General features: G+C 36.6%; 3 protein-coding genes and 1 pseudogene across 3 annotated transcripts; all 4 read right to left on the bottom strand.

The window, feature by feature from the left end:
- Window positions 1-9,535: 9,535 nt before the first annotated feature.
- LOC144254350 (olfactory receptor 1J21-like) lies at window positions 9,536-10,450 on the bottom strand (annotated as a pseudogene).
- Window positions 10,451-13,995: 3,545 nt separating this feature from the next.
- LOC113181062 (olfactory receptor 1J21-like) lies at window positions 13,996-14,934 on the bottom strand. The gene has a single exon (XM_026386436.2). It carries the CDS (start codon window positions 14,932-14,934, stop codon window positions 13,996-13,998), a length of 939 nt encoding a protein of 312 aa, XP_026242221.2.
- Window positions 14,935-24,796: 9,862 nt separating this feature from the next.
- On the bottom strand, window positions 24,797-25,735 carry LOC144254616 (olfactory receptor 1J21-like). The gene has a single exon (XM_077797989.1). It carries the CDS (start codon window positions 25,733-25,735, stop codon window positions 24,797-24,799), a length of 939 nt encoding a protein of 312 aa, XP_077654115.1.
- A 25,967-nt stretch (window positions 25,736-51,702) lies between these two features.
- Window positions 51,703-52,641, bottom strand: LOC144254615 (olfactory receptor 1J21-like). Its single transcript, XM_077797988.1, has one exon. The coding sequence runs from the start codon at window positions 52,639-52,641 to the stop codon at window positions 51,703-51,705; it is 939 nt and encodes a 312-aa protein (XP_077654114.1).
- Between the last annotated feature and the right edge of the window lie 5,730 nt (window positions 52,642-58,371).

Below are 58,371 nucleotides of genomic sequence, written 5' to 3'. Positions count from 1 at the left end.
GATTGTTGATTACTAGAGGCGACGAGGTGGTGGCAAAGGTTACTATACATTGTCTTTCAAGAAGCCCAGAATATTACAGCCTGTCATATGAAGATTATAAAAATTAGCACTCCAATGAAGTGTTTGGAGAGAATATGGCTGGGACATTTGAGGAGCTGAGACCATTTAAGGTCATGGCCACCCTGGGTAAGAGAGGTACCTGGAGGATTGTTGAGAGGCCAGAGTATGTAAAGCATTATAGAAAGTTTCCTGAAATAATAGAAAGTTTCCATTTTACTCTCATAGAAATAGTATACACCACAAAATATTTAAGAAAGGAAGTGACTCAAAATTCCATTTGCTCTATGCACGGAAGATGGAAGGTGAACCTCATTGTTACACAGAATACATATATGATGTTGTGATGAGAAAAAGAAAAAAAAAGTGTGTCACATTAGATTGGATAGAGAGAAAGGATGGGAGAGGAGGGGAGGAGTAGGGGAGATAGAAAGGGCAGCAGAATAGACAATATGATTGATGTATGTACATTCCATGTATGTATTATATGTCAAAATACATTCTGCTGTCATGTATGACTAAAAAAAATAAAAATAAATCATATGGTAAAAAAAAGATTACTAATACTATTAAAAATAATTCTGTTTGCTCTATAATGAGTAGAGATCAGAATGTAGGAAGGAAAGACAGCAGGTATGAAAATGGGAGATTCCTACAGGAGTTTAGGAATGAAATAATACCTGTTCACATCTGGATTATGGCAGTAGTAATGCAGACATTTATAGAAGTTGGGTGTAAAATTTGGGAGAAAGTCTAATAAGACTTAATGTGGATTAAAGATTTGCAAAAGAAGGTACCTTTTTCCAGTAGATGAAGGATCAGTTTGAGATAATTTACTCTACATAAAGATGTGGTTTCACCTCATATCTCAAAATTTGGGTGGTGACTCAGTTGAAGATAAATTACACAGAGGTGTCTGTTATACTCTAGTGTGAGCAGGGATGGAGCCTAGGGATCAGAAGCACACTCCCAACACACACACACACACACACACACACACACACACACAAATGTGACCATATCATTGAAAGTAAATTTTATACTTCTATAACACAGACCCTTAGACAATGATCACAGATACCTTCTGCGACAGGACATGGAAAGGTTCTTCCATTTCTCCGGAAGACGTAGAGCATGGTGAAATATGTAGAGTTTCAATGGGGCTCACTGTTACATTGCAAAAAGAAAAAGAGTTATCAGTTCAAAACCAGAGAATGATAATATATCTATACACATTTGTTCATAGGCTGAGAAATAATGTGAGCCCTTGTTTTTATAAACTATGGAGATGATCCGAGGTGAAATCCTTTCACCCCTGCACCAAATACAAAAAAAAAAAAAAAGATAATAATGACTTCATTGCAATTAGCTCTCTTGGGACATGAACTACTTGTTGGAGTAGTCATAAGAGACTTTACTCTTGGAGAACTAACAATGATGGAATAATGAGGAATAATTATGTTAGATATTAGAATAATTATATCAACTATTAGAATAATGATATTAGAATGGATTTTAGAATAATTATAATTATTTTAGATATTAGATAATGATATTAGACTGCTACTAGAAACTTGCAGTTCAAAAACCTTTTTGCCTTCTCTATTTACATTAGGGAAAATATTAGTCAAGTCCAGAACAAACCAAGGTGGTAGATAGTGTTTACCCAAGTATCTTGTTTCTGAACCCCATGCTATTTCAAGAATACCAGTAATACTCTAAAAAAAATACTCTTTTGTTCAGTCTTTGAACAAAAGAGTCAGGAAACAAATGTTTCATTCTCACCACAGGACTTGGGGAATAAAATAACTTCATGTAAATCTTATTCTCCTGACCAAAAGCTATGGTTTTAATATTCTATTGGTGTAAGTTTCTCATGAAACCACAAAATACCTTTAAATATATACTTCCCTCTCCATTCCTTTTAAAATTGGTCCTAATTTTTTTCCATACATCTCCAGTTACATCTTGTCAAGGCCTGATAAAAAATAAATATCACATATTGATTTTCAATGGGAATATATGTGAACATTTATAAACCTTAATTAGTTCTGATTATATTAAAATAAATATGGATTGGAAACTGGTGTTTGAATGAAGAAGTCTTGTAAGACTTTTAGACTTCAGGAATGTTTTTTGCATCTTACAGATCATAGTTGAGCATCTGTTTACCTGATGATAACATTACAAAAGATCTACCTGTTTTCCTAGAAGTTGAAAGTTGACAATACTTCCTTCTGAAATCCACTTCCCTCTTTCCTTCCTTGCATGGCTATTACAAACATCCACAACTGTACAACATTCCTCATTTAAGTAGACAGTATGAGAAAAGGATCTCTTGAATTAACAAATAATGGTACTCTTCTCCAGGTACCAGATACCATTTCTAGAAGACCTTCACTTTTATGATCCTACACACCTAGGTATCCCATCTTTCCAAATCCTATGCAAATCTTACCTTCTGAAAATACTTTTAAAGAGTAAAGCATGCAAACAGAAAAGGTGTAAAATATGCAAATAAGATTCACTGGGATTTCAGAAAAGATCTTCAGAAAATAACCACATGAAAAAGTGGCCAACATTATAATATGAAAAGACAAATTAAAACCTCAACAAGGTTCAGTTTATATTAAGAGGTTAGAAAAGTTAAATTTAAGGATGGTTTTTGGTGACTGTGGATGTATAACCTAACATTTTAGCTACTTATAATAGGGAAACTGTGTCATGTGGTTTACAGTGGAAAATGTGCATTGCTATGGGCTGTTCAATTCCATCGATGGTTATATAACCCAAAGATATCTTGTACCTGTTAAACTAGAGAGCTAAATATGTAAAATATATACAATATTATCTATAATCTCCAAAAAAGATGGAAAATAACCAGTCATGGCATTTTTACATAAGGAATATTATAGAGCAATTATATACCACATCATATATACATGAAAGAAATGTATTCATAGAAGAAAAAACAAGGCTCTGACAATATAAAAAAATACATAAACAAAGGAAAGATTTATATATATATCCATTTTTATAGACTGAATGCTTGTGCCTAGCCCCAAATATATATGTTGAAGGCCTAACACCCATTGTGGATATGTCTTAGACAAAGGATCTCTAATGTACTAGTTAAATGAAATCATAAGGATGGAGCATTAAATCCAATATGACTAGTGTCCTTTTGAGAATGGACAGCATCTCTCTCTCTCTCTCTTTCTCTCTCTCTCTCTCTCTCTCCTCTCTCTCTCTCTCTCTCTCTCTCTCTCTCTCTCTCATCCTCTCATCTATGCCTTCTAATGACATAGCTAGAAGGGGCATCTCTCTGAAAGCCAGGAAGAAGACAGTCCTCAACAAGATACTAAATGAACTGGAAACTTGATCTTGGATTTCTAATCTATACAACTCTGAGTAAATGAATTTCTATCAAGTCACTCACTGTGTGGTATTTTATTATGGCAGCCAAAGATAGCCAAGAGATGTATATGTGTATGTGTAAATGTATATACATATATTTTAGAGATATATACAAATAGGAATAAAACTATGAAAAATCAATGGAATCAAGAGCATTAATTTTATACTAGTGATTTTTGCCTGAGGGGAGATAGGAGGGTAAAATATATGTTGTGAGGGTAGATTGAAATGATACTTTCTTAAAACAAAAATTCGTAAATGGAAATAAAATATTCATAGTAATGAGCATCCATGAAGTATATAACTTGATGAATTATCATGAAAGAAACCTACCTATATATTAAAAGCTGAATGAGTAGTCCTCCATAATGCCTTTCCTAGCCATTTCTCCATAATGGAAATATTATTATATTGCCACAATCTCTCTTGCCTGACTTTCCCCCTGAAAATGAGGTGGAATTAAAATCTGTTCTGTTAGTTTTTTAAAATTATATCATAAAATTTCATATGACAAATATGGTGAAATTCTCATGCACAAGTGAATCAGCATTGGCAAATGCATATTAATACACAAAGCATTGAGATCAATCTAGAGAGCTCCCTTGAGCCCCTTCCCAGTCAATATCATCCAAGAGCAACAAGTAATCCCATTTCTTTAACAGTATATTAATTCATTTCTGTAATTGGTTTTAGCTCTTTCCTGGAGGTGATACTTACACTGGACTGACTCCAGCTCCGTAGCTAGTTTTAGTCTTGATGATGGAGCTGGCTCTAGGTTGAAACTGGTGCTAGCTCCAAGTTGAGCTGCTGCATACCTTGCAATATTGTATCTGAATCCAGCTAGGCAGCTGGTGGTAGAGCTAAAACTGGATCTCCAGAATTGACTCTAGTTCTGGTACTGTTGCTGGAATTAACACCGGAGGTGTCTCTATCTCTCTGTCCCATTGTGGATCTTCAAATGGTCATTGCACTGCATTTTGAAGAACCAAGAGTCAAGAATTTTACCTCCAGGAAGTCTTCCCAGAGAACAGTCTACCCAGGTGAGTGCTCTGAAGCTTTTGGTTATTTTTGGCCTAACATTGCAATCTGGAACCTCGTCTAAGTGTGGCTTGGCCTGTCATCTCTTAACAGATTCAGATGTTTTGTAGCTACCCCAATCCTCCTTACCCTGCTGGTCTACTTCATTGAGCTTCAGGTTTTCCATCTAGGGCAGGAGATGATGGATATGAGTCTCCAGGTCCAAGACAGGTAAATGAACTATAATGCCTGGTTTTTAAAGTTCAGGAACTCACAGAAATTCTCTGTGTCTGGTGCATTGAGGGACTTAGAATGGATAATACTGGAGACAGCAGCCATTCAATTTCTGTTAGTCAGAGACCTAGAATCTCTTTCCATGATGTTTTCCTATTATACTCCTGGGTGATGGTCTGTTGTGTCTGCCTCTGTCCATGCAGAGCCTTGTCTCATCCATCTACCACACCTACTCTGGTTGCCTTGGCACTTGTTCGTTTGTTCATTGAGCTGGGGCTGTCAAAGTGGCTCATTTTAAGGTGCCCTAGGATATGCTTTAATCAATTTGCCCCGCATTCAGTGAGGTTGACATAATCTTCTACTTCTTCTTTGAAACATAAATATACCAAGAAGGTGAGGGGGTTGTATCTTCCATCTTCATTACACTGTATTGTATGCAGAAGGACACTCTATAAATATTGGAAGACTCAAGCAATGAAGGTAATCTATGCTGAGTCTACACAAATATCAGTTTGTTCAGAGTTATGGACAATGTTCTACCTTATTCTCTGGGTGCTAAGAATGGGTCTAGTCTTTCCATTGACACAATTTCACAAAACAAGCGAGGGCATGGGCTACTCCACTCCCATATGCAACTGAGTAAACAGGACTTAATTTCCATACAGAATCTGGAGGATGTTGCATATTATATCTTCTTTGGTCTGAGTGGAACAGAATACAGCATTGTTAGATTTAACAAAATGTGGCATTTGGAAAAGTTGCTTCACTTGAGTTTATTTCTGCATCTTCTATTATGCACCCTTAGTCAGAGTGTCTGTGTTCATGCTAATATCATGCTGTTGTGGTTACTGGAACTGTGTAGCAAGTTTTGAAATCAGATATCATGATGCCTCCACTTGGTTATTTTTCTTTAGGATTCCTTTGGCTATTTTACATACTTTGTGATTCCATAAAAGTGTTAGGAATGTTCTTTATATCTTTGTGAAAGAATATAATGGATATTTTGATAATAATTACATTGAATTTGAAATTGTTTTGGGAATTATGAACATTAATAAATTAAAACTTACAATCCATGAACATGGGATGTATTTCCAGTTTTTGTGTGTCCTCTTCAATATATTTCATCAGTGTTTTGCAATTTTCATTACAGAGAACATTTGTTTCCATGCTTAAATTTGTTTCTATTTATTTACTTTAATTTCATAATTATCATGAATGAAATTTTGTTATTGGTGTATAAAACCTATTAATTTTGTTATCCTGCAACATCAATAAATTTTAATAAATTTTTAAAACTTTTTTTTACAAGGTCTTTAGTCTATCCTATATGTATATATTGTCCACTACAAACACATAATGTAACCTTTTCTTATTTGGATAAAATTTCTTTCTTTCTCATTCCTTATGTTCATGCTAATACTTCAAATAACATTTGGAATAATTGCAGTAGAAATGTCTTATTCCTCGTCTTAGATAAAATTATTTCAGCCTTTCCCATTCAAAATGGTATAGGCTGTGGGTTTGTCATATACTCTCCTTATTACATTGAGATACATCCTTCTATATCTGATTTTTGAGGGTTTTCTTTTTATTTAATTATTTATTCATTCATTCATTTATAGATTTATTTATTGGTACTGGAGATAGAACTCAGGGGCATTTGACCACTGAACCACATACCCAGCCCTATTTTGTATTTTATTTAGAGATAAGGTCTCACTGAGTTGCTTAGCACCTTGCTTTTGTTGAGTCTGGCTTTGAACTCGAAATCTTCCTGCCTTAGCCTCCCAAGCTGCTGGGATTACAGACATATGTCACAGAGCACAGTTTGAGGGTTTTCTTTTTAAGTCATTAAGACTTATTGAATTTTCCTTACTATTTCTTCTGCATATACTTAGATGCTTATATGGTGTTTAGCCTCTTTCTATTAATGTATATTTTATTATTATTTGCATATGTTGGAGCATCCCTGCATATCTGTGATTAATCTGTCTTGACTCTGCTGTATATATTCTTTCTGGTAGTGCTGGGGATTGAAGAGCCTTGTGCATGCTAAGCAGGCCTTGTCTTCCTGAGCTATATCCCCAAATCCCTCTCTAGTTATTGTGAGGCAGCCAGTGCCTCATGGAGGATCCTTTTTCCTGCCCAAAAATTGTAAGCCACTGGAGAAAATAAGTCAGAAATAATTAGCGAAGAAATAAGATGCAGAGTCAAAAATTAATTTTAATGCAGAGTGCCTGACAGGTCCAGCCCACACAGAAGCTGGAGCTGAACAATTAGAAAATGGCTTCCGTGGATTATTTAAGAGGGTACATCAAAGGCAGGGATGGAGTCTTGCTTCATAGTGTCTTGCAGTCAGCAGGTTGATTGGCATCTTGGCAAGTCACACCCATCTCTGAGAGGCTCTGTGACTACAGCAGGTCACCCCATCTCTGGTGCTGTATGGAATCTTTTTGAGCACAGCCGAGGGGGAGTTCACGTGTTTCCTGTGGGGTTGCCACTGGAAATTCCCAATACCAGACTTTCCCACTCACTGGCTACAATGCTAAAAAGCTCCTCATATATGGTTCATGAATGGCTCTTGATATATAATCTTTTTTAGGAAATTGAATCTGATTTTCTAGTATTGTGTTGATTTTTTTTTCAACTTTGTTCATTAGGGGTATTTTTCTTTTAATTTTTTACATTGTTACATTTTATTATCTTGATAGTTTTGCATATTCTAGGATTTCTGCAGTTGTACTCATTGAATGTGTAGACTTCTTGTACAGGCTTATTACTATTACTATTTTGTAGAAGCGTTTAGCAGTGATGATTTAATTGAATAGATTCATAACCTACAGTCTTGTTACTCTCCTGGGTGTAAAAGTTACAGTATATTTTACATATACATACACATTGGATTTATGCTCAGAAATGTTTGTGGCAGCATTATTCATAGTAGTATAATGCTGATAGCAAAAATAGAGGAGATAAGTCTGTTATAGGCTCACAGTGGAAATGAAAATATATAGATAAATCTCATAGAGGCTACAAAAGTAATACCTAGCAGAATAAATTTAGTATTATTTTATTTATACACACTTCTAGAGGAGACAAAATTTAAGAATACACAAGTGAAAAATTCTAAATAGAACAAGAGACTTTGCAAATAATCAAGATACTGAGTTTCCGAAAAAAATACAATTGAGGAGGGACCAAAGAAGCATATGTAATATTGTTCATTTTCTATTATTTAAGCCTAGGGATTATTAAATGAATATTTATTTTAGTAATATTACTTAAAATGTGATAATATATCAATGCAACCTGAATATAAGCACATTTATTTAAAGAGCATGCAAACTATTTAAAATATAACTTAATTCCCCTAATTGATAACCACTGAGAGAAGGAGGAATGAAGAAAAGTTGATTAATGGGTTGTAAAGTAAGAGAATTAAGCTCTGGTGTTCTAATGCGCTATAGCTCAACTGTACATAATGACAATAAACTGCATCTGTGGATAAGTTAAAAGAGTTTGGATGTTTCCACCACTAATTAATGATAAATATTTGAGGAAGGATGCTCACTTTCATTAGAACATTACATTAAAAAATTTTAAAAAATATATCCATGTAAGAAAACATAACCTAATACTCTAGAAATAATTATAATTTATATATACATATATAAATTAAAAATAATATAGAATAAATAAAAATTACAAACAAGTAAGTTTAATTAAGGATACTCACAAAATAAATCCCAAGAGTATTAAAAATTAAATAAAAAATAAAATCATGAACCTGACAGAAGAAATATTTGTAAGACTGAGAAAGTGAAAAAGCTTTATTACAAAAAGCTATAAACTATACAATTTAAAAAGCTATAACTATATAAAATCTAAAATTGTAGGACAAGTATAGTATATGAAAAGTAAGAATTTTCATGCATATTTGTAAACACCATTTCTGAGGTTCTCAAGATCAATAAGACAGAGACAAAAGCTAAATTAAAAATTAAACATGGCCACTGCTGGTGGGACTGCAAATTGGTGCTGCCAATATATAAAGCAGTATGGAGATTTCTTGGAAAGTTGGGAATGGAACCACAATTGGACCCAGCTATCTCTCTCCTCAGTCTATACCCAAAGGACTTAAAAATAGCATACTACAGGGACACAGCCACATCAATGTTTATAGCAGCACAATTCACAGTAGCTAAACTGTAGAACAAACCTAGATGCCCTTAAATAGATGGATGGATTAAAAAAATGTGGCATGTATACACAATGTAATATTACTCAGCAATAAAAGAGAATAAAATCATGGCATTTGCAGGTAAATGGATAGAGTTAGAGAAGATAATGCTAAGTGAAGTTAGCCAATCCCAAAAAATCAAATGCCGAATGTTTTCTCTGATATAAGGAGGCTGATTCATAATGGGGTAGGGAGGGGGAGCATGGGAGGAATAGATGAACTCTAGATAGGGCAGAGGGGTGGGTGGGGAAAGGAGGGAGTATTGGGTTAGAAATGATGGTGAAATGTGATGGACACTATTATCCAAAGTACAGGTATGAAAAGACATGAATTGGTGTGAATATAATTTTTATACAACCAGAGATATGAAAAATTGTGCTGTATGTGTGTAAGAAGAATTGTAATGCATTCTGCTCTCATTATATAAATAAAAATTATTTTAAAAAATAAAACATGGCTGAATAAAGAGTGCCACATCAAAATTCACAAAGAAACAGCAATTCAGGGAGAAAAGCATGCATGTTCAGGATTGAGAAGGTCTACTACCTATAATAGCAAACATGCCCATTATGCTGAAAATGGTCCTTTACTGAGGACATTTCTGAGAGCTCCTTTCATATCCCAATTCCTCAGACTGTAGATGAAGGGATTCAGCATGGGGGTGACCAGAGTGTACAACACAGACACAATGACATCCTATCTTTAGTGTTATTAGATGAGGGGGGAAAATAGAGTGCAATAACTGCTCCATGGTACAGAGAAACCACAGAGAGATGGGAGCCACATGGGGACAAGGCTTTGCAGATGCCCTTGATGGAGGGTCTTCTCAGGATGGTGGCCCCAATGTGGCCATAGGAGACCAGAATGCATATGAATGTCAGGGTAATGTCTACTGATCCTGCAGTGAGACTAGCTAACTCATTTATAGTGATGTCTGAGCTGGACAGCTTGAGTAAGGCAGAGAGGTCACAGAAGAAATGGTGGAGAGTGTTGTCTCCAAGGAAAGAAAGAGGCTAGAAGGAGGGTGTGCAAAAGGGCATTGGCAGAGGATAAGACCCAGGATACAAGGACTAGCAGGAAACAGAGGCTCTGTCTCATCATTCTGGTGTATTGCAGGGGGTGGCAGATGGCCACATACCTGTCATAGGCCACTGAGGTGAGTAGGAAGCTGCTAAGACTCTCAAATAATAAAAAGAAATGTGCCTGGGAAATGCACCCAGCATAGGAGATGGATTGAGTCTGCGTCAGCATGTTCATGAGCATCTTTGGAGCCGTGACTGAGGAGAAAGAGATGTCCGTGAGGGCCAAGTGGCTGAGGAAGAAGTACATGGGGGTGTGCAGGCGAGAGTCCAGCCTGATGAGCAGGATGATGAGCAGGTTCCCCAGCACCGTGGTCAGGTACATGCCCAGGAACAGGGTGTAGTACATGCCTTGCTGCTCTGGCTGGATGGGGAGACCCTTTGGTGATATTAATTCTACCATTCTAAGAATATGGGATGTCTTTCCATCATTAGGGTATAGTACAGCTATTGATTTATGAATATTGATCTTATACTCTGATATTTTACTTACCAGCTCTAGAAGTCATCTAGTAGAGTTTTGGGGTCTTCTAGCTATGATTCTGTTAGCAAACAGAGTTAGTTTGATTTTTTTTCCAATTTATATCCCTTTGATTCCTTTCTCTTGTCTGATTGCTGTAGCTAGAGTTTCAAGAACTAGAATGAATAGGAATGGTGAGAGTAGACATATTTAAAAACTCAGTTTTGATGGTTTTATGCCCAGGAGTAGAAAGGTTGAGTTATAGTGAATACATTGTTTAGTTTTAAATCATCCTGCATATTATGACTTATCATAAATCCACAATTTCAAAAGCAAATAGGGTAGTAATGAATACTTAAAAATGGAGGTAAGTTTTCTGGATCATATAGATGTATATCTATAAGAAACAACTTATACTTCTACAAAAAATAAAAAGTGATACATTTAGTATTGCACAGAAGTAGACAAATGATAATCTAAATAATTTTAAATATTTCATCATTTTTGGAGAAAACATTGAAATGAAATTTCAACCTCAAATAGCATTAAATGATGAACATTAAATATTTCAATGACTAAAGGCAAAATTTTGAAATTTTACTTAAAACAAAGCATCTTGCCATTAGGTACATAAGACAAGGCAATTCTTTAATTTTTGAAATTCATGTATAGGTTAAATCATAGTATAAGGCATATGGTCTATTAGTCAATGCCAGTATAAAATTCTACCAAGGATGGAAATATACATTTCCTATAATAACTGGGTCTTGTTGAATTATTAACAAACATGTGCTAGTGACATTCTATTATTCTAACTCCTGATGACATGGCTCAGTTTCTCATCACTTGGCATGATTTAATCAGGTGCATGCCTTTCTCTAAAAGTATTTAATTGACTTCTACTTGTTAAAGTGACAAATTTCCCCTGACTACCAATAATCCTATTGCATATATAAACTGTTAGTCAAAGGTGTGCATGTATGTGTATATTTGTGTGTTTTGAATTAGTATTGATATGAAATTGTGCTGGAGAGGATTACCCTGGAGTGATCCTACTGTTTATAAAAATGCAAGGAGTTTTGTATAATTATTTTGTATAAGAGTTTAGTAGTGATAATTAAATTGGATACATACTTGCCCTTCAACCCAGTAATCCTTTGGGGTATACCATTTACAGAATACTTTGCATATACATGTTAGATGCATGTGCCATAATGTTTGTAGCACTATTGCTTGTGAGAAAAATTAAAAATAAAAGATAGCCACTGAAAATTGAGAGGATAAGTGGGTTATAGTCTTATATTGAAATAAAAATAAATATATGATTTTCACAAGGACAATAGTAATCACAAAAGCACAAAACTGAATAAATGCAGTATTGCTTCATTTATATGCAGTTCTGAAACAAGCAAAATTGAAGAATCAATACAGAATTCTAACAATTCTAATGAAAAGTGGTAGAATATTGAAAATGGTAAAGATACTGGGTTCCTTCAGGAGTAAAGAAGGGACACTTGAGGAGGGACCAAAGGTGACTCAACAGTTTTGTAAGTTTTCCATCCTTTAAGCCTAGAGATTGTTTAATGAAGGTTTCTTTTTACAGTATTCTCTAAGCTGGGGGTGGTGGTGCATGCCTATAATCCCAGCAACTCAGGATGCTGAAACAGAAGGATCCCAAGTTCAAAGCCAGTCTCAAGAATTTCACAAGCCCCTGTCAAAAAAAAAAAGCAGGGGATGTGGTTCAGTGGTAAGCACCCCTGGGTTCAAACCCCAGTACCAAAAATAATTTTATTATTTAAAATTATGTAAATTTAAAATAAATTTATTATTTATTATTATTATTTAAATAATATCACATTTATGAACACACACAAATATAAGCACAATATGACACCATATATATGCATATATGCATTTAATCTGTATGTATTTTAGATACATACAGATTTTGTTTGTATGTTATTTCAATTTATTTGTAAATATTTAAACAAATTTCTAGTAAAATGGATAAAAATATTGTTTAGGTTAGAAAAACATACAAGTAGCTTATAGGCCCCTAGGATCTGACCTTGCACACAGTAATTTGAGTTTCACTGGTGTCAGATAATGCTAGCCTAGTGGCACATGGTTAGCTACTAGATCTCTCTTAAATATGAATTTCTTCCTTTATCCAATACTAGAATTAAAATAAATAATAAACACAGAAATATATTTTACCATAGTCAGCTTATAAAATAAAATTAATTACCTTTGCCTTGAGCAGAGGCAGTTTCTCAATGACTCAAGATAAAATTTCACTATTTCAGATGAAAACACAGGTTACTACATTCATGTAGTTGGGTAGTTTTATGACGAAATATAGTTGGATTAAACTGTGCTGAAGTCCCAGTTGAACTCATTTCAGGTGGCCTATTCCTAATGTCCTGCTTGGCCACATCTGGAGAGGCTGAATTCCCCCATATCACAAGGGACTGATCACCCACTTGGCACACCACCACCTGGAATCCCCTTTAAAACATCTCTACCCTCACTGCTGGGCCTCACACCCACTTACCTTGCTGGGGTAGAGAAGATGCCAATCAAGTTCCTGCTCACTGCTCGGGTCCTGTGCCCGTTCTATCTGGACCATTGTGTTGGCCTTTTGCAGAAAGTTGTCTCATTTCAGTTTATCAGCAGACTTGCTCACTTTAGGAAAAAAGTGCCATGTGCCTAATTGTCCTTACTCTGACACAACTAAAAAGTCTAGAAAAATGGATAAGGAGTTACAAATAGGTGGGAAGAGAAGGAGGGAGAAGGATTTGAAAGATTAGTCAGTAGAAACTATATTATACTTAGGAGAAAAAAATACTGGTGTTCTGTTGCACAGTAGGTGGCTATAGAGAATGGTAAAATACTACATATTTCAAAAATGGTAGAGAAGGAATTCATTGTACATTGTATACATGTGTGAAAACATCACATAGTAACCAGTAAATCACATAAGTACCAAACTCATGTGCCAATTAAAAAATAAATTTAAAAGGATTAAAGTAAAGACACTAAAACAAAAATATCACTCTATTTCTAATCAAGTTTTCTCACAAAAATAAATTCATGAGTATTTGAAAATTGAATGCAAAAATGAAATCATGAGTGAATCATAAGAAGTACCCTTGAAATCTTGAGAAATGAAAAAAATCTTCCTTATGAAATTCTGTAAATAATCCAATTTTTAAAAAGTTGAAAATTTCTGACTACAATAAAATTTAAACTGTTTTAGGACAAGAATACTATATGAAAAGAAAAAATGTGCAGGTAGGTTTATAAAAACCTTTCCCAAGAGTCTCAAATTCAGATGACAATTAGAAAAATTGCATGTATATTGAAACACAGACTGTGAAGAGAGTGCCACATTGAGACTGAGTGACAGATAGCAATTCACAGAGGAAAGGATGCATCTGTGGGATTGAGAAGTTTTCAGACCCAGTTAAGAAGGAAGACAAAGCCCATCATGCTGAAAATGTTCCTCTCCTGAGGATGTTCCTCAGAGCTCCTTTCATATCCCGATTCCTCAGACTGTAGATGAAGGGATTCAGCATGGGGGTGACCAGAGTGTACAGCACAGACACAATGACATCTTTGTCTTTATTGCTATTGGATGAGGGGACAAAGTAAAGTCCAATAATGGCTCCATAGTACAGAGAAACCACAGAGAGGTGGGAGCCACATGTGGAGAAGGCTTTGCAGATGCCCTTGATGGAGGGTCTTCTCAGGATGGTGGCCCCAATGTGGCCATAAGAGACCAGAACACATATGAATGGCAGAGTGATGACCATTGACCCTACAATAAAGATAACTAGCTCATTAATGGTGGTGTCTGAGCTGGAGAGCTTCACTAAGGCAGAGAGGTCACAGAAGAAGTGGTGAATGGTGTTGTCTCCACAGAAGGACAGACGGGCTAGGAGGAGGGTGTGAACAAGGGCACCAGCAAAGGACAAGACCCAGGACCCAATTACTAGGAGGAAACAGAGGTTCTGACTCATGATGGTGGTGTAGTGGAGAGGGTGACAGATGGCCACATATCTGTCATAGGCCATTGAGGTCAGAAGGAAGCTGTCGAGATCTGCAAAAAATAAGAAAAAATATACCTGGGAAATGCACCCAACATAGGAGATGGATTGAGTGTGCGTCAGCATGTTCATGAGCATCTTTGGAGCTGTGACTGAGGAGAAAGAGATGTCAGTGAGGGCCAAGTGGCTGAGGAAGAAGTACATGGGGGTGTGGAGGCGAGAGTCCAGCCTGATGAGCAGGATGATGAGCAGGTTCCCCAGCACCGTGGTCAGGTACATGCCAAGGAACAGGGCGTAGTACATGCCTTGCTGCTCTGGCTGGATGGGGAGCCCCAGGAGGAGGAACTCGGACACACTGCTCTGATTATCCCTCCTCATGCTCTTCCTCTCTTTTGCTTATTAAAGACATAGAAATGTGAAAGAATAAGAAATCATTGTGACTATTATGAAACAAAAACATGGTTTTGAACTACTCAGTGTGTGCATCTTAACCTATCTTGAGCTTTTTTTCCACTCTAGGGGTTAGGAACAAAAGTCACTATTTGTCCCCTTATTACCAACTCAACATTTTTGTAGAAAACATGAAACATTGGAATGATCATCAGAACAGACCAGGATCAAACCTGAAGAGTCTGAGAACCCACTATGAAAAATTTGAGTTTAAGGAATTACTAAAAGAGCATGTCAGGAACTAGTTAATCAACATTTGGTAGATGACTTCTAATACTCTGTTGGTCTCTCTTAAACTTGTTGGCTCTGCAAAACGCTTTTGCTAATGCCTTATTTCCACAGATTGTATCAAGATGACAGAACCAAGTCAATAGCTTCAAGATATCAGGATCTGGAGACTTGAGAGCAGGTTGAAGCAAGGGCCTTAGTCCATAACTCTACTGAATAATAAAAAATCAGGTCATATACCTTATATAAGTTCATCAGTTCTTCCTTTAATAATATTCTTCCCCACTTCCCATTTTCAATTTTCCACTACTCTTCCTAAAGGAGTTTTCATGGAATGTGGGGCAAAGGTTTTTTTCTTTCAGATTTTATTCTTGAGTGTTTCCTTCAATCAAACTAAATCCTTCTTTTTCAAGACCTTAAAACATCAGGAAATACTTGACTTTTCTATTCACTTCCTGGATCTGCCAAAGAAGAAGTTCTTTGTTCCTGTCTGAACTTATCAAATAATACCTTCAGCTGCAAGCCTTGGGCTGTTCTTCCATTTCTCTGTAGGAGACATGAAACACAGTGAAACAGGTGGAGTTTCTAAGGGGTTCAAATTTCTTCTGTGACAAGCAGAGTACTTATCAGTTCGGAATGAAACAAGATTGATATACTGATAAACATTTGCTCACGGCTCCTGGGAAATTGGTATGAGTTCAATTCTACAAACCAAGGAGAGGACCCAGGGGGCATCCTGCCATCCCTTGCTCAAAATTAAAGAAAAAACAGATATAATTGCTTCATTGCCTTTTGTCCCTAGGGGGACGAACTACTAGTTCAGGCAGCCATAAGAGAGTTCATCCTTAGAGGAATGGTGATAACAACCATCAGGCAGCTGTTAGGAACTTGGTAGCTAACAAAACTTTTCACCTGCTCAGCTGACCTTGGGGAAAATGTGATGCAGAGTCTATAATATACCAAACTGGAGGTTGAATGTGATACCCAAAGTTTCTTGCTTCTAACCCCATTCTATGTCAAGAATACTAGAAACTCTCACCTTCTGAAAATAAAGAATTAGGGTAGTTATATGTCATCATCTTCATGGGATGTGGGAACAGAATAGTGTCTATAAATCTCATTCAGCTGCCCAAAAGCAATAGAGTTAGTATTCTATTGATATAAGTTTCTCACAATACCATTAAAAAAATGTTCAATGTATGACGTCCACCCAACACCTTACAAAACTGACCTAAATCCATTCCATACATTTCCAGCCCCATTTCCTCAATTCATCTCCCTCTGGTTAGAATGTCAATCATCAAGAATACAAATAATAATAAATGCTGGCAAGAATGTGGAGAAAAGGGTACAATCATGCATTGTTGGTGGGACTGCAAATTTGGGCAAGCACTTTGAAAAGCAGTATGGAGATTCCTCAGAAGACTAATGGAGTCATCTATTCCACTCCTCGGTGTTTCCCTGTTGACCTTGCTCCAATTGTCCTGCTGGATTTCCTAGAATTCAAAAGTTGATGATACTTGCTTTTCAAATCAGGAGACCTCTTTAGCAACTTCCTCTTTCCTGCCTGCAGGGAGTTAAAAAAAAAAAGTTTATGGGCTGGAGATGTGGCTCAGTGTTAGAACACTTGCCCAGTCTGTGCAGTATGCTTGGTACAATCAGCCACACACACACACACACACACACACACACACACACACACAGAGAGAGAGAGAGAGAGAGAGAGAGAGAGAGAGAGAGAGAGAGATTTCTTAACTGGTTAAACAGTATGACAAAAAGATCTCTTTGATTTGACAAATGATATCACTATTTCCTGAGGTACCAGAGAGGACCTTCATCTATATCCTCTTCCACATCAAGTTTCTCTCATCTTTCTCAATCCTATTCAAATCTTGACCCTTAGAACAGCTAACATAGTAATAGTAATATATACCCAAATGTGAAGATATGAAAAATTGAAAAAAGACAACATTAACAGACTTCATAGAAAAGATCCAAATGAGCTAAAAACCACATTAACAAGTGATCACTAGGCATGGTGGAACATGCCTATAATCCCAGTGACTCAGTGACTTGGGAGGTTGAGACAGGAGGATTGCAAGTTCAAGGTCAGCCTCAGCAATTTAGTGAGACCCTCAGCAGCTTAGTGAACCCTGTCTCAAAATAAAAAAATAGAAAAGGCTGGCTCAGTGGTTGAATGTCCCTGGATTAGATCCCCAGTATCTCCACCCAAAAGTGGTCAACTTCAAAAATAATCAAAGGAAGACAAATTAAAACTTTAATAAGGTTCAATATAAAATCAAAGGTATTGGAAAAATTAAGTTTGAGGGTGTTCTTTGCTGACAAGGGTTTGTATAGCTAGAAATCTTAATCACTTCAAAAAATATGCCATTATTATTGTTAATAATGCACATAATTGTATACCACAAGTTCGATGTTAGACGTAATACCCCAAAGGTGTCTTGCACATGTCCAACTGGAGATGGAAATTGCTATATTCAGCATACAGAGATCCTACAGTTTAGATGAAAATCCTTCACCACTAGTGCCTTAGATAAGGCATTTATTTTCAAGATATACAAATAACTCAAAAAACTTAACACCAAAAAAATAATAACCCAATCAATAAATGGGCAAAGAAACTGAACAAGCACTTCACAGAAGAAATACAAATGGTCAAAATATATGAAAAAAATGTTCAACATCTCTAGCAATCAGAGAAATGTAAATTAAAACTACATTGAGATTCCATCTCACTCCAGTCAGAATGGCAGTTAATAAGTGTTGGTGTGGGTGTGGGGGGAAAGGCACACTCATGGTGGGGCTGCAAATTGGTTCAAACATTCCACTCTGGAAATCAGTATGGAGACTCTTTAGAAAACTGGGAATGGAACCACCATTTGATCCAGCTTTTCCAATCCTCGGTCTATACCCAAGGACTTAAAATCATCATACTACAGTAACGCAGCCATACCAATGTTCATAGCAGCTCAAAAAACAAGACTGCAACAATATAACAAAGCACAGAACAAAAAATATATATATGCATATTTATGAATTGAAGTTCTGTGCTTGAATTTATATGTTGAAGGTTTGACACAAACAGACAGTGGTTATACTGGGAGACAAGTTCACCAATGAGTTAATATGAAATGAAATCCATTCTTCTACTGACAGACACCTTGGTCACCTCAATAACTTGGCTATTCTGAATTGTTATATTTTAAACACACACACACACACACACACACACACACACATGCAACAATATACTCAGATGCTAATGAGCCAGTCCTTCAATTTTGGCAAATACATATCACTAGCTAAAGCACTGCCATCACTCTAGTGAGTTCCTCTGAGCCCTTTCCAACACTATATGGCCCTGGAGAGACCCCTAATCTTTCTGGTTAACAGTCCGTTAATGAATTTCTGGAGGTGTCTATTTCTGGCACTGAAGCCAGAATTTTCACTGAGGCTGCCTCTAGCTCCATAGCTAGTGCCAGTCCTGATGCTGCGTGTGGTTCTGTCTTGAAACATGTTGGCTTCAATGTGCGGTGGCAGCCTAGCTGTCAATCATGAATCTGGATCTGGATCAGGATCTCTCTAGGGAGCTGGTGGAAAGGATAGTGACTCCAGCTCTGTCACTGTAGCTGTGGTGCTGACTGGAACTGCTGAAGAGAGCTGGTTCTACCCCGAGAGCAGGTTACAGAGCTGGCACTGGAGGTTTGCCTGCTTTCTGGAGAGCCTGCTATAAACAACTCCACCTCCAGGTAGCCTTACCAGACACAGTCATCCCAAATGATTGGGCTGAGGCTGGTCTAACACTAGACCCTGGGGCCTCCTCCAAGTGTGGCCTGTCCTGTCCTCTCCTTACGTGCTCACCTGTATCACTCCCAGTCTTTCTCACCCTCTGGCTTTAATGTGCTCCAGCTGGGCCAGGAGATGGTGGAAGTGGCGACCTGAGTCCAATCCAGAAAGACTGATCTACACGTAGGTCAGCACCTACTCTAGACCAATAAAGTTCAGGGACTCATAGACATTTGTGTACTGGTACAGAGGGCCCAAAGGGGAAAGACAGCAAGAGAGATAATGAGGAGAGCACAGAGTCACAGGCCTGGTGTTTTCGTCCATACTGCTCACCTGTGACACCTTCCCTGGGTGGGGTGCTCTCGATCCTTTTCCTGGGCTTCCAGAAGCTCTTCACCCCACCTCACCCGCCCCACCATTCTGATCCCCAGACACTGGTAGGCCTGGGCACTGGGCTTGGGCTGGCAAAGTGTCTCCATTGGAGGGAACCTTTGATAAATAGCTAAACAAGTTTTCCCTTTATCTGTAGGCTTGACAGAGAATTCCTGTCTCTTCTTATTCCTTCTTCACTGGAATATATACACCCTAAAACCACAGCAGGGTTGTATCTGCTTTCTGGTGCACTGATTTGCAGGAGGGCCCCATGAACACTGTAGAGATGAAGCAACACACGGAATCTGCTCTTGTGCCAAGTATTCGCAAGGTCTGAGTGGGACATTGAACTGCAGTTTTGATAAACGTACTACATTATTCCTTGGGTGCCTTGAATGGGCCTCATTTTCCCATTGCCACTATTCTATCAAAGGGCAAAGACAGGGCCTACTCGAGCCACACATGCCGCTGGGCCTATAGGACTAACGTTCCAAGTAGATTCACAAGAAACTTGTTCACTACAACTGCTGGGGTCTGGGTGAGATTGGAGACTGCTACACCACTGAGTTCAGCAGATCTGGGCTTTATAAAAATTGCTTCCCTTGAGTTATTTGTTGGTCCTCTATTCTGTCCTGTTGGTCAATGTGTCTGATTTTATTTTTTTGTCATTGTTTTTGTTTGTTTGTTTTTACCAGTTCACACTGTGGTGGTTACTATTTCTTTGTAGTGTGTTTCCAAGTTAGGTATTATGATTCCTCTACTTCGCCCTCTTTTCTGCCATATTTCTTTGGCTATTGGGCGCTTATGAGAGTCCATAAAATTTTAGGAAAGTATTTTTCTATTTCTGAGAAGATTACAATCAATATTTTGATAGGAATTTCACTGACCTTGCTAATTGCTTTGGGTAGAATGGTCATTTTCACAATATTAACTCTTCCAATCCATGAACATGTCGTACTTCTATTCCTGTGTCTTCATCAGAGTTTTTAATTTTTCATTATAGAGATCATTTGCTCCTATTTAGTTTTGTTTCTGGCTATTTTGTTTTTTTACTCCTGGGAATGGAATCTTTTGTGATTTTTTTTTCCTCACAAATTTTGTTGTTGGTATACAACAAGCACTTTTTGTTTTAATTTTGTTTCCTGCAACCTCATGGAATGTGTTCATTAGCTCTAAAAGTTTTAAATAGAGCTCTAAGGTTTTTTATGTGTAAGATCTTGTTGTCTGTAAACAGGGATAATTGGGCCTCCTCCTTTCTGCTTTGGATGCCCTTTTTGTTCTAAGACTTCTAATACTTTATGGAATAGAAACAAATATAGGCAGCTTTGTCCGCCTCCTGATTGTAGAGACAGTGATTTCAGCATTTCCCATTCCAAATGACTTCAGCTGTGTGTTTGTCATATATAGCCGTAGATTATATAAATCTTTGTTTTCTTTTTTCTTTCTTTTTGTTGTTTTTTTAATGGGATTTTTTTGTTTGTTTGTTTGTTTGTCTTGTTGGTTGGTTAGTGTTTTTTGACTAATGCACAGAAACAGGTATCCAAAATTAGGGTGCTGTAAGGAATAATCTTTCTGCCTATACCTCCTCTTTCATTCTACCTATTCCTTCCTCCCCTTCCTTTACACCAAACCCTTAGTAAACACTGATTGTTCTATTATCTCTATGGTTTTACATTTTCTAGGACATCATGCAGTTGAGATCACACACTGTGTAGACTTTTCAGACTGGTTTATTAGTATAATAATTTGTAGTAAAAGTTAGCACTGATTGCAATTCTGACCAGAGTGAGATGGAATCTCACTGTAACTTTTATTTGTATTTCCCTGATTGCTAAAAACATTGAATATTTATTTTCATATATTTGTTAGACATTTGTAAATCCACTTTTGAGAAATGTCTGTTTAGTTTTTTTGCCCACTTATTAATTGGGGGGATTGGACATTAAGAATTTTTAGTTTATATATATATATATATATATATATATATATATTCTGGATATAAATTTCCTGTTGGAGGAGCAGCTCGCAAAGATCTTGAATTCCATTGGCTTTCTCTCCATGCTCTTAATTGCTTTCTTTACTGTATGGAAACTTTTTATTTTGATGCCACCCCACTTTCTGGTATTATTTCTTGAGCTTTAGGGTCTTGTAAGGAATTGGTGTCTGTGCCAATATGTAGGAGTGTTAAGCCTACGTTTTCTTCTAGCAATTGCAAAGTTTTTGCTCTAATTCTTAGGTCTTTGATTCACTTTGAGATGACTTATACAGGATGAAAGACATGGATCTAGTTTCATGCCTATACATTCAGATTCCCAGTTTTCCCAGCACCATTTGTTAAAAATCCCATTTTTTTATTCAACCTATGTTTTTGGTTTCTTTATCAGATATCAGATGATTGTATCTATGTGAAGAACAATGCAATAGAATAGATGATTGTATCTATGGAACCAACTCAGGTGCCTGTTGACAGATGGATAAAGAAAATATGGTATATATAAGTAATGCAATTTTACTCAGCCATAAAGAAGAATAAAATTATGACATTTTCTGGTAAAATTATGGATGAAAATGGAGAAAACTATACTAAATGGAATAAGCCAGGCTCAAAAATTTCAGGGTTCAATGTATTCTCTTATATGTGGAAATTAGATCAAACTAAGGGATGGGGAGATGAGTGGGGAATCCCATGAAAATAGAAGGGAAGTCAGTGGAGCAAAGGCAGTGGTTATAGAGGCAGGAATGAGGAATGGGAAAAGAGAGGGTTGATGGAATGAAACTGATCAAGTTATCCTATATACATACACTAACACACCACAGTGAATTTCACCTTTATATGTCATATGTCATATATAATATATATGTATATATACATATAGCACTAATTTAAAAACTATAAATTTAAAAAAGGAAGACTAGTAGAGGAAGGGGAACAGGGAGAAGGACAATGGGAGAGAAAAGGGAAGTACTGGGGAGTGCAGTGGAGCCAATTATATCCCATGCTTATATGGGCATGTCAAATGAACCCCAATATTGAGTATAACTATAACTCATGAATAAAAACATAATTAAATAAATTAACAGTGATAGTATTTCTCACATATAAAATTTACAAACTCTCTCTGATATATGCATGCACTAGAATGTTCGTAGTAGCATTGCTTATAATAGCAACATACTGAAAGCCAAAACAAAATATGGTCATGAAAACAGAGCAGATAAGTTTATCATAGTTTCACAGTGGAAGATGAAAATATGGAGAAGAATTTCACAAAGGCAAGAGGAGACAACAAAAGCCAAATGTAGCAGAACACACATAGCCATTCCTTTATATGCACATCCAGAGCAGATAAAAATTTATGGATCATTGAAGAAGTCTTAAAATTCTAATGAGAAATAAGTGAATATTGAAAACAGTGGAACTACTGGGTACCTCCAAGAGGAAATAAGATACAATTGAGGAAGACAGAAGGGGCTTCAATGATATTGTTAGTTTTTTATAGTTTAAGCCTATAGATTGTTAAGTGGATATTTCTGTTAAAATTATTTCAAATGTAATCATACCTCACATGTGAAGAACACATAAATGCATTCATGCACATTATGATATTGTGGATACACATACATATAGTTAAACTGGCTATTTTATGTGTATTATTATTATGTTATTTCATATTTTCTTAAAGTAAAATTTCCAGTAAAAATGTGTAAATTATTGCTCATGTGTGAAAAAAATTCCAGTGACTAATGGGTCTCCAACAAGGTTTGGCTTCTCACACATGAATATGAAACAGCATGAATATGCTTCAACTAAATACAGGCAGGTTCATAGTGCAAGGCTAGTTACTAAACTTCTCTTAAAACGGAATTTCCTCCTTTATACCAAATACTAGAGTTAAAGGAATACAGAAACATCTGTCAGAGTAATATAATGTCAATGTAATATATATCAGAGTAGTATATATATCAATATTATATCAATGGAGCTAAGTACCTTTGCCCAGAGCTGAGGCAGTTTCTCAAGGAATAAAGATAAAACTTGGCCGTATCTAATGGAAACACAGAACACTGCATTTATGTAGTTGGATTAGGAAGTATTTTAAATAAAATATAGTTGAATTAACCTAAAATGAAGACCTGCTTGAACTCACTGCATGTTGCCCAGACTTCCTGACCTCCTGCCCAGCCATTCTCCAGTCCACAGCCAGGGAGGCTTAACCCCTTACTGAAAAGGACCCGACTCCCAAATAACATCACCACCTGAAAGGCCTTTCAAACCCATCACTCTCACTGCCACGCCCCACACCCACATGGCCCCGTAGGGCCTGGAGGACTCCAGTTGATGTTTTGTTCATCACTTGAGTCCTGGGCCCATTCTATGTAGACCATTGACCTGGCCCTTTATGGAAAGTCTTCTCCTTCAATTTGTCCGAGGGCCATTCTCTTTGTAAAAAAAAAAAGTTATGTCCCTAGTTATCATTTCTGTAAGAATACAAGAAATATTTGGAAAAAGTTTGAAAATTACCAACAGTTCAGGAGAACAGATAGAAGAAGAGGTGGGGAAAGTTGGCCAAAGGGCACGAAGTTAGGAGGATAAGTTCTTCTGTTCTGTTGTGCTGTATATTGAATAGGAACAGTGACAATATACTATGTACTGCAAGACAGGTAGGAAAAGGTGTTTTGAGTGTCTCAGAACAAAAAAAAATGAAAAATGAGGAAATAAACATGTTGACCATCAATTAAGCGTGACACAAAGTACACATGTACCAAAATATCACATTATACAGCATGAATGTGTACAATTTCAATGTATAAATTAAAATATATGAATAAGAAAAAATGAAATTACAAAGATAAAATTACATTTCTTATTAAGTGAAGAAAAACAAATTCAAAATGTCTTACAAACTTCCACACAAAAGGGAAAAATGAACTTTCCAAAAGAAAAAATTTAGTTATCTTCAGGGGGAAAAAAAAGTGTTTCTAAAGGGGTGGGGGAAAGACAAAATCAGTGACTGTATGAAAATTTCAAATATCCAGAACAAGGATACATTATAAGAAGGAAAAATTTAGAAACTGAAGCTGTGCTGGTATGTTTGTAAAAACATTTTCAAGATTAACAAGACAATTAAACAGAGAGACTGAAAACTATGTCTAGTGAACCACAGCTAAAAAAAAAAAGTGTCATATAATATGATCTCTAAGAAACAGGCTTGGAGAAGTTCCCAGTGGCAGAGAGCTTGCCTAGCATGTGAAAGGCCCTGGGTCCAACCCCTGTACCACCAATAAATAAATACATAATCACTAAGAAATGGCAATTCAGAGGAAATGATACACATGTGGGACTGAGAAAACCTCATAAGCAGTAACAGGAGGACAATTCCTATCACACTGAAAACGTTGCTCTAGTGAGGATGTTTCTCAGAGCTCCTTTGATATCCCGATTCCTCAGACTGTAGATGAAGGGATTCACCATGGGGGTCACCAGACTGTAGAACACAGACACAATGACATCCTTGTCATTAGTATTTCCAGATGAGGGGACAAAGTAGAGTCCAATAATGGCTCCATAGTACAGAGAAACCACAGAGAGGTGGGAGCCACATGTGGAGAAGGTTTTGTAGATGCCCTTGATGGAGGGTCGTCTCAGGATGGTGGCCCCAATGTGGCCGTAAGAGACCAGGATGCATATGAAGGGAAGGGTAATGACCACTGATCCTACAGTGAGGATGACCAGCTGATTGATGGTGGTGTCAGAGCTGGACAGCTTGAGTAAGGCAGAGAGGTCACAGAAGAAGTGGTGAACAGTGTTGCTTCTAAGGAAAGAGAGCTGAGCTAGGAGGAGGGTGTGCAAAAGAGCGATGGCAAAGGACAAGATCCAGGACACAAGAACTAGCAGGAAACAGAGGCTCTGTCTCATCATTCTGGTGTAATGAAGAGGGTGGCAGATGGCCACATACCTGTCATAGGCCATTGAGGTCAGAAGGAAGCTGTCAAGACTTGCAAATAATAAGAAAAAGAATTCCTGACAAATGCACCCAGCATAGGAGATGGATTGAGTCTGCGTCAGCATGTTCATGAGCATCTTTGGGGCCGTGACTGAGGAGAAAGAGATGTCAGTGAGGGCCAAGTGGCTGAGGAAGAAGTACATGGGGGTGTGCAGGCGAGAGTCCAGCCTGATGAGCAGGATGATGAGCAGGTTCCCCAGCACCGTGGTCAGGTACATGCCCAGGAACAGGGCGTAGTACATGCCTTGCTGCTCTGGCTGGATGGGGAGCCCCAGGAGGAGGAACTCAGACACACTGCTCTGATTATCCCTCCTCATGCTCTTCTTCTCTTTTGCTGTATGTTAAAGACATAGAAAAGTGAAAGAATGAAGTCATTGTGACTATTATACAATGGAAACGTGGCTTTGGAATAATCATTTTAATTTGAATATATCAAGCTTTTTGCTAGATAAATGGGCTATAAGTGATGGATTTGTGGGGGTGTGGGGGGAGATATTTTTTGTCTCCCAGGAAACAACACAACATCTGTGGACAAACACTGAAATATATCTGAAGAATCTTCAGATCAAACCAGGTTTAAACATGAAGCATCTATGAGAAGATGGAAAATGAAGATATCCAGCAAGACTTAATGAGAGTGAAAGATACACTAAGAGAGAAATGTTTCTTATCTAAATTCTTTTCAAAAGTTAGAGAACCAGTTTGAGGGAATAATTCTACATAGAGTTTTGTTTTTTCCCTAACATTCCAAAATTTGGATACAGACACAGCTGAAGATAAATTACTCTACAAAGAGCTGTCTGTCGTACTCTAATGTGGGGAATAAGAATCATGGGATCGGAAAACATAAAAACAATTATAAGGGCTGGGGTTGTGGCTCAGTTGTGGAGCCCTTGCCTAGCATGTGTGAAGCACTGGCTTCAATTCTCAGCACCACATACAAATATATGAATAAAATAAAGGTTCATTAACACCTATAAAAACCAAATATAATAATACTACTGAAGGTTAATTTTACTCATGCTCTGACTTAGCCCCTTAGATCACAAACACACATACCTTCAGCTACCATCCATGGGAAGTTTATCCATTTCTTTCAGGGAAGCGTGAAATAGAGTGAAACAGGTGAGTTGGTAAGTGTCTCTAAGTCCTATTGTGACAGGTGAAATACCTATCATTTCAGAATGAAACAAGATTGATACATTGGTAAACATTTGCTTATAGCTCTTGGGAATGCCATCCCCGACTCCAAATTAGAGATAAACCAGGTATAATTGCCTCACTGCCTTTGGCTCCCTTGGGGGAGAACTACTAGTTGAGGAGGCCATAAGAGAGTTCATCCTTAGAGGAATAATGATGACAACCAGTATTAGGAAGTTGGTGATTCACAAAACTTTTTGCCTTCTCAGTTAACCAAGGCATTATAAAAACAATTCAATGTATGGTTTACACTCAACCCCTTACAAAACTGATCTCAAATCCATTCCATACATCTCTAGTTCCATTTCTTCAATGCTTAGTAGAAAATGAATAGCACATGCTTATTATTCAAGGTGATAATGTATGAATGTTTGTAAGTATTATTACTTATTTCTTTTTATATTAAATCCAACTTGTACTTGTATTTGAGGGAAGAAATCCTGAAAATAGTTGGACTTCAGTAATGGTTCTGGGTCCTCTAGATCATCATTGATCATGTGTTTCCTTGATGACCATGCCTGTCCCATTGACCTGTTTCCTAGATAGAAGTCAAGGATTGACAAATCTTCCTTCTCAGATCAGAAGAACCTTATTGGCACCTCCTTTAACTGCATGTACGAAGTGAAAAAAGAAATAGTTCACGGACAGGGGATGTAGCTCTATGAAAGTGTGCTTGCCCAACATGTTGAAGACCTTGAGTTCAGTCCAGCACTACACGTACACATATAGAAGATCATGACTCTGTGATATTTCTCAATTGGTTAAACTGTACCACAAAAAGGATCTCTTTGGCCTAAGCAATGGCAATACTACTTCCCCAGACACCAAAGTCAATTTCTTATAGGACCTGGCTAATCTCAGCATGAAATTTTCCAGTTCTATTTTCCTGTGAATGCCATAATTTCATTCTTCTTTGTGGCCCAGTAAAACTCTTCAGTGTATATATACCACATTTTCTTTTCCATGCATCCATTATAGACACCTAGGTTGGTTCCACAACATGGCTATTCTAAATTGTAGTTTTAAGTTGCATTACACAACCACCTGCAACAATATACTCAGATACTAATGAACCAGTCCATCAATTTTGGCAAATATACATCAATACTTAGAGCACTAAGTCATGTTCCATTTGTGTATAATGAGTAGAAATGCATTCTGTTGTCATGTATAAATAATTAGAACAAATTTTAAAAATCCATAAAAAAAGAAACATGGTAGCTTCAATTCGAGGTAGCAGCTTAAGTGTCAGTACTGAATTGAGATCTGGATCTGGGCCTCTCTAGGGAGCTGGTGGTTGAACTGATATTGGTCCTAGTGCTATGGTTGATCATAGATGTGGTGCTAATTCTGAGGCTGTATCTCAAGAGCTGGTTACAGAGCTGGCAGTGAAGGCTTGTGCTTGCTATCAAAAACTCCACCTCCAGGTAGCCTAACCAGACAAAGTCATCCCAAATGATTGATCCGAGGCTATGCTTTACTCCTAGTCTAACACTAGACCCTGGAGCCTCCTCCAAGTGTGGCCCACCCTCCTTCTGGACTCACCTGCACCACTCCCACCTGTATCCTCACCCTCTGGCACTGCTTCAGTGTACTCCAGGTGCTCCGGCTGGGCCAGGAGATGGTGGAAGTGGTGATCTGAGTCCAAGCCAGATACGCTGATCTGCATGGAGGCCACCACATTCTCTGAGTACTGGTTGAGCCAGAGGCCTGAGGTGGAGGAGAAAGGGCAGGGGATAGAAAGGACAGCAGCAGAATAAGCCATTTATTTTCTTCCACACTGCTCCCTGTGACACCCAGCTGGGTGCTGTGCTCCTAGGAATCCAGAAGTCTCCCTCGGCCCTCCACTGCAGCCATCAGTTGCCCCAGCACTGGTCGGTCTCAACACTGAACTTGGGCTGCCAAAGTACCTCTATTGGAGGGAGCCTTTGATAAACAACCTCTTTGTCTGTAGGTGGACATATTTCCCTGTCTCTTCTTGTTCCTTCTTCATTGGGATATAAATACTCTGAGAACACAAGAGGGTTGATGATACTCTGGCTTGCAGTGGGGCTGTCCTTGACGTTGGAGGGATTAAACTACAAATGGAACCCATCCTTATGCTTTGTGGCCTGCCACCCTCTAGTTATGGGACGACATACTACCTGACTGTCTGGGTGCCATGAGCATGTGTGTGTACCATAGACAGCCCTGTGCTGACACACGTTCCTTCTATAGCTAATTTATTAAGCCTTTATATCATGAAGGGATTTTGAATTTTATTGAATGTTTTTATGCATCTCTTGAGAGAATCATGTGGTTTTTATCCTCATTTTCTTGATGTATGACTATGTTTATGATTTGTGTATATGGAATAATCCTTGCATTCCTGGTGTTAAGTCCCACTTGATGATACCGTATTATACTTTTTGGTTGTGCTTGGGATTAAAACTAATGATCCTTTGTATATCTATGGTACCAGAAGTAATGAATGTCACCTTTTTACCTTTTATTTTATTTATTAGAGTCTCTATTTAATCCTGCTTATTCTAGCTAATATTTTGTCACTTTTGTTTAAATTTTCAAAAACAAAGCTCTTCATTTGTCAAGTTCTTGTTTTTGTTGTTGTTTGTTTTGTTTTTTGGTCTCTATTTCATTCATCACAGCTCTGATCTTTGTTTTATTTTTCCTTCTTTTATGGGCGGGGGGGAAGGAGACCAGAGATTGAACTTAGGGGCACTTGATCATTGAGTCACACCCCCAGCCCTATTTTGTATCTTATTTAGAGACAGGGTCTCACTGAGTTGCTTAGCACCCTGCTTTTGCTGAGGCTGGCTTTGACTCGTGATCCTCCTGCCTCAGCCTCCTGAGCTGCTTGGATTACAGGTGTGTGCCACCGTGCCCAGCAACTTTTCTTCTTCTCATGGTGAATTTTCTTTGTTCTTCTGTAGCTCTTTCCATTGCATTATTAGGTTGTTGATTTGAAGTTTTTCTTTTTTATGCAACATTTGTTGGTGTAAACTTGCCTTTAACATTTGCTATATCTCATATATTATGGTATGTTTTATTTAAATTTTCATCCAATTCAAGAAATGATTTAATGTCTCTTTTTATGCCTTCATTAATCCATTGCACAGTAAAGTAAATTCTGTTTAATATTCATGTATTAGTACCATTTCTAAATCCCTCTTGTTGCTGATTTTTATTCCATGGTGGTTGAAGAAGATACACGCTATTATTTCTTATTCTTTTCACTTCACCGGGTTTGTTTTGCATACTAATACATGGTCTACCCTGGAGAATATTCCATGAGCTTATGAGACAAATTGTTTTCTGTCATTGTATGACATGTTCAGCAATGTCTGTTAAATCTGTTAGGTGGATGGTATAATCTGTCTTATATCATCTTAATTCTCAGGCTGGCTGAAGGTCTCTAACATGTTACAGTCAAGATTTTACCTCCTCTGCAATACTATATCATTCCTTTTCCAAACAATTTCGAATTTAATTCTGATTAATTTTCAGCAAATGTATTACATAGAAGCTTGTTATTGCACTGCCTTATAAATTTCGGCCTTAAAATTGCTCTATTCAGATTTTTTGTAGGCTTCTGTCCTGGATCCGGAGCCCAGGTGTCTGTGCTATGCAGAATCTGAAAACAAACCACAGGGAGAACGCTGAGAACCCTGAGAGTCAGGAAATGGAAATGTTAACATTTATGGATATAGCCATTGATTTTACTGAAGAAGAGTGGGAATGCCTTCAGCCTGCTCAGAAAAATTTATATAGAGATGTGATGCTAGAGAACTATAGAAACTTTGCCTTCCTGGTCATGACTCCTAATCATACCCAAGAATATTCACCAGAAAAGGGCCTAAAAATAGATTTCATGAAGTGATAATTGCAAAATATAAAAGTTGTGATCTTAACTATTTACCACAAAAGAAAATATGGAAAACTACAAGTGAGAGTGAACACCAGAAATCATATAAAAAATCAGGCCTTGTTCACCACCAGAAAAATTATACTGGAGATAAGCCCTACAAATGTGCAGAATGTGGCAAAGCTTTTGGTCAAAGATCAAGCTTTATTCGCCACAGGAGAACTCACACTGGAGAGAAGCCCCACAAATGTAAAGATTGTGGCAAAGCTTTTGGTCAAAAATCAGACCTTATTTGCCACAGCAGAACTCACACTGGAGAGAAGCCCTACAAATGTAAAGATTGTGGCAAAGCTTTTGGTCAAAAGTCAGGCCTTATTTGCCACAGAAGAACTCACACTGGAGAGAAGCCCTACAAATGTACAGAATGTGGCAAAGCTTTTGGTCACAAATCACATCTTATTTGCCACAGCAGAACACACACTGGAGAGAAGTCCTACAAATGTAAAGATTGTGGCAAAGCTTTTGGTCGAAAATCATACCTTATTTACCACAGCAGAACTCACACTGGAGAGAAGCCCTACACATGTAAAGATTGTGGCAAAGCTTTTGGTTAAAAATCAGACCTTATTCGCCACAGAAGAACTCACACTGGAGAGAAGCCCTACACATGCAAAGATTGTGGCAAAGGTTTTGGTCAAAAATCAGACCTTATTTGCCACAGCAGAACACACACTGGAGAGAAGCCCTACAAATGTACAGAATGTGGCAAAGCTTTTGGTGAAAAATCAAGCCTTATTTGCCACAGAGGAACTCACACTAGAGAGAAGCCTTACAAATATAAAGAATGTGGCAAAGCCTTCAATCAAAATAATACCTTACTTGCTGCAACAGAACTCACACTGGAGAGAAGCCTCACAAACGCAAAGTGTGTGACAAAGTTTTTACTCAAATATTTCACCTTATTTGCCACAGGTGCATTTACACTGGAGAGAAGCATTACAAATATAAGGAATGTGGCAAAGCTTTTAGCAATAAAAGAGGCCTTATTCACCACAACAGAACTCACACTGGAGAAAAGCCCTACAAATGCGAATAATGTAGAAAAGCTTTTAATAAAAAAATAAAACTTTACTCACCACAGCACAAGACATTCTGGTGAATGTGAAATGTGAATAAAGTGATAATACTTTTAAAGAAAGACTAATCCTTGGGGCTGCGGTTGTGGTTCAGTGGTAGAGTGCTGTCCTCACATGTTTGAAATTCTGGGTTCGATTTTCAGCACCACATAAAAATAAATAAGTGAAATAAAGGTATTGTGTCCAACTACAACTAAAAAATAAACATTAAAAAAAGAAAGACTAAACCTTATTAACAACAGAATTTATACAGAAAAGAACCCCTACAAATTGCAATAATGCAGCAAAGCTTTTAATAAGAAATCAATTATTTTCACCACTAGGCTACTTATTCTGGAAAAAAGACATCTAAATGTACAGAATGTAGAAACATTTTAAATTATATATCATATATTACTAGACATCAGAGAAAACACACTGTAGAGAAGCTCTACAAATGAGACCATTGTACAATTACTCTAAGAAAGGGTCAACATTTAATCCTCACCACAATAACCATAGTGTAGAAAAAATTTTGAAATGTGAAAATTGACAATATAACAATGCCTCTAAAATTTATTCACCAATACTCAGCACCTGTGGATACATACTGGTTAGAGAAAATACAAATGAAAAAAATTAGCTACATGTTTCTTAAACACTGCTTATTTTTGGAGAATTCATTGTGCGCAGAAACTCTAAAAGGTTAAATAATATTTCCAAAATGTATTTAAATTTTAAATTCATTGAACATCTGAAAACTCATATTAGTAGTGAACATTGAACAGATTTTGTCCAAAATGTATGTCTTATATAACAATGAAACATGTATAATAAATGTGAGAGTATAGTAAAGTTATTATTTATATATTACACCTTGATGTATATAAGGATCAGTAAAATACAGAACTCATTTAACTTTAGAAAACAAGTAGTTGTCTTTAACTTTTGCTTAAATATATTAAGTATTATAAAGTTATTTTGTAGAAATATCAGTCATAAATATCATACATGAATAGTGAAGAAACTGCATCTTTGAAAGAATATCATTGTTTTTCTAAATCAAAAATTACTATTTTCATTTTGAATACTGAGAAAAGAATTATATGAAATCTATTTTTGATGTTTAACACTGAAGTGTAATATTTTAAACTTTATTTTTTTTTTGTATTTCAGTTTAAGTTTAGGTATTTTTATACACTGAGCCGTATTCCTAAGCCCACTCTCCACTTTTTCAAATTTTGAGACTGTCTTGCTAAGTTGCTTGAAACCACACTAAGATGCTGAGGCTGAATTTAAACTTCTGAAATTTCTCAGCTTCCCAGTTTTCTTGGATTACAAGCATGAACCATCATGCCAGGTTTACAGTGCATTTTTTTTACCTATATTTATCTTATGTATGCAATATGTCTTTATAACTGAATATTTGTTTTTATGTTAATCCTCATGTATTGCATCCTGTTGTTAAATGACAGACATCATAGTGTTCCACTTGACTAAATGTTCTATATAACAGTAAAACATACTGTTGAGTGAATAATATTCTAGCATCTATTAATACTTTTACGCATTTTAATCAAACTTAATGTGAAATACAGTTTGCATAAGTCAGATCATTATTTTTTTCTGTTTGTATTTATGGTGAAATTAAGAGCTATAAGAAGGATATAGATATAGGAAAATAAGCCCCAGATGTTCATATTTTGATTTATAACTTAAAATTTTTACTTTTTAACATTTTAACATTTCCTAGTGATTTTAATAGACTAAATTTTCACAAACTTCAAGGTAGCTCTTACAGGAGAGAAGAGCTTTATCTTTCTTGTGTGCACAATAATATAGAAATAAAAAATTGTAAAGACTGAAGTAAGAGGTAGTGGATGAAGTGTGGTTTCCAAATACTAGGGGAAAAATGGACATATAATCAGTTAAAGGTAATTGACGAAAGATAAGTTGCCCACTTTGAGCTACAACAGTATTTGAAAGAAAAAAAGTGTCACAAAATAAACAAAGATTATTTACTTCAAAAAAAATTGCTCTATTCATTCATACTGCCCTTTTCCCTACCAAAAAAAACCTGATTGTTTTACTATCTCTACTGCTTTGCCTTTTCTAGTAAGCCATGTAGTTGAAATCACACACCATGTAGCTTTTTCAGAATGGCTTATAAGTATAGGAATTTTATAGAAAAGTTGCACAGTGATAATTAAATAGAATACACATATGCTATACACTCCAGTAATACTTCTGTGTTTGTAATTTGCAGAAACTCTCGCATTTATACATTGGATGCATGAGCTACAATGTTCAGATTAGTATTGTTCATAGTGGCAAAATGCTGAACCAAAAACAAATGGTCATGATAGTAGAGGAGATAAGTTTATTATAGTTTCACAGTGGAAGATGAAAATATAGAGATGAATTTCACAAAGGCAAGAGAAAGATCAAAAGCCACATGTAGCACAACACACAGAGTCATTCCTTTTTATGCACATCTAGAGCAGACAAACTTTGTGGATCACTGCAGAAGTATTAAAACTCCGATGAGAAGTAAGTCAATATTGAAAACAGTGAAAATACCAGTTAATTTCAAGAAGAATGAAGAAGCAATTGAGGAGAGACTCAAGGACCTTCAACAATATTGTTAGTTTTTTTTATTAAGCCTACAGATTAATGAAAATTTCTGTTAACATTATTTAAAATGTTATCATACATCACAATAAAGAACAAAAACTCATATATGCACATTACAACATTATGAATACATATAGAGTTAAACTATGTATCTTACGTATGTTATTTCAATATCTTCTTAAAGATTAAAGTAAAATTTCCAATAAAATGTATGTTATTGCTCAGGCGTGAAAAACATTCAAGTGGCTAATAACTCTCAAATATGGTTTGACTTCTCTCACATAGTATTAATATACTTCAACCAATTATAGGCGGCTTCATGGCACAAGGCTAGTTACTTAACGTTTCTTAAATCTGAATTTCCTCCTTTATACCAAATAATAGAGTTAAAGGAATACAGAAACATCTGTCACAATAATCAGCTTGTACCAATGGAGTTAAGTATCTTTGCCTGGAGCTGAGGCAGTTTTTCAAGGAATAAAGTCAAAATTTGGCCATATCTCATAGAAACATAGAACACTGCATTTATGTAGTTGGGTTGAGAAGTAACTGTTTTCATTTTAAGATAAAATATAGTTGGATTAAACTAAAATGGAGACCTGCTTGGATTCACTACTTGTTACCTAGACTTCCTGACCTCCTGCCCAGCCATTCTCCAGTCCACAGCCAGAGAGGCTGACCCCTCACTGGAATGGTCCCTGGGGGAATCCAATCATCTTTCTGTTCACCACTGAGTCCTACGCCCATTCTATGTAGACCATTGGGCTGGCCTTTTACAGAAAGCCATCTACTGCAATTAGTGACGAGGGTCACTCTATTAAAAAAAATGTTACTTACCTAGTTATTATCAGTTTAAAAGCACAAGTTAAAAAAAAACTTAAGGCAATAATTTGGAAATTACCAACTGTTGGGGAGAATAGAAAGAAGGAGAGGGGTCATTGGATACTGAATTGTCAGGAAGAAAAAAGTTCTGTCCTACTCCATCCATCACCCTTTGTATAGGAGTTTCATGGAATGTGCAGAAAAGGTAGGTTTTTCTTCCAGTTTCCCCATTTGTATTCCTCTCAGGTAGAAGCAGATAATTTCATTCAAGTCCTCAGAACACCAGAACATACTTGCCTTTTCCAGTTACATGCAGGAGAATAGGCTCTGTGAAAATGTCTGTCTGGCATAAGGAAACGTTTACCTTCTCCTTTTTTTTTTGTTCCTATTCTTATGCCAAAGATACTTAACTAGTATTTTTCTTGTCATAATTCTAAAATTTCTTATACTTTGCTAATCATTCCTTTCTCTCCTTCAAGTCAGTTGGTCTTATACCTATTCATGTGGACAATTACAAAATAATAAGAAAAGAGAACAATGATGATCTGTCTGCTAAATAATAGAATCCACATTCTATGCAAAGATTTGCTCAACTGATCATCTTTGTCTTTGAGAGCTGGAGAGGTGTCTCAACTTAGGACTCGTCACTCAGACTTGGGGTTAACTAAAGTTTAAACTATCAATTCTCTCAACTTGAATGAAATTATCTTTAACATTTCTGCATTCTTTAGCTCACTACCTTAGAAATCCCATGAAGGTGACGTTACCTGACTTGGACACATTCAGTTATGTTTTTTATACTATATGGAAAAACTATCAGTTCATCACAATAAAAAGAGTAATTAGTTGTCCTTTGGTCATTTAGATTGTTCCAATATTTTGTATTTCCAGTGGTATTGTACTACATTGTAATAATATTATTCATATGTAATTTGGGACATTAGCCTATATAGGTATAATAAAGTCCTCAAAATAAAATGGGAGGGAATGTATAGTCACAATTTTAAAAGATTTTCAAATTACAAAAGCTTGAGGTGACAGAAAGGTGATCCTTCTGTGTTCTTTAAAAGGAGTCCTTACTGGAAGAACTTGTCATATGAAGAATAAAACAATGAACACTCTAGTTAGGTATTTGATGGTGACTGGGCTAGAGCACTCGATGAGCAGAGAAACCTCAAGACCATGGTCATCTCAGAAAAATGTGGATGGAGAATTATGGAGAGGCCAGAGTTATGAGGTCTTGTCTGCTATAATATAAAGCTTTAGTTCTATTCCAAAGCAACGGCACACTCAAGAAAAAGTTTAAGAATTGATGAAATATTTTAAATAACTTGCTTTGTACTGGGTGGAGATGGAATTATAGCAAGGAAAGGGCCAGCAGAAATCTGGATAGGAGGCTATTACAGCAATTTAGACACAAAATAATATCTGTTTACACCTGCATTGTGGCAGGAGAGATGAATAAAATTACAGGTTTAGAACAAAATTACAGTTTTAATATAATATTTGTAAGAACTCCTAACAAGATCTATTGGGGGTTGAAGATATACAAAGGAAAAAAATTTTTTTCTAATATCCTCTCAAAAATGAGACTTAAGATCAGTTTGAAAAAAATATATTATTCTAACTGGAGATTTGGTTTTGGTCTTCTCAAAATTTGGATAGGAACTCAGTTGGAGATAAATTACCCTACATGGAACCAACTGTCAGGCTGTGGTGTGAGGAGGTGTAGAGTGTAGGGATGAGAGGCACACACCAAACACACACACGTATAACACAGAAACACATACAACGATACTACCACATGTAAATTCTCCTCCTGCTCTGACTTGGCCCTTATATTTTGAGCACAGATACCTTCAGTTACAAGACATGGGAAGGTTCTTCCATTTCCCTCTAGAAGGCGTGGACTGCAGTGAAGCAGGTGGAGTCTCTAAAAAGCTCAACGTTCCATAGCTACAGGGAGAAGAGCTCTCTGTTCAGAACCAAACTGTGTGTGTATGTGTGTGTGTGTCCACACACATGTTCATAGCTTCTGAGAAATCAGTCTGATTAATAATTTTGCAAACCATGGGCAGGTTATGGGAGGTTATCCCTCCATCCCTAGGTCCCGATTAGAGAAAGCCAGGACACTATTGCTTCATTGCTTTTGTTTCCATTGTGGGAAGAACCCCACGTGGAAGTAGGCCTAAGAGACTTCACTCTTGGAGAAATAATGACATTAGCAACGAGGCAGTTACTAGGAACCTGGTGATGCACAATGCTTTTTACCTTCTCAGTTTACCTTGAGGAAAGTGTAATTCAGAGGCCCTCATACACCAGGGTCAAGGTTGAGTGTGATAACCCAAGGGTCTTGGTGATGAACCCCATACTATTTCAATTACCTCTGATTAAAAGAGTGAAGGGGAATATATGTCATAGTCACCACGGGACCCTGAGGAATGGAATAGAGTTTCTATAAATCTATCTCTTGGCAGAAAACTATGGTCTCAGCATTCCATTGGTTCAAGATTCTTATAATAACACAAAATAACAATTCAGTATAGGCATTCTACTAATCCATTTAGAAAACTAATCTCAAATCCATTCAGTATATCTCTAGCTCCATTTCTTGCTGGTAGAAAATCAATACCATGTGCTCATTATTCAGGGTGAAGATCTGTGAATATTTATAAATTTCACTTTTGGGTTCAGTTTATGTTAAATTGAGCCTGTACTTAGAATTGGTAGGGGAAATCCTGTATGATATTTAGACTTCAGGAGTGGCCTCTGGGTCCTTTAGATCATGGTAAATCAGTTGTTTCCCCAGTGATAATCCTTTCAACTGACCTGCCTGTTTTCCTTAAAGGGAAGGATTGACAAAATTTCCTTTCCAACCCAAAGAACATCATCGCACATCCCTCTTTCCTTACATGTGTCAGGGTAAAAATAAAATTCATTCCTGCAAGATTTTCCATTTGATTAAACAATATGAGATAAATATTTCTTGAATTCACACATAACATTGCCACTTTCCCAGATGCCAGATCTCATTTCCTGGAAGAATTTCACCTTTCTCCTCTTCAACACCAAGTCTCTCCTATCCTTCTGAGTCCTGTCCAAAAGTCTCCTCTTATAATAAACTAAAATTTAATAATAAAATATACTTGCATATGCAGACACACAAAAAATGGAAAAATAAACAAATAGAACTCACATAAGCATGACCAGCTTTCATAATGATCAGGAACAGACAAATTGGAACACAAGGTGCCATTTTGTATCAAGATATTGATCAAGTTTGGGGATGCTCCTTGCTGATAATGTTATAGATTATTTGGTTGTCTTAATTACTTTTAATAAATAAATAACATCTAATTATGATGTAGCATTTAAAATTTGCATTTCCATAGGTCAATCAAATGTGAGATGTATATCCCACAATACCCCAAACATAACTTATTCAACTGAAGACAATACTAAGTAGCATAACAGCAGTCCTCATAACAGCAGAAACAATGGGGAAAAGTACACTTAAAAGTTTTGATAATCTTTCAGAAGGAATATTGTAGAGTGATTATTTGCCATATAACAGATGTATTAAATAAATGTAATAATTGAAGAGAAAAGGCTAGATTCCAACAATATAACAAACATAGGACAAAAGACAGATGTACATGTGTATGAATTTTATGGATTCAATGTTTGTGCCCAGTCTATAAACTTATGTATTGAAGCCTAACTCCCTATATTTGAAGACAGTTTCTCCACTGAAGTAATTAATGTGAAATAAAATCATTGGTGGGGAGATCCAGAAGATGGAAGACTAGAGGCATCCAGGAGATGCAATCCACTCCCCGAGATTAAATCAAATCAATGGTTGTGAGGCTGCATGATGAGGCAAGTGGGCTGTGGAAAGCACTAGATTGCAACACAGTGACCAGGGAAACCCCAGAAACATTGGTTTTAGGATTTAAAAATAAGAATTTTAAAAAGAAGTCAGTGGACTGCACCAGCATCAGGCCCAGGGCAGCTCAGTGGGGGAAAGGAAGGCCCAGCAAGCCAAAAGAATCTCAGGGATTGCAAGAATTGCAAGATATTCTATTGGAAAAATATGCAATCTGAGCGTCAAGGAGATCTGTACCCTGCATATTGAACAGGCACGGCAGAAAAAAATCCCCTGTATTTTCCTGTGGATTCAGCAAGATCTGGCAAGGGGAACTACCTTAAATAGGGCTTAACTGTCTACTCTCTCTTAAGATCAGAAACCCCTGCTGCTGCTGCTGCTAAAAGTCTCCTTCTCCTCCTCTTTCTGTTTCCCTTCCCCTCCTTCTTCTACTTCTCCTGTCTCTCTCTTAATCCTCCTCCTTTTCATTATTCTTCATGTGTATGTGTGCGTGTGTGTGTATGTGTGTGTGTGTGTGTGTGTGTGAGAGAGAGAGAGAGAGAGAGAGAGACAGTTTGTGTCTGTGTGTGTAAACCCAATGGCCACTCTAGCTTTTCTTTCACTAGGTTAGTGGGTGCTTGCCCTGAGTCTATAACACCACTGTTGGGAGTTCCAGTATGTAGAGGAAGGCAGAGTATGTATCCTTTGGAAACTGGCAGTCTGAGCCTTGTGACCTGGAGCCAGACAGGCTGGATGCAGGAAGGCACTGGGTATGGCAGTGCAGCAACCTGGTCTAGTGGAAAGTGTGCTGTCCACGGCACCCCACTCCAGGCCAGACTCCACCTGCCAGACACCTTTTCCATACTCAGAGGCATTTGGAGGATTTGCTGCCCCAATTTGGACAGTAGCCATTTCCCCAAAAGCATATGCAATAAGGGTCTGGGAGGCGAGATGCAGTACAATTAGATCAGTCTACAGATTTTGTGGGTAAGATGGTTTGGCTGGTGGCTCCTTCCATAGCAACGTCCCTGCAACCAGGTACAAAAACCAGTGCTTTTGAAGGTGAATTTAGCTCTGTAGCAGACATTGATAGGCATGGATGAGAGGAGCTTAGCATGTAATCCACCTAACTGGTTTGACTGAGTTGGAACTGGGAAGGAGCAAATTAAACTTTAATTGTGTCCCACAAACCTCCCCATAGCTACATGATTGGAAAATTGAATTCTTGGAAATAAAAGTGTCTCCTTTTAATTACATCAGCCAGGAGAAACCCTAATTGTTTTCTGGCTTTCATTTACTTTTCCCCCCTAAGTCATTTCATTGTGTTTTCCCTCATTATTTGTTTCTTTGTATTTCTTTCTAATTTGCATATTTTTCAATCAATTGGATTTTTCCCAATATCTTTTTTCTTCTCATTTTTTTCTCTTTGTTCATTCTCTCTCCTCTTTTCTTCTTTGGTCACTTTCCCCTGTCCCCTTGCCCCTTACTTCCTATATGTTTCAGAATTGATTATACTACAGTTGAATAATTTTTCAAGTGTTACAGGGCTGGTTCCTATAGGCAGAGCCAGGGCAGCCACTACAGTTTTGGGAGCTTGTTCTTGTGAATACACCAGAAAGAATCCAAGCAAAACTTGGAGTAGTAAGCAGCAAGTTTAATAGAGTGAGAAACAGGCTAACAAGGAGCAGAAGAACTGTACAGTCTGCCTTGAAGAGTGGATGGTATGGTGCTCACAGAATTGGAGTTTTAAAGAAAGTTAAGTCTTCTTTTCTTGACTCAATTTTTCTGGCCCCTTAATTGGTTTATTACCCTTTGTATATCCCTCAGAAAGCTTCCTTTGTGAGGGTCTTGATGTTCTGGCCGACCAGGTGATTGGGCAGTTGCAACATAGTTTCAATATAAAGGAAGGGACTAGTGACTTGGTTACAAGAGATAATGAGGCTGTGATCTGGAAACAGTAGATTCCTTTGAGCATTATAATTAACCAAACTGGGGAAGGTCTTGACATACCCAAACCCCACTTTTTTGAAATTTGTCTGTTTCAATTAAGGGTCCCATGATTTTAAGTAATAGCTCCTTAAGGGATTGTAATTATCTGCAGCTTGGGAAAGATTGGGCATTCCAACTCTTATTTGTAAATGCTTGCTTGTTTAGATAATTTTCCCTGTGGTTTCAGTTTTATGACTCCTGAATTTTTCTTGGTGTGTAACTCTGAGTCTGTCCCTCATTTTTTATTCTCTCTACCTACCTATCCTTGGCTAACTGACCTACCTAACAGTAGTAGTCCATATTATTACTCTTTCTTTACTGGAATTGTCAGGATTATATTTAGTTTCACATTGTATGTTGATATATGGTTTGTTCCTAAGTTACTACTATTATTGGTGGTTATTCTTTCTTATTAATATGGTGTAGAAACAAGCAGTTTGATCAGGGTGTTTGGTTGTTCAGATATACTCCTAGCCCAGGGCACCTGTTTTTCACTTAAGAGACTCTCACATACATAGTGGAAGAAAAATCCATCCCAACATATATGAAAACCTCAACATAGAGTCATAAGAAACATGAGAAAACAAGATTCCCTCCAAATCCATAATTCCTTAATGACTGAATCCTTAGACATAGAAGTGAATAAAATGACAAAGAATTTAACAAGTGATTATTAAAATGATTAATGAATTCAAAGAAGATACAAATAAACATCCAAACAAATTAAGGAAGATAATACAGAATATAAATGAGAAATTTGACTAAGAAATGAGAATTCTTAAAAAAAAAAAAGAACCAAACAGAACTCTTACAAATGAAAAGCTCAATAACTCAAAATGAAAGCCCAGTTGAACGTCTTACCAACAGACTAGATCAAGTAAAGTACATAATTTCAGTTCCTGAGGATTAGGGGAATGAATAGAATGTTCAAACAATAATGAACACAAAAATAAAAGAATATAAGCAGAATATACAAAAAGCCTTGGACAATTTTAAGAGATATGGCTTAAGATTCAATGAGAAGGAACGTGGGCTAACATATCGACAACCTGTTCAGTGAAAAATTTCCAATCCTCCAGAATGAGATGGACATTCAGATACTGGTTGCATTTAGATCTTCAAATAGATAAGACCAGAACAGGACCTCTCCATGACATATTATAGTTAAAATTTCAACATTTCAGAGCAATAAAATTTTTAAAAGTAGCAAGAGAGAAATGCCAAATAACTTATAAAGATAAACTCATCAGAATAATAGAAGATTTCTGAATAGAAACTCTGAAGACCTGGATGGCATGGAAAAAATGTATTTAGAGCCTTGAAAGAAAATAACTGCCAACCTACATTACTATATCCAACAAAGTGATCCTTCAAAATTATAGAAGAAAAATAAAACATTCAAAGATAAATATCAATTAAAGAAACTAATGATAGTAAGCTAGCATTACAGAAAATGCTTAAAGGAATTCTACAGAAGAAAAAATAAACAACTAAGAGAACATGGGAAAGAATAGATCTCATTGGAAGAGTAGATGAGCAAAATGAGAATTAGAATTAAATCAAACATTATAAATAAAACAAAATGAAAGGAAGTAATATGTACCTTTATAGAAATAAATGAATTTGTTACTTGTTGTTAATTCTCCAATTAATAGACAAAGGCTAGCAGGTTGAATTAAAAAGACAGGCAGCTCAACTGTTTGTGGTCTTCAAGAAATACTCCACACTTTTGAAGACATTCACAAACTACATGAAAAGATGAGAATTATGTTCCATACAAATGGAATCAAAAGCAAGCAGGAGGAGAGGGCCAACATGGCTGCCAGCGAAGAGGCAGCACATACAATGCCTCCGTGGTAAGGGGATCAGAGAGACTCATTAATACACCCACATGCGTCCTGCTGAGAAACTTCAAGCAAAATTCCACTGAAAGGAGACTTTCCGGGAACTAGTAAGTTTAATTGGAGGTGTCAGCTTGTCACAGAATACTGAATCTCGGCAATCCAGAGCAGGGGCACAGTCCCGCCGCCAAATGGCTGCTGCCTACACGCTGTAGTGAACATACGAGCGGACACTGACCGCCTGGATCCCCGCGGGCGGACTCTGTGAACTGCAGCCGACCACCGCCGCCCACATGCTACAGCGTTCTTGGGAGCGGTTGCTGCCTGACTGGGCCCCCGCGAGCTGGCTCTGTGAACCCCGCTGGCTACCGCCCACACGTTGCAGTGAACTTGGGAGCGGGCGCTGCCTGCCTAGGCCCCCGCAGCCCGGCTCTGTGAACCACCGCTGGCTACCGCCCACACGTTGCAACGAACTTGGGAGCGGTTGCTGTCTGCCTGGCCCCACACAGGCCGGCTCTGTGAACCGCCACCGGCCGCCGCCAAGCAGCCGCTGCCTACACCCTTGCAGTGAGTGGGGGAGCAGGCGCTGCCTGCCTGGCCCCCGCCGGCCCGACTCTGTGAACCTCCTCTGGCGGTTTGGAGCTGCAGATGAACACCCTCCACCTGCCAGCCTGGTGCTGCAAACGACCCCTGACCAGCTCTGTGAAAGGCCCCGCCCACAAGGCGAACAGCAGGAGTGGAGACTCGCCCAGTCTGGGAGGAAGAACTGCTGCACAGTGATTGACTCCAGCCTACTGAGAGGAGAAACTTGGTCCGGTGGACATAGCTCCATCTACTGGAAGAGCAGTTAATCGAACTCTAGGACTGCATTTATAATTTTTTTTTTGCTGTCTTTTTAAATGTTTTTTTAATCCATCTTATTTTATTTTATTCTATTTTTTAATTTCATTTTCCATTTCTACTATTATTATTTTTCTTTAAATTCCTTTTAATCTTCTATTTTTTTCTATCCTTCTTTTCTCCTGTCTTTACATTTCTTTTCAATTTTCTTATTCCCCCTTCCTTGAATCCTACCTGCTTACTCTCATTCTCTTTAGTGACTTCTTCCCATCCCTTCTAATACCTTTCCTCCCAAGCATCAAATATATTTATAGGAATAAACAGTAACTCAGCAGTCAAACAGAACAAGAAACAATATGAACAGCATGAAAATCAAGGAAGAAAAGGAGTGCAAACAATGCAGGGCAGCCTAAATATTCAGGAGGATATAGAGTCACCAGAAAAATGGTCATATAAAGAACTCATGGAACACCTGAGACAGATGGAACGGAACCTTAAAGAGGATTCAAGACAGCAAATTCAAGCAGCAAAAGAACACATTGAGAATGAATTACATAAACAGATAAAAGAAGAAGTTAAGCACCTTTATCAGGAGATAGAGATTATAAAAAAGATTATAGAAATGAAGGAAATTATAAACCAAATTAAAAACTCAAATGAGAGTATCATTAATAGAGTGGAGCAAGTAGAAGCCAGAACGTCAGATAATGAAGACAAAATATATCATCTGGAAAAGAGTCTAGCCAACTCAGATAGGCTGGTTAAAAATCATGAGAGAAACATACAAGAGATATGTGATAATATAAAAAAACCAAATTTAAGAGTCATTGGGATAGAGGAAGGGATAGAGATTCAAACAAGGGGAATGAGTAATCTACTAGATGAAATAATTACAGAAAACTTTCCAGAAATAAAAAAGGAAACAGATATACAAATTGTAGATGCATACAGGACACCGAGCATAAAAATCACAGTAGACCAACGCCAAGACACATTGTTATGAAGATATCCAATATACAGAACAAAGAGAAAATATTAAAAGCTACAAGAGAAAAGAGAAAGATTACATTCAGGGGTAAACCAATAAGGTTAACATTGGACTTCTCAACTCAGACGCTGAAAGCGAGAAGATCCTGGAACAACGTATTTCAAACACTGAAAGACAATGGATGCCAACGAAGAATTCTGTACCCAGCAAAATTAAGCTTCAGGTACGACAACGAAATAAAAATCCTTCACGATAAACAAAAACTAAAAGAATTTGCAGCCAGAAAACCAGCGTTGCAAAGCATCTTGAGCAAAACACTTCACGAGGAAGAAATGGAAAACAATAACCAAAACCAACAGTGGGAAGTACCTCAGTAAAGACAGACGGAGGGGGGAAAGCTAATCATGGTGAAACAAATGCAATTAAAAAAAAAACGAGATAAATAATCAAACATGGCTGGAAGTACAAACCATATATCAATAGTAACTCTAAACATTAATGGTTTAAACACTCCAAAAAAGCGACATAGGCTGGTAACATGGATCAAAAAAACAAATCCAACAATATGCTGCCTCCAGGAGACTCACCTGACTGGAAAAGACATACACAGGCTGAAGGTGAAAGGTTGGGAAAAAATATACCACGCACATGGTCCTCGAAAGCAGGCAGGTGTGGCCATCTTCATATCGAATAAAATCGACTTCAAGACTAAGTTAATCCAAAGGGATAAGGAAGGACATTATATACTGTTAAAAGGAACCATTAAACAACAAGACATAACAATTATCAATATTTATGCACCAAATAATGGTGCTTCGAAGTTTATAAAACAAATTCTCCTCAAGTTCAAGAATCAAATAGACCACAACACAATAATTATGGGTGACTTCAACACACCTCTCTCACCATTGGACAGATCCTCCAAGCAAAAGTTGAATAAAGAAACTATAGACCTCAATACCACAATCAATAACCTAGACTTAACTGACATATATAGAATATACCAACCATCATTGAATGGATATACTTTTTTCTCAGCAGCACATGGATCCTTCTCAAAAATAGACCATATATTATGCCATAGGGCAACCCTCAATAAATATAAAGGGGTGGAGATTATACCATGCATTTTATCTGATCATAATGGATTGAAACTGGAAATTAATGATAAAAGAAGGAAGGGAAAATCCAATATCACATGGAAAATGAACAATATGTTACTGAATGATCAAAGGGTTACAGAAGACATAATAAAGGAGGAAATAAAAAAATTCTTAGAGATAAATGAAAATGCAGACACAACCTATCGGAATCTATGGGACACAATGAAAGCAGTTTTAAGAGGGAAATTCATCGCCTGGAGCTCATTCCTCAAAAAAAGGAAAAACCAACAAATAAATGAGCTCACACTTCATCTCAAAGCCCTAGAAAAGGAAGAGCAAAACAATAGCAAATGCAGCAGAAAGCAAGAAATAATTAAAATCAGAGCGGAAATCAATGAAATTGAAACAAAAGAAACTATTGAAAAAATTAACAAAACTAAAAGTTGGTTCTTTGAAAAAATAAACAAGATTGACAAACCTTTAGCCATGCTAACGAAGAGAAGAAGAGACAGAACTCAAATTACTAACATAAGGGATGAAAAAGGCAATATCACAACAGACGCCACAGAAATACAGAAGACAATTAGAAATTATTTTGAAAACCTATATTCCAATAAAATAGAAGATAGTGAAGACATCGATAAATTCCTTAAGTCATATGATTTGCCCAGACTGAGTCAGGAGGACACACACGATTTGAACAGACCAATATCAATGGATGAAATTGAAGAGGTAATCAAAAGACTACCAACCAAGAAAAGCCCAGGACCGGATGGGTATACAGCGGAGTTTTAAAAGACCTTTAAAGAAGAATTAATACCAATACTTTTCAAGTTATTCCAGGAAATAGAAAAAGAGGGAGTTCGTCCAAATTCATTCTATGAGGCCAACATCACATTGATTCCGAAACCAGACAAAGACACATCAAAGAAAGAAAACTACAGACCAATATCTCTGATGAACCTAGATGCAAAAATCCTCAATAAAATTCTGGCGAATCAGATACAAAGACACATCAAAAAAATTGTGCACCATGATCAAGTAGGATTCATCAGTGGGATGCAGGGATGGTTCAATATACGGAAATCAATAAATGTTATTCACCATATCAATAGACTTAAAGATAAGAACCATATGATCATCTCGATAGACGCAGAAAAAGCATTCAACAAAGTACAGCATCCCTTTATGTTCAAAACATTAGAAAAACTAGGGATAACAGGAACTTACCTTGATATTGTGAAAGCTATCTACGCTAAGCCCCAGGCTAGCATCATTCTGAACGGAGAAAAATTGAAGGCATTCCCCCTAAAATAAGGAACAAGACAGGGATGCCCTCTCTCACTACTTCTATTCAATATAGGTCTCGAAACACTGGCCAGAGCAATTAGACAAACGAAAGAAATTAAAGGCATAAAAATTGGAAAGGAAGAACTTAAATTATCACTATTTGCAGATGACATGATTCTATACCTAGAAGACCCAAAAGGGTCTACAAAAAAACTACTAGAACTAATAAATGAATTCATCAAAGTGGCAGGATATAAAATCAACACGCACAAATCAAAGGCATTTCTGTATATCAGCAACAAAACCTCTGAAATGGAAATAAGGAAAACCATTCCATTCACAATATCCTCAAAAAAAATAAAATACTTGGGAATCAACCTAACAAAAGAGGTGAAAGATTTATACAATGAAAACTACAGAACCCTAAAAAGAGAAGTAGAAGAAGATCTTAGAAGATGGAAAGATATACCCTGTTCATGGATAGGCAGCACTAACATCATCAAAATGGCGATATTACCAAAAGTCCTCTATAGGTTTAATGCAATGCCAATCAAAATTCCAATGGCATTTCTTGTAGAAATAGATAAAGCAATCATGAAATTCATATGGAATAATAAAAGACCCAGAATAGCAAAAGCAATTCTAAGCAGGAAGTGTGAATCAGGTGGTATAGCAATACCAGATTTCAAACTATACTACAGAGCAATAGTAACAAAAACATCATGGTACTGGTACCAAAACAGGCGGGTGGACCAATGGTACAGAATAGAGGATACAGAGACTAATCCACAAAGTTACAACTATCTTATATTCGATAAAGGGGCTAAAAGCATGCAATGGAGGAAGGATAGCATCTTCAACAAATGGTGTTGGGAAAACTGGAAATCCATATGCAACAAAATGAAACTGAATCCCCTCCTCTCACCATGCACAAAAATTAGCTCAAAATGGATCAAGGACCTTGATATCAAATCAGAGACTCTGCGTCTGATAGAAGAAAAAGTTGGCTACGATCTACATATCATGGGATCAAGCTCCAAATTCCTTAACAGGACACCCATAGCACAAGAGTTAATAGCAAGAATCAACAAATGGGACTTACTTAAACTAAAAAGTTTTTTCACAGCAAGAGAAACAGTAAGAGAAGTAAATCGGGAGCCTACATCATGGGAACAAATTTTTACCCCTCACACTTCAGATAGAGCCTTAATATCCAGAGTTTACAAAGAACTCAAAAAATTAGACAATAAGACAACAAATAACCCAATCAACAAATGGGCCAAGGACCTGAACAGACACTTCTCAGAGGAGGACATACAATCAATCAACAAATACATGAAAAAATGCTCATCATCTCTAGCAGTCAGAGAAATGCAAATCAAAACTACCCTAAGATACCATCTCACTCCAGTAAGATTGGCAGCCATTATGAAGTCAAACAATAACAAGTGCTGGAGAGGATGTGGGGAAAAGGGTACTCTTGTACATTGCTGGTGGGACTGCAAATTGGTTCAGCCAATTTGGAAAGCAGTATGGAGATTCCTGGGAAAGCTAGGAATGGAACCACCATTTGACCCAGTTATTGCCCTTCTTGGTCTATTCCCTGAAGACCTTAAAAGAGCATACTACAGGGATACTGCCACATCGATGTTCACAGCAGCACAATTCACAATAGCTAGACTGTGGAACCAACCCAGATGCCCTTCAATGGATGAATGAATTAAAAAAATGTAGCATTTATACACTATGGAGTATTACGCAGCACTAAAAAATGACAAAATCATGGAATTTGCAGGGAAATGGATGGCACTAGAGCAGATTATGCTTAGTGAAGCTAGCCAATCCCTAAAAAACAAATACCAAATGTCTTCTTTGATATAATGAGAGCAACTAAGAATAGAGCAGGGAGGAAGAGCAGGAAGAAAAGATTGACATTAAACAGAGGCACGAGATGGGAGGGAAAGAGAGAGAACAGGGGAATTGCATGGAAATGGAAAGAGACCCTCATTGTTATAAAAAAAAAAACTACATAAAAGAGGTTGTGAGGGGAATTGGAAGAAAAAACAAGGAGAGAAATGAATTACAGTAGATGGGGTAGAAAGAGAAGATGGGGGGAGGGGGATAGTAGAGGATAGGAAAGGTAGCAGAATACAACAGTCACTAGTATGGCACTATGTAAAAATGTGAATGTGTAACCGATGTGATTCTGCAATCTGTATTTGGGGTAAAAATGGGAGTTCATAACTCACTTGAAACTAATGTTTGAAATATGATATGTCAAGAGCTTTGTAAGGTTTTGAACAACCAATAAAAAAAAAAGCAAGCAGGAGTAGCTACGCAGATATCTGACAAAGAAGACTTTAAGACAAAATTAGAAGATGCAAAGAGGGTAATTACATATTGGTAAGAAAACAATTCAATAAGAAGATAGAAATACTGTTAATATCAATTACCCAAACATCGATGTACAAAAGTATAAAACACAAACACTATTAAAAGTAAAGGGACAGAGCCCCAACACAATAATAGTGACCACTCCAAAACAACATTCTCACTAGTAGATCATCTAGACCAAAAAAAAATAACAAACGTACTACACTTTAGATCAAATGGACTTAATAAACATCTAAAGAATATTTCCTTTTCAGCCCCTCATGGAACTTTATCAAAAATAGATCAAATATTAGGCCACAAAGCACATCTTCACAGATTTTAAAAAATGATTTTATGTACCTTAATGGGTCACAATGGAATGAGTTTAGAAATCAACAGGAGAAAAAACCCCACAGAAACTATAGAATCTTACAGAAAATGAGGAAAATGAACATGACTTTTGAATAATGAGGTGGGTTGATGAAGAGGTGAAGGAAGAAATTTTAAAATTCTTAGAATCTAATGATAATAGAAATACAAAATATGAGAGTATGTGAAATACAGTGGAACATAGTTAAGGCAGTTCTATGAGGGAAATTTATAGTGATAAGAGCCTATATTTAAAAATAAAAAATATCTCAAATAAATAACTTAATGATTCATCTCAAGATCTTAGAAAAACAAAAACAAGGGCTAGGGTCGTGGCTCAGGGGTAGAGCACTTCTTAGCATGTGCAAGGCCCTGGGTTTGATCCTCAGCATCACATGAAAATAAATAAATAAAATAAAAGGTATTGTGTCCAACTACAACTAAAAAGTAAATATTAAAAAAAAGAAAAAGAAAAACAAACCAATCCCAATATCAGTAGACTGAAAGAAATAAGAAATATCACCGCTGAAATTAATTAAATAAAGAATTTATAAAAACACAAATGGTCAATGAAAAAAGGATTGGTTCTATGAAAAAAAATCAACAAGATAAAAATAACCTTAGCTAAGCCAACAAAAGATAGAGAAACCACAATTAACAAAATTGGAGATAAAAAATAGGATATTGGATCAGATATGACTGAAATTTACAGGACCACTAGGAAGAATTTTGAAAAGTTATGTTACAATAAATTGAAAAATCTAGGAAAAATGGACCAATTTCTACATGAATATGACCTACCAAAATTAAACTAAGAGGATATAGAAAACCTAGAAAGACCAATACCAAGAAGCAATGAGGTGCAAGTAAAATTAAAAATTCTCCCTCACCCTCAAAAAAGTCCAGGACAAGATGGATGAAATTTAGATGACTTTTTAAAGTGAAAATAATGCCAAGCCTCCTTAAAATATTCCACAAAATAGAAAGGAAAGAAATGATTCCAAACTCATTTGACCAACACAATATAACCCAGATTTTATAACTGGATAAATATACAAAAAAGAAAGAAAATTACAGATCAAGAGAAACAGATTGAAAAGGCTTTAAAAAATACCAACAAACAGAATTCTACAATACAATAAAAATATCATGCACCATAATTGAGTTGATTTCATTCCAGGATGTAGGATGGTTCAATGTACACAAATCAATAACCATAATACACCACATAAATAGAAATAAGATTAAAAAATCACATGATCAAGAAAAGACATTTGGGCTGGGGTTGGAGTTCAGTGGTAGAGTGCTTGCCTAGCTCATGTGAAGCACTAGGTTCAGTCCTCAGCACCATATAAAAAATAATAATAAGTAAACAAATAAAATAAAGTAAAAAAGGAAATAAAGGATCTTTGACAAAATTTAACACCCCTTCATTATAAAAACCTAAAGAAATATTTTTGGAAAATGGATATGAAATTATAATCATGTTCAATTTCTTAAAGAGAACGGATGAGAACTATTGGTCAATGAATACTGAGTTACATTTAGATAAGAGAAATATTTGTGTCCTATGTGCTAACTATGGATACTGATACAATGCTACATATTTCTAAGAGCTAGAAGAAACAATTATGAATATTTCATATAAGGAAGTTATAAGTATTTGAGGACAAAGATACATTTTCCTTGATTTGAACATTATACAATATGTACATCATATATGGAAACAACAAATACTCTATAAGTACATACCATTTTTATTTGTCAATTGAAAAACTAAAAATATATAAAAAATTAATACCAAAAATAAATCTAGATTTCTAATTAAGTTTGCACAAAAAATAAATTTGCAGGGAATTACAAAATCAAATACACAAAAAATCATGAAACTAGGAAAATAAATTATTTATTTGAGAAGAAAAAGCTGTCACAAAATGCTAAATAATATCAAATAAAAAGAGAACCATACACTTGATAGGGAAGACAATGTCTATCACATTGAATTTTTTGTTCTACTGAGGATGTTTCTTAGAGCTCCTTTCATATCCCGATTCCTTAGACTATAGATGAAGGGATTCAGCATGTGGGTGACCAGACAGTATAACACAGACACAATGACATCCTTGTCATTAGTATTTCCAGATGAGGGGACAAAGTAGAGTCCAATAATGGCTCCATAGTACAGAGAAACCACAGAGAGGTGGGAGCCACATGTGGACAAGGCTTTGCAGATGCCCTTGATGGAGGGTTTTCTCAAGATGGTGGCCCCAATGTGGCCATAAGAGACCAGGATGCATATGAAGGGAAGGGTAATGACCACTGATCCTACAATGAGAATAGCCAGCTGATTGACGGTGGTGTCTGAACTGGACAGTTTAAGTAGGGCAGAGAGGTCACAGAAGAAGTGGGGCAGAGTGTTGCCTCTAAGAAAAGAGAGACGGGCTAGGAGGAGGGTGTGCAAAAGGGCATTGGCAAAGGATAAGACCCAGGACACAACCACTAGCAGGAAACAGAGGTTCTGACTCATGATTCTGGTATAATGCAGGGGATGACAGATGGCCACATACCTGTCATAGGCCATTGAGGTCAGAAGGAAGCTATCGAGACCCCCAAACAATAAGAAAAAAAAGTCCTGAGAAATGCACCCAGCATAGGAGATGGATTGAGTGTGCGTCAGCATGTTCATGAGCATCTTTGGGGCTGTGACTGAGGAGAAAGAGATGTCAGTGAGGGCCAAGTGGCTGAGGAAGAAGTACATGGGGGTGTGCAGGCGAGAGTCCAGCCTGATGAGCAGGATGATGAGCAGGTTCCCCAGCACCGTGGTCAGGTACATGCCCAGGAACAGGGCGTAGTACATGCCTTGCTGCTCTGGCTGGATGGGGAGCCGCAGGAGGAGGAACTTGGACACACTGCTCTGATTATCCCTCCTCATGCTCTTCTTGGTGCTTTTTGCTAGAGATGAAAAAGAAATGGAAATCTGGAAGAATGAGAAGTCATTGTGAATATTATGTAATAATATCATGGTTTTTTAACTAGTAAGTATGTACATTTTAACTTAAATATATCAGGCTTTTTGCCACACTAATGAGCTAGTTAGGGTTTGGGAAAAAAAAGATATTTTTTCACCTATAAAACACCTGAACATCTTTCAGAGATACCCTGAAACATCAGAATTATTATCAAATCAGACCAATTTTCAACTTGAGTTCAGGATGGAAATTTGAGATTAGCGAATTTGTGTGCATGACCAGGTCAGTAATCAGCTAATGGTAAGACTATTAGATGGTGTGATGTCTAATGGATTTTTGACCTCTCTTAACCTTCACCATGCCTCTGAAATACACTTTGCCTAATGCTTTATTTCCATGGTTTGAATCAGATGAACACAGTGGAACACAGTCTTTGTATCTACAGGATATTAAGATTTGGAGACTTGGTGGAAATCATATGTAGCAAGTTTAGGCACAGGTGTTAGGGATGAATCAATGTCTATGACATAAAATATCTAATGACACACCTTGGAATGCGTTTATCAGTTCTTCCTTTAAAAAAGGAAGAACTTTTTCCCATTCAGTGATCTTAACATTCCATCTCTCTTTCTAAAGAAATTTTCAAGGAGTATGAATAAAACTTTTGTTCATGTTATTTGTCCACCTAGAAAACCCAAGATTAGCACATTGGGTATTCCCTCAATTCCAACCAAATTGTCCTATTGAAGTCATTATAACACTGGGAAATACTTGACTTTTCTAGTAGCCACTTTTTGAATCTGCCGAAGAATTTCTTTGTGTCTCTGTAGCAAAAATAAATGATGCATTCTTCTTCATGATTCTTAGCCTAGGTTGATACCAAAGATTCTTTTTAATTAGCACATTTTAATTTACATAACAATGGGTTTCATTGTGGCATATTCATACGTTTATAACACTTTAGTCTTTATCCATTCATCCTTTGATATTATACTAAAGATTTATTAACCAGTATTTTTGTAATAGTTTTAATATTTTCTACATTTAATATATTATCATTTCTCTCTTCTCCTTCAGGTCAGTTAGTCTTAGTCTTAGACCTATCACAAAATAATAGGAAAACAGATTATAACCTAAAATGTATATGCTAAAATATTGAATCTATATTCTTGTAAGATTTGTTGAAAGTGAAGAAAATTGATGGGGAGTGATGTTCTTAAATTGTGTGCACATACAAATATGTAACAAAACATTTCATTAGTATGTACAATAATAAAATAAAAAATTTATATGAACCAATAAAATATGGGAAAAAGTAAAGGAAATTATAATTTGAGAACTAACAAAGTATCTCATTCTCTAATTTATCATAAACTCACTTGGGGATTTAATTAAAATTTATCTACCAACTCTCACAACTTGACTGAAATTACCATTAAAATTCTTATATCCTTCAGCACATTATGGTATATATTATATTAATGTGACCTTGTGAGCTGACATGGATTATACTTTTGTTTGTTACTTATCACCATGTTGGTTACAATCAGTTTATCACAATGAAAATAGTAATTAGTTATCAGGGCATGTAAGTTGTTTCTAATGTTTTGCAGTTTCTAGAAATATTATAAACAACATTATTCTGACATCATTTTTCATAACAGCATATATATCTGTAACATAAATTCTCAGAAATGAAATTGGAGGGAAAGCATTCAAGGTTTTGATAGAGTGTCAAATTTCCAGAGGCTAAGGTGATAAGGATGCCAATTCTTATTATTGTTTTTTAAAAAGTCCTTTAATAGAAGAAACTGTCACTGGAAGACAATGAAAATGGAGACAACAGGGCCAGGTCATTTGGGAGACAGAAAACGCCAGACCATGATCAGTCTGGGAAATAAAGGAGTCAGAGAAGTATTGAGAAGCCATAGTATATAAAACCATGTACATTATCACAGAAATTTTCTATAACAGTAGCACACTCAAGTAAAGAAGCAAGAGGTGATTTATCTTGCTGGCGTCTAGGTAGAGATCAGATTATACCAAAGAGAGAGTGTCAAAAGCAATCTGAATAGGAGGTGACTGCAGCACTTTAGGTACAAGATAATGCCCTCCTGCTCTTGGATTATGGCAGCAGATATGAAGAAAATAACAAATATTTAGGATACAATTTGTAAGAAAACCCAACATGACCTAATAGGGTTAAAGTTAAGAAAAAGTGGTATGTTTTTCCACCTCTCTCTCAACGGTTAGATATATGACACAGTCTGACATAAACTATGCTATGTGACATTTTTTTTCCTATTATCTTTGGACCCGTACTCAATATAAGATAAATTACCTGACATGGAGCTGTCTGTCACAGTGTGCTATGAGGAGGGGAGTGTTTAGGGATCGGTTGTACACACTGGACAAGCACACATAGAAACAGAACACATAAGATGGTACTACTGAATGTAAATCTACACCTGCCATAACAGCCCCTTAAATGATGAACACAGATATAAACACAGATACCTTCAGCTACAAGTTGTAAAAAGTTTCTTCTAATTCTCTCTAGAAGGCACAAAATACATTAAGAGGTGATTTCTAAAGGGCTCAAATTTCCATTGCAAAAGGAAGAAGAGTTGGTTCGGAACCATTCAGGATAAGCATATGGATACACATTTGTTCACAGCTCCCAAGAAATCAGTGTGAACTCTAACTTTACAAACCTTGGAGAAGACCTGTGGGGCATGGAGGCAATTCCCCATCCCAGATCCAAATCAGAAACAAACCAGATCTAATTGCTTCATTGCCTTTGGCTCCCTTTGGGGTAAGAGGTTCTTGTTGAAACAGACGTAAGAGAGTTCAATCTTGGAGGAATAATGAAATAACCACGAGCCAGTCATTAGGAACCAGTGATTCACAATGCTCTTTGTCTTCTTAATTGATCTTGGGGAAAGTGTGATTAAGATTCCATAATAATCCAAGCTGGAGGTTGAGTGATAATCAAAGTTTCTTGTTTTTGACCCCATACTATTTCAAGAATACCAGAAATGCTCAAATACCATCACTCTGAATAAAGAATTTGGAATGTCAAATATCACTACTAATGAACATGGGGAAAAAATTATCATTTCTATAAATGTCAGTTGCTTGCTTAAAAGCATTCTTTTGGTGCACATTTCCCACAATACTGTAAAATAATCTTTGAATGCTTGCTTTGCACTCAACTTACAAAATTGATCCCAATCCATTTCGTACATCCCAGCTCCATTTCTTCAATACTGGTAGAAAATGAATTTCATGTGCTCATTGTTCAAATGAAGATGTTTGAATATTTGTAAATGTTATTGATTTTTTTCTATTTATGCTAAATTCAAGCTGTACTGAGAACTGCTCTTCAAGTGAAGAAGTCCAGTAAGATATTTAAACTTCCGGAATGGTTTCTGAGTCCTGTCAATCATGGTTGACCATTTGTTTAATGATAATACTCCAATTGATCTGCCTGTTTTATAGAAGTCAAGGGTTGACAAAACTTCCATCTTAAACACAACAACATCATTGTCACTTCCCTCTTTTCCTACATAAATAAAGATAAAAAACATAACACAGTAGATTAGAGGAAGGTTGCACTCTCTCTTAGTCTCTTATCGATTTTAAAAGTGAGAAGACTGCTCCTCAGCAAAGTGGATGACTAAGGGAATTCACTGAAATTCAACATTGGACAGCAAAATAATTATAGAGACCCAGAAAGTTACAAACTATGATGATAATATAAGAAATAGTATATTAGAGATGCACCAGCTAGACTGGCAGCCCTTCCAGCCCACCACTGAAGGCATTGGGGAGCATGGAGAGAGAGAGAGAGAGAGAGAGAGAGAGAGAGAGAGAGAGAGAGAGAGAGAGATATTTTTAAAAATCTACAAAGAAACATTAGAGTTAAACTGTACTACAGATCAAATAATCTTAAGATGTATTTAAATATCGTATCCAACGGTTTCAGAATATAGTCTTTTCATCAGCGCATGAAACTCTTTCTAGGATAGACCATATGATAGGTCACAAAATAAGTCTTAACAATTTTTTTAAAAAGTGAAATGATGTCCTGTGTCTTTTCTGATCACCATATAAAACCAGAAGTCCCAACAGGACTAACTTTAGAAATCATACCAACATATTGTCATGAAGAACAAGCAGTGAGACATTGGGGAATTGGAAAAATTTCTTGGCAGAAATGAATGTGAAAAAGGAATATGCCCAAACTTGTGGAATCTCACATGATACTACAGGGCTAGTAATAAAACAGCATGGTATTGTCATCAAAACAGATATGACAATCAATGGCATAGAAGATGCAGACAAACTCACATATATAAAGTCTCCTGACACGTGACAAAATTGTCAAAAATATGCATTGGAGGAATAATAGCCTTTTTTAAACAAATGGTGCTGGGGAAACTGGATATCCATATGTAGAAAAATGAAACTGTATTCTTATCTCTCACTCTGCACAAAGTCAACTCAAAGTGTATCTTAGACCATAAACTGCAACTACTGGGGAAAAAAAAACATAAAGTCAACACCCCAACATACTGGAACAGACACCAAATTCCTTAACAAGACTCTAAAAGTGCAAGAAATAAAAACCAAGGATTAATAAGGGGAATGGAATCAAAATTAAAAGCTTCTGCACAGCAAAGGAAACACAAACACACAGAGAGAGCCTGCAGAAGGAGAAGATCTTTGCCAGCTACTCTTCCTACAGGGGATTAATATGCAGAACATATCAACAACTCAAAACACTCGACACCAAAACACAAATTAGCTAATCAAAAAATGAACAAAAGAACTAAAGACACTTCTCAAAAAAAATACAAATGGTCAACAAAAAATGTGTTAATGTTTTGAAAAATTATTGGAGACTTGAAAACAGAACACATTTTGTTGCTAATATTGTTTTCAACATTTGAAAAATATGTTGTTATGAAAAAGTATACATTGATTCATGCTGTGGTAATAAACACAACTACCAGCTTCTAAGATTAATAAGAGGTTTATTAGATGTGTGTGCAGAAAAGTTTATGCAACTTAATTACAAAGACTATAGTTTTGATGTTTTATATACAGAGTGGAAATGCTGAGTCATGGTATACATTGTTTAGCATTAGTCATCTTCTCACATTTTAAGACTTATCACAAATTCCCAGTTTTTAAGCAAATTGGGGAGTGATACATATCCAAAAATAAAAGCATGATACACAGACTATATAGAAGTATACATATATAAGAAACAATCTATCTACAAAAATTTTTTAAATGATGGTGCTGACATTGCAGAGGAGTGGAGAAATGATGAAATAGTAAAATTAATTTGAGACATTTATTTATTCATAAAAAAATATTTAAAAGAATTTTTACCTCACACTATAGTAAAAATAATCAACTCCTTTATTTCAAGGACTTCCAGGACTGAAGGTAAGGTTTAATACTTTTACATAAAAACATGGTGTAGTATTCATTAGGCACATAAGACAAGGAAGTACTTTTGTTAAAAAAAAAAAAAAAAAAAAAAAAAAAACACTCCAATATGCTGCAGTCTGGCTGGGCACAAAATCACGAGCCACTCAAGCAGGAACAAACTTTATTTTTGAAACTGCCGCCAATGCCCTGTATGCTCCCTCCCGGGAAAATTGCCGACTGACACATGC

This window comes from Urocitellus parryii, chromosome 4 (genome assembly GCF_045843805.1).
Source record: "Urocitellus parryii isolate mUroPar1 chromosome 4, mUroPar1.hap1, whole genome shotgun sequence".
Lineage (NCBI taxonomy): Eukaryota > Metazoa > Chordata > Mammalia > Rodentia > Sciuridae > Urocitellus > Urocitellus parryii.
Note: the sequence above shows the minus strand (reverse complement) of the source record. Positions and strands in the feature narration are given on the sequence as shown.

Bases quoted from the DNA above. Each gene is read 5' to 3' on its own strand.
- LOC113181062 (XM_026386436.2), bottom strand. From the start codon at position 14,934: ATGAGGAGGGATAATCAGAGCAGTGTGTCCGAGTTCCTCCTCCTGGGG.
- LOC144254615 (XM_077797988.1), bottom strand. From the start codon at position 52,641: ATGAGGAGGGATAATCAGAGCAGTGTGTCCAAGTTCCTCCTCCTGCGG.
- LOC144254616 (XM_077797989.1), bottom strand. From the start codon at position 25,735: ATGAGGAGGGATAATCAGAGCAGTGTGTCTGAGTTCCTCCTCCTGGGG.